This window comes from Nelumbo nucifera, chromosome 1 (genome assembly GCF_055504915.1).
Source record: "Nelumbo nucifera cultivar China Antique chromosome 1, China Antique-T2T, whole genome shotgun sequence".
Classification (NCBI taxonomy): Eukaryota; Viridiplantae; Streptophyta; class Magnoliopsida; order Proteales; family Nelumbonaceae; genus Nelumbo; species Nelumbo nucifera.
This window is the reverse complement of record NC_142649.1, coordinates 175181662-175253750: the sequence shown is the minus strand read 5'-3', so window position 1 is coordinate 175253750 and position 72089 is coordinate 175181662. Positions and strand designations below refer to the sequence as shown.

General features: G+C 38.9%; 3 protein-coding genes across 4 annotated transcripts in view; 2 read left to right on the top strand and 1 right to left on the bottom strand.

Moving 5' to 3' along the window:
* Positions 1 to 3102, top strand: part of LOC104596624 (uncharacterized) — a 3527-nt gene extending 425 nt beyond the window's left edge. The window contains exons 1-8 of the mRNA XM_088899900.1: positions 1 to 95; positions 147 to 249; positions 447 to 934; positions 1076 to 1144; positions 1263 to 1324; positions 1426 to 1849; positions 1970 to 2334; positions 2503 to 3102. The exon at positions 1 to 95 is cut by the window's left edge and continues 425 nt beyond it. Of these exons, the coding sequence (XP_088756026.1) occupies positions 1 to 95; positions 147 to 249; positions 447 to 934; positions 1076 to 1144; positions 1263 to 1324; positions 1426 to 1849; positions 1970 to 2334; positions 2503 to 3102 (2206 nt within the window). The remainder of the gene's footprint in view (positions 96 to 146; positions 250 to 446; positions 935 to 1075; positions 1145 to 1262; positions 1325 to 1425; positions 1850 to 1969; positions 2335 to 2502) is intronic.
* A 23767-nt stretch (positions 3103 to 26869) lies between these two features.
* On the bottom strand, positions 26870 to 35302 carry LOC104596327 (disease resistance protein RUN1-like). 2 transcript variants are annotated; one of them, XM_010257408.3, is made up of 6 exons: positions 34313 to 35297; positions 32751 to 33849; positions 32264 to 32620; positions 30733 to 32124; positions 27856 to 28653; positions 26870 to 27417 (listed from the first exon to the last, which is right to left on the bottom strand). In XM_010257408.3, the coding sequence occupies exons 1-6, from the start codon at positions 34900 to 34902 to the stop codon at positions 26962 to 26964; spliced, it is 4692 nt and encodes a 1563-aa protein (XP_010255710.1). In that variant the 5' UTR covers positions 34903 to 35297; the 3' UTR covers positions 26870 to 26961. The 2 variants fall into 2 exon arrangements, with proteins under 2 accessions (XP_010255710.1, XP_010255713.1); XM_010257411.3 differs by lacking the exon at positions 27856 to 28653 and having other exon boundaries at positions 34313 to 35302.
* Positions 35303 to 42634: 7332 nt separating this feature from the next.
* LOC104596328 (uncharacterized) lies at positions 42635 to 71133 on the top strand. Its single transcript, XM_010257412.3, has 6 exons — positions 42635 to 44137; positions 44264 to 45356; positions 46308 to 46628; positions 46784 to 48199; positions 56408 to 57079; positions 70646 to 71133. Exons 1-6 carry the CDS (start codon positions 43641 to 43643, stop codon positions 70928 to 70930), a joined length of 4284 nt encoding a protein of 1427 aa, XP_010255714.1. The 5' UTR covers positions 42635 to 43640; the 3' UTR covers positions 70931 to 71133.
* The last annotated feature ends 956 nt before the right edge of the window (positions 71134 to 72089 follow it).

Sequence of the window (72089 nt, the reverse complement as noted above, 5' to 3'; positions counted from 1 at the left end):
TTTGAATAAAACGGTGGAGGATGCGTGGAGTTTGTCGAGGATGAGCGATGTTTCTTCTCGTTTGGATCAGTGTGGCAAAGCTCTTGCTAAATGGGGTTTGGGTCTGAATTAGAAATTCACCAGGGATATTGCTCAATGTAAAGCAGTTATTGAGAAGCTCAGGGACAGCAATATTCCTTCAGATATTGAGACTATTAAAGAAAAGAAAATTGAACTTTTAAAGCTTTTAGGGCAGGAGGAAGATTATTGGTGTTAGCGTAGAAAGAGTTTTTGCTTCGCGATGGTGATGCCAATACTAAATATTTTCACGCGGCAGCATCCATGAGGAAAAGGACCAATAGAATTTCGAGATTGATGGATGATGAGGGTAATTGGCATGATGATCCGAGTAGTCTTTGTCAAGTGGTCTAGGATTATTTTCGTAAGTTGTTTTCCTTGTCTTCTAGTCATGCTATTGATGGTTTCGATTTTGTTGATTGTAAAGTTTCAGACTCAGACAATGAGAAGTTGCTATCTCCATTTTCTTTTGAGGAGTTTAAGGAAGCTGTTTTCCAAATGCATCTGGACAAGTCCCCAGGTCCGGATGGCCTAAATCCAACTTTCTATCAGAAATTCTGGCCCTTGATTGGTAAAGATATTTTTCAAGCTGTTGTGTCTTGGCTTTCCAGAGAAGAGTTTCCAGCTTCACTAAATGACACTACTATAGTGCTTATTCCGAAGTGTGAGTCCCCGAAAACTATGAAAGATTTGAGACCAATTTCTCTTTGTAATGTGTTGTACAAGATCGTCTCAAAAGTGCTTGCTAATCATCTTAAAGTTCTTCTTCCTAACATTATTTCGAATGCTCAATTTGCTTTCGTGCTTGGGAGAGCTATCACTGATAATGTCTTGGTAGCTTTCGAGCTTATTCATTTTATGAGGAGGAAGCGGAAGGGTAAGGTGGACGAGGTTGCTCTCAAAATAGACATTAGCAAGGCTTATGATCGGGTGGACTAGCAATTTCTCAAGCTTAAAGTGCAGAAATTGGGTTTTTCTGACAAATGGATTAGGTTGATCATGCTTTGTGTCACTACAGTTTCCTATTCTGTGGCTTTCAATGGCATGGAGGTTGGGCCTATTATTCCTGGAAGAGGTCTTCGCCAAGGTGACCCGCTTTCCCCTTATTTTTTTATTTTATGTGCTGAAGGCTTATTTGCTTTGATGTATAAAGCTGAAAGAGAAGGTCTGATTTCTGGTTGTCGTATTTGTTGGGGTGTGCCTAGTGTTTCTCACCTTTTGTTTGCAGATGATAGTTTTTTCTTCTTCAAGGCAGAGGAAAGGGAATGTAATGCCATGAAGAATATCCTAAAAGTCTATGAAGAAGCATCGGGGCAAGCAATCAATTTTTAGAAGGTGGGTGTGTTTTTCAGCTCAAATGTGCCTCAGGATGTGAAGGCTAGAGTGACTAGCATATTGGGGGTTGTTAATCCTATTAAGACAGGGAGGTACTTAGGCTTGCCTTCTCTAATAGGTAGGAAGAAGAATAAAGTCTTTAGATTTATCAGGGATCGTCTATGGCAGAGATTGCAGGGTTGGAAGAGTAAGCTTTTGTCTCGTACGAGTAAGGAGATTTTAATTAAATCTGTGGCTCAAGTTGTCCCCTCCTACTGCATGAGTACCTTTATGATTCCTGTCTCTCTTAACAAAGAGTTGGAGAGAATGATGAACTCATTTTGGTGGGGTAATTCCAACTCTAATGGCAGGGGCATTAAATGGCTTAAATGGGAGAAGCTTTTTATAAGGAAGGAAGAGGGTGGTATGGGGTTTAGAGATATGCAAGCTTTCAACTTAGCAATGCTTGCAAAGCAAGGTTGGAATATCCTTTCCAACCCGTATGTTCTTGTCTATTGTGTTTTCAAGGCTAAATACTTCCCCAGGGGGATTTTCTAGCTGTCCAATGTGGGCATAATCCAAGTTATACTTGGAAAAGCATTTGGCATTCTGGCATTGTGGGATGATCTGTGGCTTAAGGAGATGGGCAATTTTAAGGTTGATTCGCCTAGAGTTAAGGGGCTTGAAGATATTGTGGTTTTGGACCTATGGATTCTAGGCCACAAGGAATGGGATGTCGAAATGATTCATGAGCTTTTTGGCCCAAGGGATGCTAGTGCAATTTTGAATATTCCCTTGTCTTATGCTAGTCAAAAGGACCGAGTAATTTGGTATTTCTCACCAAATGGAGTATATTCAGTAAAGTCAGGATATAGGGTTGCAAGGGATCTTAATACCACTAACTCTCAAGCTGTTATTTCATGTGGATGGGATAAGTTGTGGAAGCTTCCTATTCCACCTAAGGTGAAGAGCTTTGTTTGACGGGTTTGTAGGGAGTGTTTGCCCTGTAAAGACCAGCTTGCTAGGCGTGGCATCTAGTTAGATACTTCCTATCATCTCTGTAATACTAACGTTGAATGTCTGAGCCATGTCTTGTTATCATGTCCATATGCTCAAGCTTGTTGGTCTAAGGCTGGCATCAGCATAAATGTGTCGAATCACACCTCTTTTGCTAATTGTCTTCTTGAGTTTTTAGCAGAAACTGATTGGGACAAGTCTGGACGTGCTTGCATGGTTTTGTGGAGCATTTGGTCTCAACGTAACTCCAAGCTATGGAGAAATAATTTTAAGTTGCCCGATCATGATGTTACTGGGAGTTTGCAGCTTCTCCATGATTGGAAGCAAGCTCAAATACAGAAGCGGTTGGGCATGGTTATTAATCTTAACCACCAAGGTGACGGTAATTGGCGTGCTCCCCCTCCTGGTTCCTTCAAGTGTAATGTTGATGCTACCTCTTTCACGAGTAGTAACCTCACTGGGTTTGGGATAGTTATACGTGATGAGCTTGGTGCTTTTGTGAAAGGTTACACGTCCACAGTTCCCGGTCTATTCGTTTTGAAAGAAGGGGAAGTAATGGCCCTTATAGCAGCAATTAAATGGGGGACCGACATGGATATCCAGAATGTGGTATTTGAAACTGATGCCCTAGTAGTTTGGAAAGCCCTTCGTGCTCCAGCTTCGGACCTGTCAGAATTTGGCTCCCTCGTTCATGAGTGTTCCTCGTTGTTATAGCAAGGTGTAAACTTCTCGGTGACTTGTGTCAAAAGGCAAGCTAACACCATGGCCCACAACTTAGCTAGGGCTTCTTGTCGTTTCATTAATCCTTGTATCTGGCATGAACCTCCAGCATTTGTGGAGGACTTGCTTGTTTGTGATATTTTTGGTTGATTAATGCATTGCAGTTTATTCTAAAAAAAATAAATAAATAATATGTAAGACCGTAAGAATGTGACTGTAACGTTACATAGACAAGTACATGTAGAGTTGTGCATAGAAAAACCAAACTCAATTTTTATTTATCTATTATTATATAAAACAGATATTTGCATTGATTGATGCTTAAATCTAATATTTATTAACATCATATTGCATAAGATTTTTAACTTTTTAATTTTTACTCTTCCATCTTTACTTCACAAATGCACATATGTGCTTGCACTGGTTTTATTAAATATGAAATTGCATTTTTATAATTTTAATTATATTATATATTTTATAGGTTTAAAATGGGGTGGGCTACACATGGATTGGCCCAGCCCGACATGGACTCATGGGCCATGGGCTTGGTTGCCTCCCTGATTTATCGGACTGTACCAGCATTGCTAGGGGTGATCATTCAGCCTGGCCTGACCTAGCCTGCACAAGCCCAACCTAGAAATTTAGGACTTGGGCCTGGGTTTTGTGTTCAGGCCCGGCCCGGGCCCAACCTGGCCCACATATATTTAAACTTACACATTTTGTGTATAATGTATACAGGGGAGGAGTCAGGGGGACCCAGGGGAGCAAAGGCCTCCCCATGGTTCAGAAACTCCCCACTGAAAAATAACTTTCCATGTAAATTTTCTCCTCTGTCCACTCTCCATCTCAATAGTTGGCCCCCCTATGGGTCCATCCATACTTTATTTATGTTTTGGCCCCCCTTATAACAATTTCCTAGCTCTGCCCCTGAATGTATACATGTTATTTTACATTATATTATATATTTTATATATAAATATATAACATGACATGTATATTATATGTAATATTTTATATTATATAATGTATAAAATAAGTTTATATGCATTTATATCATTTAATATATAGATATGTAATGTTTTATATATCAGTGACATTGGCCCGGAATTAGGCCTGGCCCGACCTGGGCCCGTATAGACTTGGGCTAGGGCTTATATTTCAGGCTCAGAATCCTGGACCGGGCCGGGTTGGGCCCGAGCCTAAGCTATAGCCCTTATCATAAGTGCAAAGCCTGGCCCGGGCCCGGCCCGGCCCATGATCACCCCTAGGCATTGCCCGATACAATACAGACAGCACGAAAACCGTACCATGCAGGCCCGATGCAGCCCATATTACACCTATTGTGTGTGTAACATTTTTATTTATCACCTAAAAATAGAAGCTTATCCAAACATAGCTTTAATAAGGGTTGCAATCTTTGATGGTTCCACAAAGAAAAGGATGGGAGAATGACTATTCAGCCCAGTTCAGAATTCTTTAGCTTCACTGTATAGGGGATGAATCCTGACCGTGGATTGATGTAAAATTCACGGACAGGATGCGGTTTATAAGGGGCTGCTAGTAAATTATGGGGGATTGTAATTCAGAATTCTGCAGCGAGCTGTAGAGTACTTTTCCCAAAAAAGACTTGTAAGAAAAAAGACATAAAACACAAAAATCTACATCTTTTCACCACCACATGTACACAATAATGGATATAAACAATTACAATAATTCATTGATGAAACCAAGGAGATAGATGATAACGAGACTAAAAGTCCAAAACTCAAAAGACATGTCAAAGAATAAATCTTCTAGAAGAAAGGAATCTTTTTTTAGACAAAATCTATGGCAGGTGCAACAAAAGATGAAATTGGTTGAACCTTATGATAAATACAAATTGTTTAAATGTGAAATTACATTTTGTGAAACATAAACCAATGATAAGGACAGTAAAAGTCTAAAACGCTACAAATATGTTTAAGAATAATTCTCCTTCCAAGAAAATGAATCTTTTTTGGTAGGCTAAATCTATGGTAATGTGCAACAAAGGACGTGATTGGTAAATTTGGAAATGTAAGGCCATATTTTTTTTTCAGAAACACATTTACCTGGGTGAATGCACTTACCCAGGTAACTCAGGAAACACTAATCTAGCTAAGTGCATTTACCCATGTTCTTTTTTTGTTTGATTATCCAAGTAAATAAAATCCCTTATTTTTCTATGTTCTTTTATAACACCCATTTTCCTGGGTAAATTGCTATTTTTTCATCTCTTTCCAATTTTACCCCTTGGCCCAAATTCATGTTTTTTGGACATTTTGTCTCATTAACACATAACTTGTCCAAATAATAGGTTGAATAACATGTTCAACTATAATCTGTCCAAGTAATAAGTTCAATAACTTATTTAACTATAACGTATCCAAACAATAACTTGTTCAATAACCTAAAACAAGAAATATCAATAAACTGAAGAATGTTTTTCTTTATTATGCTGAATCAATCGACTGAGAAATAATTCATATACATTCTTTTTTTTTTGTTTATGGTCTCATATAAAATACTTGTCAATACATAGATTTCAGGGTTTATTTTTTTTCTCTGTTTCTTCTTTCTTCTTCTTCTCCTTCTCTCAGAGGATACAATCTCCTCTTGCGTTGGTACACATGGTAGACCCCCGCCAAGTTAACCATTTAGAACCTAGACCTATTGAAGAACATTCAGGGCTTCATGATTTTGGCACTCTGTGTAATGTTTTTACGTTACATGTTGCACGTTCGCACCAGTTAACGTTTTTACAATAAAAACGAACGTGCAACATGTAACATTATTACGTTAAAAGCGTGGTGCAAATAATGGCGATAATGGGAAAAGTGAAGCTGTTTTGATGGTAGACGAACGTGGTGCAAATAATGGCAATAATGGGAAAAGAGAAGCTGTTTTGATGGTAGACGGCTATATAAGCCCATTGTTTTGGTCCTCTCACTACTCTCTTTTGCTCACTTACACCATCTAAAATTGAGAGAAAAGTTATCTTGCTAAGTGGGGCATCAAGGTGGTTGGACGTGGGCTCAGCTTTGAGAGAAAAGTTATCTTGCCAAGCAACAAAGACAATGGCTGGAGGTAAGTCAAATTTTTGTTTTGCATGTTTAGAAACATGTCTTGGGTTTATCGTATTTACTTACATTTGGTATCAGAGCCTTGCTTTTGCCTCTGCCTTGCCATGTTATATTGGCTCACACATAAACAAAATTATTACAATTTTGGTGCCTATATATTTTGAATATGGGTTTTTTGATTTTGAATTTTTGGTGCAAAATATCATTAGAAATCGTTTTTGTACTGGGATTTCTATGAATTTTATGATTGATTTCATAGAGAACGGGTCAAAAATGACCCAGCTAAAGGTAGGAGACGACACCAAAAGGTGTGGGTCCATATTTTAGGTGTTGATCGTTTTTTGACTCCCTGATGAGCTAAACTAAAGACATGTTGCTTGCTTTGGCCATTAAAAAAAATTATTAAAGCGTTTGTAGTATGCACCTTGTTTATATGCTAACAACTATATTATGTGCATGTATAATTTTAATTTGTCATTATGCATGCTATTTTTAGTGCATAAATAATTTTAGTTTTGGGCTACAATATGTTGGTAGTTACCTGAAAATAACACCTTTAGTGTTTAATTTTATATATGTGCCCAAATTTTGTGAATATGTATGTATAATTATATTTTATGCATGCAATTTTAGTTTGAGTTATTTCAGCACATAAGCAATTATTTTATGCATGAATTATGTGATTATTCTTGGTAAATGCTTATCACATAAGGAATAATAGTTCTTAGGCATTAAGTAGAGTCTGGAACACTATAAGAAAAATTGTCTAGTGATCAATATAATTTTTGATTAATTGGAGAGTACCCACAACATCTTCAATTAATTAAAAAAATTATATATTAAGCTAATAGCACATAAATTGTGATTAATTATACTTGATATAATAAAATTTATCCCACAGGAAATTTTGTTATATCTATATAATTAATTAGGATAAAATACCAGATTATTTTCAAAATTTACCCACAGGGATTATGAACTGGAATATAGTTTGGTAGTTTTATCATTGAGAATAGAAAATCAAATTATTTCATAAAGTACTCGAAAAGTAAATAATTTGACATTTCTATTGTAAAGACATATTGATCTATTTGAATAAAAATTTAGCCCACAGGCAATTTTTATGTCATTAGATTTAATTTTGTGCATGTTTTACATTGGTAACACATGCAACTAAGTTTTGAAAGCCTTAAATTCTGATATAAGCATTTGGACCTTTTACAGTATCTCAACGCATCTTGACATTCCTGAACTTCGGGGTGACAACTATAAGATATGGAAGGAAAGAATACTCCTTCATTTAGGGTGGACGGACATGGATTATGCTATAAGGAAAGACGAACCACCAGCTGTAACTGAACAAAGTACTCCTGCTGAAATTGCGCTATATGAGCGATGGGAGAGATCCAATCGGCTCAGCGTAGTGTTCATCAAGACAAAAATTACTACTGGTATTTGTGGTTCTGTTGAACAGTATGACAAAGTCCACGACTTGCTGAAAGCCATTGATGATCAATTCGTCACTTCAGAGATGGCCTTGGCAAGCACCTTGATCATGAAATTCTCTTCTCTCCGTCTCACGACTGTTAGGGGTGTGCATGAGCACATTATGCAAATGCGGGACATAGTGGCTCAACTGAACACCCTTCCACAATAGTACGGGCCTTTTAAGATCTCTTATAACACACATAAGCATATCCTATCTGGACTCTCTGAGTGGATAGGGTAAGACCCTATCCTATCTGTTGATCCAATCCCAGATCCGCTCCTCTCTTTAATTAGTCCAACAAAACCAGTTCGAAATGGGCTTTAGGCCTAATAAGTCTGTGTGCTCATTAACCTTCCAAACTGCTGCCCAAATGGGCTTCCTTGTATGGTGTGGGACCCAAATATTGATCTACACATTAGCCACATGGGTTCAGCCCAGCCTCTGTTACAAGGCCTTGCCCAATTCACTAGAAACACAGTGAACCCCCTGAAGCCCATCACATGGACTCCTAATGGGCCCAACACTTACACTAAGTGGTCCCTGTGCCAAGCCACCTTATAAAAACACAGGGATTGTGGGCAGATGCAAGATTAGCCCTTCAGGTATTACCCCCAATGGTCTTACACTTAACCTCTCAGCCCATAATGATTAAACACTGTCCGACAAGAGAGGACCTCTCCCTCGGCTACAAGGAACAGTGTTGCACTCTCTACTCACATAGATCCCGGGAATTAAAACCTTTTGCGAACATTTTGAAACCATAATATATATATATATATATATATATATATCTTTATATAAATATATTTTGCAAAAACAAATTTCAACGATTGAAATCGGTTGCCGGCAGTCTTGGTTTCCATCAGAGAGAGTGCATCCCCGATCATTACCTTTGTCCGACAAAGGGGCTGATCCTGTCACTATGATCACCCACTCAGATAAATTCTCGGACTGTCCCAACATACCTAGGTTTTGACCCCCGCTAAGGATTTCACTGATTGGCATATCAAAGATAGCCTAATCCGACACCTAGTGTAGTATCATAATCGAGTCTAGGGGTTAGGTGTAACTTTCCAATTTTGCCCACTAATCACCAAGGTCCAGGGCAATACTAGAAATCTTGTCCGATTCAGGGTTTCAAGTAAACCTACACTGCATGTACCTCAGGTCTCACCCTGACAACTGAGACAGGCTACCCCAACACTTGGCGGCACATCAATGTCAGCCTTAGCAGGATAAATCTCCCCAGACTTATCCAACGGCTGTGAACGTTCTAAACTAACACGAGTCTCATAAGTGTCCAGTTTAAGGGTACTACACAGAAGCACACCACTATAACATGAATCAAATATGTACTTTATTCATTTACAATAAATGTCATAATGTACATCAATCTGATTGGTGCTAAGGGCATACACTGTCTAACAACTCCCACTTGCACTTAGGTCCAATCTGGTATAAGTCGGAGTCTCAGACTTTCCACGTGTTTCTCAAACACTTTCTGTGTGAGTGGCTTAGTCAATGGGTCTGCTACATTCTCCACTGACGCTACCTTCTGAATTAGGATGTCCCCTCTACCAACAATCCCCCACAGTACGTGGTACTTCCTCTCGATGTGCTTGGACTTCGAGTGGGCTCGTGGCTGCTTAGCCTGAGCGATAGCTCCATTGTTGTCACACAACAATGGGATGGGTGATGTGCTGGACGTAACTACTCCCAATTCATGAATGAACTTTTTCATCCACACGACTTCTTTGGCAGCTTCACTTGCGGCAATGTATTCGGCTTCGGTTGTGGAGTCTGTCGTGAACCCCTGTTCACTGCTTTTCCAGCAAACAACACACGATCCTATCGTGAAAACATAGCCAGATGTAGACTTTCCATCATCTGGATCCAATTGGAAATCAGCATCAGTATACCCCTAGATCTGTAGTGAGCTACCATCGAATACCAGACAAAACTCTTTTGTCCTTCGAAGGTACTTTAAGTATATTTTTCACAGCGGTCCAATGCTCCTGCCCTGGGTTGGCCTGGAATCTGCTTACCACACTCATTGCCCAAGCAATGTCAGGATGAGTGCACAACATGGCATACATGATGCTCCCTACGGCTGAGGCATAGGGAACGTCCTTCATGCCCTCGATCTCCTCAGAAGTCTTGGGAGACATCTTCTTGGAGAGAGTGACTCCGTGCCTGAAAGGAGCATTTCCCTTCTTGGAGTTCTCCATGCTGTATCTCCTGACTATTTTGTCAATGTAAGCAGATTGGGATAATCCTATTATCCGCTTCGATCTATCTCTTTAGAGTTGAAGACCGAGTATATAAGAAGCTTCTCCAAGATCTTTCATGGAGAATTGTTGTGAAATCCATACTTTTTCCGTAGTCAACATTCCTACGTCATTCCCAATGAGTAGAATGTCGTCTACATATAGAACCAAGAACGTAACCTTGTCCCCACTAGACTTCTTGTAAACACAGGGCTCATCCGGATTCTGCACAAAATCAAACTTTTTGACAGTAGAGTCAAACCGGGTGTTCCAACTCCTAGAAGCTTGCTTAAGTCCATATATGGATCTATTTAATTTACATACCATGTATTCCTGACCCGCAGCTATGAAACCTTGCAGTTGCTGCATATAGATATCTTCAGTAAGATCTCCATTCAGGAACACAGTTTTGACATCCATTTGCCAAATCTCGTAATCATGGTATACTGCTACAGCTAGTAGGATCCGAATGGATTTAAGCATGGCCACAAGCAAAAAGGTTTCCTCATAATCGATGCCCTCTTTCTGAGTATACCCTTTCGCCACCAGACGAGCTTTGTAGGTCTCAACCTTACCATCGGGGCCCTTCTTCCTCTTATAGATCCATTTGCAACCAATTGCTTTTACCCTGGGGGACGGATCTACTAGAGTCCAAGCTCCATTGGTCTCCATTGAGTCCATCTCAGCTCTCATGACATCTACCCACTTGAAGGAATCTATGTCTAACATAGCTTCCGCATAAGTCAAGGGATCCTCCTCACTAGTCATAGCTTCCACCAAGTAACTATCTTGGTCATAGCCAAAACGGACCGGTGGCCTGGATACCTGGATAGATCTTTTAGGTTGGTCAATACCTGTAACCTGTTGGACACCTCCCACTGCTCCTGAGCTCTCCTCATCAAGAACAACTTCCTGATGATGATTGTTCAGGATATAGTCATCCTCCAAGAAATGGGCATTCCGATTACAGAACACCTTCTGTTCTCCTGGGTCATAGAATAGGTAACCCACAGAGCCCTTGGGGTAGCCTACAAATAGGCAACGGCTGGTCTTGGATTGCAATTTGTCCGCACTCGTTCTTTTAACGTGTGTTGGACAACCCCAAATTTTCAAGTGCCTGGCACTTGGTTTCTTTCCGGTCCAAAGTTCATATGGAGTATTTGAAACCGATTTGGTTGGAACCCGATTTAGCACGTATATCGCAGTCTCCAATGCGTAACCCCAAAAGGATGTGGGTAACTCTGAGTGTACGAGAAGTGACCGGACCATATCCAATAAGGTCCTATTCCTCATCTCTGAAACATTGTTAAGCTGTGTTGTAGCAGGAGGAGCCAACTGTGATACTATCCCGTTGACCTTCAAGTAGTCCCTGAATTCGTCAGAGAGATACTCGCCACATCGATCCGATCAAAGGGTCTTAATTTCTCTCCCTAACTGTTTCTCGACCTCTTGTCTGAACTCTTTGAACTTTTCAAAGGATTCGGACTTGTGTCTCATTAGGTACACGTAACCACACAGAGAATAATCATCGATAAATGTAATGAAATACACGTGCTGGTTACGAGTCCTAACACTCAGGGGACCACATACATCAGTATGTATTAGGTCAAGCGTGCCTGTACATCTTTCAGGCTTACCGTTAAATAGTCGTTTTGCCATTTTACCCTGAAGGCAAGGTTCACAAGTGGGAAGATCTTCTACAATTAGAAAATCCAAAGGACCATCATTTACCAATCTTGTGATACGATCAATACTGTAATGGCCAAGTCGGTAATGCCACAGGTACGTAGGATTAATTATATCACAGATTCTTTTTTTGGGGATATCAGCCGTAGTTTCGGCTATGTTAGTTTCTAGAAAAGGACGGGGAACATAGAGACCATTCTCAAGTTCTCCGTATACGATGAATCTGTTGTTTCTTTTAATAGTAATCATATTACTAAAGAAGACAGAATATCCATCCGCACACAGTTTTGAAACAGAAATCAGATTTCTTCTCAAATTTTGTGCATAAATACAATCTTTCAGTACAATTGATCATTCTCTAAAACTTAATTCTACGGTTCCTATGGCCGCAGTTGCAACACTTGCAGAAGTCCCCAAGTAAAGTGTCACCTCTCCTTCACTCAACCTTCTGCTTACCTTGAACCCCCGCACTGAGTTACACGCATGAGTTGAAGCCCCGGAGTCAATACACCAGGACGCAAAAGTTACCAACATATTGGTTTCTATGACATAAGATTCGAAATTACCTTTCTTGGGTTCCAGGTATTGAGGACAGTTCATCTTCCAGTGGCCGGTCTACTGACAGAAATGACAGGCATCCGATGCCTTGTCTTTCCTCTGTTTCTTGGGTTTGGTGGCCTTCTTCTGGGGCTTTCTCTTTGCCCTTTTTGCCAGCTTCAACAAGCATGGCTAGGGGTTCATCCTTCTTGATCAGTTCTTCGGCCCTCTGCAACATATTGCTGAGTTCCTGAACGCTGACATTCAGCTTATTCATGTTATAGTTCATGATGAACAGATTGAAGGACGAAGGCAAAGAGTTGAGAATGGTGTCTATCTGGGTTGTATGATCCAGCCCGGATCCAAGAGCCTCAAGCTCATTGATGTAGCCCATAATCTGAAGACGATGGTCATGAACTTGCTGACCCTTGTACATCTGCGCGGTCATGAACTGTTTCAAGACCTTCTGTCGAGTAGAACGATTATGTTCTTCATACATTGTCTTTAAACTAACCAATATGCCCTTGGCTAGTTCGATCTGATCGAACTGCCTCTGTATCGGATTGTCCAGGGAGGCAATGATGTAACACCGGGCGAGGGAGTTTTTCTCCTCCCATTCCTGATAGTCCCTTCTCCGTGCCTCAGAAGCCCTATCTCCCAGACATTCCGGGGCAGGATTCTTGGCCACCTTATCCAGTTTCTCAGAGGTCAAGACCAGCATTAGGATATGATACCAGTCGGCATAATTTGGGCCCTTAAGCTTATTGTTGTCCAAAAGCTTTGCAAATTGTCCGTTTGCCATTTCTGATAAAAAGCAAACATTAGTCCACAAACTAATTTGATTCATGTTATCTACAAAGATATGGCTTTTAATCTATGTGCCATTCCCATTTGTTCATCTCTGAGATTTCCCTCCTATCTTAGTGACGGAGACTACGAATTATCTATGGAAATGTGGGAAATCACATAGGGTGCATAGAGCCAACTGTTTCAGCTGCATAACCCCACCACCTTTCTGTGAATGATCATATCCACTCATCGTATGAGTTTTCCCTTTGGCCTATGTCAAACAAGGTTCATTGTCATTTTAGGTTAAACTTTTCTGTCCAATGAGTGCTCACCCATCATATTCGTGAACGCCAAGGTACCGTGAAAGTCTCCCATTTCCTGTTTGAAGTCCTCCCACATCGGTCTATGATGCCCCTATCATCTTATGAAACACTCCGACAGATCCAACAGCAAATGATGGAAGGCCTTTAGAGAGTTCATCATATGAATCTTCCTATCACATGCACTCATATTTTAGGAGGGAACAAAAGTTACGCCCTAGTTTAATTTAGGTCAAAACAAAGTGGCTCCCACTGACTTTCATAAAGCCAGATTTCTAGTGGGCCCTAAACGGCTAGGGTTCCGCATGTATCCTTTTCAGGGGTGTGGGACCCACCACTAAGGGAAGATCATCCAATGATCTTTAGGGACACCATGGCAATGATGTGCATTCAGCCATGGTGTGCGTAAGAGCCACTATCGTATCTGCATGAGCCAAGTACTTAAGGCCCATGTACGAAGCACATCACACATCCATACATCACATGCAATGATAGAATTGATCCAATCAATTAATATCTATAAAGCCCATTATTAAAGCCCATTTTAATCCATAATATTACCAATTAATATTATCTAGGTATATGGGCTGAATAGCAGTTAGCAGTTCGGCCCATATAGCTTTCCTGCAATTAGTGGGCTTTTGCAGTTTTAACACCTTAAAACTGGGTCTTACAGGTGTGGGCCGAAATAAGTCTCTTAATTAACCATCAACCCCTTGACCCAAAAGTGGGAAATTAGAGCTGACATCAGCCTCCATCGAACCACAGATTCGGTCCAACCAGTTTGGACCAATCTAGTTCGAATGGGTCTAGGGTTTGATCTTTAATTAAAGAATTAATTCCAGAAACGATAAGAAATTAAATTTACTGATTAAAGAAAAACAAGAATCAGTAACAGGGCAGTTCGCACATCTCCAATCTGCAAAACAAATGTCAAAACATAGTTTGCAGTTTCATAAACTGTAAATCGCATATAGCGATTTTCATATCTGCGAAATCTTCTCCTTTGCGCCGCCAACTTCGATCATGAATAAAATAAAATAGAAAACCCCAGTTTTTCTATTAATATTACACTAGATCGAATACCTATACATTCAGTCTAATAAAATAAAATAAAAAATATTTACATACCAGAATGAATAGAACTGCGAAATCGCAGATTTCCAGCACCAATCAAGATTTCGATCTTCATTTGTACGAACAGCCCATAAATCAAGAAAATAATAAAGAACAATTCTAAATAAATTCCAGATTTATAAAAATTAATTTCAGATCATTCGCCCTTTAACTGGGAACCGACTTCCCAGAAAAACCCTAATCTACGCAAATCGGGTAGAACGCCTTCTGCCCATTTGCGCAGGTTCAGATCTAGTCAATTTCGGTTCAAGATTTGAACCATGGCTCTAGTACCACTGAAGGGATGAGAGATCCATCATATGAATGGCAGAACCTTGTGGGAAGGTAGGGCGAAATTTCAAAAATTTCTCTCTCCCATCTGGGAATCACATTCCCTGTTTTAGAAAAACTGCATTTTTCAAAGGTCAATCTTGAACCAAGAACCGAACCAGACCTGAACCAAAATAGTAGAAGAGGGATATACCTGATATGAAGAAATAATATCTTCCAATGGAGGTGTTCACGCCCAAGGAAGGATCCAAAGACTACTCCCACTGAAGATGACACAGTGCAGGATGGAGCAGAATCAGCAGTGTTCTTCCAAAGAACCAAATCCTTCACCAAGAATTCGCTGGAGGGTAGGTGAGCACAACTCCCAATCAGTTTTTCACTAAAAACTGATATCAAGAACGCTTCTTGATCGCTCCTACAACAATGGAGATCGAACTGGCTATGGCGGCAACTAGAGGAGAACGTAGGGAGAAGATAGCGCACTCACACTAGTGTTGTCTTCTTACTATGTAAATTGAGATCTGATCTCTGGAATTTTGGGATGGGTTGAATGGTTCACCCTCTCCTCCTTTTATAGACTTAAAGAGATCAGCTCATAATCCTATTAGGAGTTTCCTGATTCAAATCCTTATTTGAATCTGGACTCTTTAAGTGATAAGGATAAATCCTTATCTTATCTGCAGATTAGATCAACTCTCTCATAATCTCATTAGGAGGTTTCCATATCCAAATTCAGATCTGGACTCTCTGAGTGGATAGGGTAAGACCCTATCCTATCTGCTGATCCAATCCCAGATCCGCTCCTCTCTTTAATTAGTCCAACTAAACCAGTTCGAAATGGGCTTTAGGCCCAATAAGTCTGTGTGCTCATTAACCTTCTAAACTGCTGCTTAGATGGGCTTCCTTGTATGGCATGGGACCCAAACATTGATCTACACATCAACCACATGGGTTCAGCCCAGCCTCTGTTACAAGGCCTGGACGAATTCATTGGAAAGACAGTGAATCCCTTGAAGCCCATCACATGGACTCCTAATGGGCCCAACACTTACACTAAGTGGTCCCTGTGCCAAGCCACCTTATAAAAACCCAGGGACTGTGGGCAGATGCAAGATTAGCCCATTAGGTATTACCCTCAATGGTCTTACACTTAACCTCTCAGCCCATAATGATTAAACACTGTCCGACAAGAGATGACCTCTCCCTCGGCTACAAGGAACAGTATTGCACTCTCTACTCACATAGATCCCGGGAATTAAAACCTTTTGCGAACATTTTGAAACCATAATATATATATATATATATATATATATATATATATATATATATATATATATATATATATATCTTTATATAAATATATTTTGCAAAAACAAATTTCAACGATTGAAATCGGTTGCCGGCAGTCTTGGTTTCCATCAGAGAGAGTGCATCCCCGATCATTACCTTTGTCCGACAAAGGGACTGATCCTGTCACTATGATCACCCACTCAGATAAATTCTCGGACTGTCCCAACATACCTAGGTTTTGACCCCCGCTAAGGATTTCACTGATTGGCATATCAAAGACAGCCTAATCCGACACCTAGTGTAGTATCATAATCGAGTCTAGGGGTTAGGTGTAACTTTCCAATTTTGCCCACTAATCACCAAGGTCCAGGGCAATACTAGAAATCTTGTCCGATTCAGGGTTTCAAGTAAACCTACACTGCATGTACCTCGGGTCTCACCCTGACAACTGAGACAGGCTACCCCAACACTTGGCGGCACATCAATGTCAGCCTTAGCAGGATAAATCTCCCCAGACTTATCCAACGGCTGTGAACATTCTAAACTAACACGAGTCTCATAAGTGTCCAGTTTAAGGGTACTACATAGAAGCACACCACTATAACATGAATCAAATATGTACTTTATTCATTTACAATAAATGTCATAATGTACATCAATCTGATTGGAGCTAAGGGCATACATTGTCTAACACAATTAACTCAAAATGTCCGAAAACCCCATCCTATAAAATTTCAGCAAAAAATAACCTCATTTACCCTTCCATCCAAAAAGATTCCATTTCGGTCAATCCTGCTAACCCACACACACAAACCCACTCTCTGTGGTCAGACCCACCTCAACCCTCCATTTTTTACCCAAAATCTCAGTCATCCATCCAGAACCACGGTTTGACCACCCTTTGACCCAGTTTGACTAAACTTTTTTGAAATTACAGAAATACCCCTTAAATTCTCCAAAATTACGAAATTACCCCTATCTCCCATATAAATTCAACCTAAACATCTTCATTCGCCCTAATCCAAAGAATTTGAAGAAAGAACTGTTCATTCTCTTCTTCTCTTCGATAGACAAACAGCAACGGCAAACCTAGAGCCAATCTCCCACTTCCGACCATTCTCTCTCTCCCTCAATCCTTCTATCTTCTTCTTCCTCTCCTTCTTCTTCCTCTCCTATTGAATCGGCTGAAATCACCTAAAATCAATTGTTCGACACACAATGGCGGCAGTGGCAACAGAGCGGCGAGCAGAGGCGGCGATACTTTTCCCCTTTGATCTCTCTCTCTTTCTTTCTCTTTCATTGATTCGTTCGACTCCCATTCTCAATGATGTAGAAGTTGAGAAGCCTAGCCTCCTTCATTAAATCTTCCCAGACCAGTTACAATCGTGGTTCTCCTCAGAAACCTCCCTTGAAATTGTGACAAGCCCAGACATCCCCTGCACGTCAATCAGGTCTAGGCCAGGACATAGTAAGTATATCTTCTACTTTCTGCTATTGATTCCCTCCCTTCTTTGTTATATGTACGCTTTGATAGTATGAAATGACCAAAGTCTAATAGTGAGTAGGGGAACTACCGGAACCGTCGATGAGATTTCATCATACTAGTTCCGGTAGAACCTCTAAAGGGTGTTAAATTTTCATGTCTCCTACCTATGCTATTTTATTTTTGTTTCTTCTCAGATTATTGTTTTTTATCGATTGGTTAAATAAAAAATAGTGTGTAGTTTTCTTGTATACCAGCTCTGTTCTTCACTACGTTAATGTTAGCTATTCGTTTAAGTATTCTCGCCAACTTTGCATTCCATCCTATGACTGATAATATGGTTGTCGTATGATTACTCTATTATGTTTTGTGTGAAGATCGAATGGAAATTGATGGCGGATTGGTAGTTTCAGTTTTTATGTATAGCTCATCTTGATCTATATGTTGTTATTCCTCGAAGATGTGGTGCGTTTTGGTGACTATTTAGAGGTTCAACTGCGTCATTTTTTTTTGTCTGCATCTTATTGTCTCGTTACGTTCATGATCATCATCTTTCATGAAAAACGCCATTCTATCACCTAATTTTGTTTCATCAATCGTCGAGATTAGTATTCTACATACTTTGTATTTCCTTTGTCTACACTTTGATCAAATAGCCAACTCTATGAATGAAAATAAAAATGGGTTTCTCGGTAAGTTTGACTTCAATCAAGGCAAAGCCCATTCGAGCAACCTTTTTTGGTGGGTTTCCTGGTTTATTCATGCTTTTAGTTTGGTTTTACTGATTATTAATTGCTCTTAGTTAGTCAATGAATTACTTGTTTTAATTTGCCTATTTGGGATATCATGTGGGCCCCACCTATTGGACCCGGGAGAGGGGTGCCTAATCCCTTCCCTCTCCCATCCGAGTCTTACCCGGACTAGTTGGATCAGTGCCTTGGGCTTTAGAGTCACTATTAAAACAAATATTTTGAAAATCACTCTCGAAGATCCTATCACCTCCGTTTCCTTTTTTGATGGGTGGCGACTCCATTTCTATCCCAAGTGGCAAGTGAGTCATTTTCCCAACGCTCACAACAGACATTCCATGTCATCATCTCATATAATTTTGGATGAAATTACCCCCAACTTTATAGACCTATAATTCTACAGGTTGTTATGTTACGTCTAAAAGTTAACTGTGTTTCATTGTTTATGTCTTGTTCTTCGAAGCTAACTCCAAGTTGTTATGTTACATTTAAAAATAGGGTAAATTTCTTAAACTATGCCTATTGTTTGTGAAATTGACTGACTATACCCTTACTCTGTCTTATGGTACCCTTACTTTTTCTAAAAATTGGCATTGCCGGTAAGTGCTAACATAAAGAAATGAAATGTCAAATTTGCCCTTCATTATTCCTCAAATTTCAAAATAAAACTCAACTGATGAACAGTTGTGATGATGATGCTTAATCCCTTTTTCTGGTGAATTGTGTGTTTCACCGCCGGAAGACGGTGGTAGCGGCGGCGGTATCGGAACCACCGAGTTGTCCAACTCGGTGAAATTGTGGTATGTTCTGTTTCCTAAAGTTTTGAGTTTGACAAGGTATACATGGTGAGCAGGTGGGACCGAGGCTGAAGACTGACATAGAGAGGTTTTCTCTGAACAACGTGCTACTTATGCTGGCTGGGGCTGGTCGACTGTGAATGGGTCGGTCAGGTTTCAATGGTGGCGCCCCTTACGCAGCGAATATCACGGCTTCTTCGCTGTTGGTGTGCTATTCTAAGAAACCGGTTCTGGTGAGAACATTCCTTACATTGCTGAGATCTCTTCCGTTGAGTGTCCTCCCAACGCCTTCACACACAGAAAAAGAAAAAGAAGAAATCTGACTCCTCGCATCTTCTTGTCAATCCATTTCATGGGGAGGTATCACCTCATCGTCATCTTCATCATCACTAGCGTAACATTACTTTCCCCATCATCATTAATAAAAGCATTACTGTAACTATAACTACGACCGTCAGCCCGTGAACCATCATTGCTGAAGCTATGGCCGCCAAACCCCTTTGAATTCTTCTTGTATGTCTTTGACTAGTCAGGAATGTTTACAAGTGTTTACTGCTGCTGGTGAGCTCTGGCATCGTGTGTGGCATTATTAGCTGCTCTCGGTATCATTCTTGAAGCAGTGGAAAACCGCCTTAGTGTTGGACTAGAAACAGAGGATTATTGATCTTTTGGTTTTCTAACCCTAGGACCGGTATCCTTTCTATCTTTCACAACCACCCAAACATCTTCTTCCTCAAAATCTTCATTTCTGATTGATCTTCTACCACCATCCATGTTGAAAAAGTCATAACCATCTTCCATTAATGATTCACCTAAAGCCCTAAAGTGGCAGTTTCTGATCTCAAATGGGTACTATCTAAAATCCGCAACCTCAGAATATGGGGAACGGAGAGCTAGGTTGTTGTTATCAGGAAAAATATCAAGACAGAAACGAAATTCCAGAATCTACGTTTCCTTTGTTTGAAAATCTCCCAAAACCGCAGGGTTGTGAAAGATTTTTCAAAAGGGTATGCTGCAGAGGCCAGACCCCAAATTCACACAGAGTAAAGTACAGAGAAATTGCAGCCGATTTTGCAGAAGGGTATGTTGCAGAACCCTTCGCCAAACAAAGGAAAGGAAATGGTTGTAAAATTCCAGGAAGCCGTCCAACCCAACCGGTTAATTCAAACCCTTTTGAGCAACAAATCTTCCCCTCATCGCAAATGGCGGTGAATTTTAAGCAATCCAGTGGGTGTAAGCTTCGTCGTATCCAAGGGGTTAAGCAATCCAGTTGTGAGTTCTGGAAAGCTGCTCAAAGCTCATTTTTTTAGAGGAAATTGGCCTTTATTTTCAAATTTGAAACATTCAACTTTAAGTCATTTGATAGTAACTCCATTCTCCATGCAGAAAGCACACAACCGAGAGATTTTGGGTCCCAAGGATTGGACGAGGGAAGGTATTAGGCACCTCTCTCTCCAATCTGTTGTATCAATCCAATACGGGAGTTGTTTAGACTCAATTTCTTTTGGAGAAAAACAGAAATAATTGCATGAATTTCTTAAATCTAGAGGAACATGCTTTCAATTTCTCTTAAGACCGATTTTGAGGTGATGTTATCGGGTCTTAGGTACTGATTTTCCTAAGACCCTCGCCTCTCTGCCTCTATTCTCAGTCAAAAAAGAATTGAAAATAATGGTTCTCCAATATTTCAAAACCTCGAGTAACTCAGAAAAACTAAAAACGACCTACCTTTTGTATGTACCTTGTCAAAGGTTTTCCAGCAGCTAGAGATGAGATAAAATGAAGTTTAAATGAGTTCTTAAGCTAAGGAGTGCTTCTGGTTGCAACAACTTCCGCTTGAAAATAGAAGAGGCGAGTTCCGAATTTCGGGTGAACAGAAGAAAGTATAATGGCTAGGAAAAAGCTTTCTTCTTTCTTTCTCTCTCTCTCTCTCTCTCTCTCTCTCTCTCTCTCTGGGGGCCTCCCTCAGGTTTCCTCCCTCTTCTCCTTCTTCTCCACTCTTGAGTTCAAATTAGATCAGTATTTATATAGGAAGAGAGGTGGATCATGTCTAAATTTGTTCAACTACAATGCCTAGGACTCAGCAGAGGTTTTTTACACAAATAAGTAAAGATTTTTCAAATAAATAGATGTCCAATCAAGCTTTCATATTTGGTGAAACATTTTCTTTGATTTGGAGTGGCTTTCATGGGTTTTGTGTGTGCAATGGGAGCTTGGGACATGCTTATCATGGCAGTCTCGTATTTGGGCTATCAATGGCAGAAAATATAAATTTGATGAACTTTAAAATGTTATTTTGTCTTTTATTGGCCTTAAGTATGGATATCTTGGGTTTTTTTGGCTTTTTGGGACTATTAGGCTCTAAGTGTTCTAATGAGTCAATAATGGGCCTGACATCAACCATCACCCTTTTGAGGCTTCAGGTTGGGATAGATGATGTGGCAATTTAATCTGGTGCATCAAAATTGTATCTTTCTAGTTTAACGGTCAAATGAATGAGTCTAGTAATGAAATTTGGCATGTTGAGATTTTTTTTGGGTCTTTGGACATAGTTGTGAGGCCTAATCAGAAAAATATGGTTAAGATGATTGAGATCTATGGCTGAGAATTTTGGATCAACGAGATTTGTTGAAATAGAATCTTTGTTAAATGAATAGTCAAATGGGGGGATTTTGGGACGAAATTTGGTGGGTTGGCACTCTTAAATGTCCTGAATCTGATGGAAGTGATGGATATTTGGTCAAAGGTGTAGATTGATTGATTTAGTTCAGATCATGGTCTTAGCTTATGGTTTTCCAATCAATGATAGGGTCCAAAATGGAATTTTACTTTTTCAATGGTCAAATAGAGGTGTTTGGTTGTGAAATTTGGGTCTCCAAATACAGTGGTAAGGTTTGGTTGGTCATATGAAATTGGGATGACAAATGGTAAGCTCTAATTAATGAGATTTGTTAAAATATGATCTAGGCTTAATGGGGGGTTAAATGGGGGAATTTTGAGCTATAATTTGATGGGTAGGCATGGATTAAGGTGAAGATGGTTCTGATCTAATAAAGATATGGTCAATCTCGGTAATCATTCAGGGCCATCAAAATAGAATCTTGATGTCTATGCGGTTGGTTGTCGTAGATTTGTGTTAGGATTTGTTAGCTGATTGTTTCCTAATGATTTTGAGGAGTTAGAGTTTGAATATTACACAGATAACACCTTCCAAGCAAAGGTTTTGCACATCAACTTCAATCTTGACTGAAATTCCAGTAGTGAAATCTCCTCTTCCAAACTCTTGGCCCTCACAAAAATCTTCTTGTGCTTCTCTTTTTTTTGTTGTTCAACAACTTGCTACATCCAACAAAGAGGGGCAGCTATTAGCACCCAAATTTTGCTTAGTCCCTTCACCCAACCTCTTAGTACCCTCCTCTTAGACCCCAAAAGCTTGAAAGCACAATCAAATTAACTTAAAAACATTATCCTCAGACTTGGAAAACTATAACTTAGTTACACTTTAGTTTTCATGACTAAACTCCAAAGATCCACCGTTCATCACTCCAACTCCCTTTCTAACGGACCATCCTAAGCCTTAGAAGGCAATTGCAATTGTCAAACAAACACGAGAAAAACATAGTGGTGTCATCCCAAAAATATCTAGCATTAGTTGATATTTGATTTTTTTATGTATGCATTGGTGATTGATGATTCAAAAGATTTGATAGGTTTTGGTATTGGATGAAGCTGGATAAGTTTTTTTTATGGATTTCAAATTTGTTATTTGCTGGATGCTTATAGGTTGGATTTGATTTTTATATGTTGTGAAGTTCGAATTTGTGATTTGATGAAGGCTTATAAATTTTGATTTAAAAGATTGTTGAGTTTTTTATGGATTTAGGTTTTTGATAGTTGATGTTATGAAGTTTGAATTTGTTATTTGATTCAAATGTTTAATGGAATTTTACTAAGTTAATACATATTTTGGTTTTTGACTTGAATTTTTTTATAGGTCTTGATTATTTAAATATTTGATGGATTTTGAATTTGGATTTGAATTTTCACGGGTTTTGATTTTTGAAATTAGTTATTTGATTTAAATATTTGAATTTTTGTGGGTTTTAGTTATTTGATTTAAATGAACTTTGGCTTTTGATTTAAATTTTTATGGGTTTGATTTTTGAAATTGGTTATTTGATTTGAACATTTAATGGATTTTGACTTTTGATTTTAATTTTTATAGGTTTTGATTTTTTAAATTGGTTATTTGATGGACTTTGACTTTTGATTTAAATTTTTATGGGTTTTGATTAGTTACTTGATTTATGGATTTTGATGGATTTGAAAATATTTGATGGATTTTGGTTTTTATTTTGCGTTTTACGGGTTCTTATTTTTGAAATCAGATATTTAAAATTTTTGATGGAAGTTTACTAATTTAATATGGATTTTGACTTTTTATAGGTTTTGATTTTTGAAAATATTTGATGGAAGTTTAATATGGATTTTGATTTTTGTTTTTGGTTTTTATGGGTTTTGATTTTTGAAATCAGTTATTTAAAATATTTGATGGAAGTTTACTAATTTAATTGATTTTCATTTTTTTATTTGATTTTTTACATGTTTTGATTTTTGAAAATATTTGATGAAAGTTTAATATGGATTTTGATTTTTTGTTTTCAGTTTTTACGGGTTTGATTTTTGATGTTTGATGTTGAAATCATTTTAGGAAACCATTTTGAAAACTTTACAAAAGTCCTATGATTGCTATAGCGCATGTTGTCACTCTGATAAGTAATAGGATTCCTTTATATAGGATTTACTTGCGCATTAAAACTTCGATAATTCAGGTGACAGATACTGTACAGTTCATAGTGTACAATATTAAAGTAAGTCTAATGCCCCTACTAACGGTTGAGATTTTATAAGGGTGGTTTCAGGATAAGGTGGTATGATCACAACTTATCAAGCTTTTTGTGCTTCTAGACATCATGCATTAGGGGCAAAAGATTTTTGAACTCCACAATTGATTTTAGGAATGCTCTAAGAGTGATTTACTTGAAGGTAGCTCACACGAGATTTTTTTTTTACTTGGGTTATGCCAAGTGAATTGATTCCAAGATTTTGAGTGAAGGCAAGCCACACAAAGTGATAGATTTTGATGGATTTCAATGGGTAATCGATTATTCCTGAAGGTAGATCGCACGAAACGAAAGATTTTGATGAATTTGGATGGGTATTTGATTATGCTCGAAGGCGTGTATCGCATGAAGTAAGAGATTCCGATGATTTTCAATGGGTATTCGATTATGCCCGAAGGCGGATCACACAAAGTAATAGATTTCGATGATTTTTTTATGGGTATTCGATTATACCCAAAGGCGAATCACACAAAGCGAGAGATTTCGATGCTTTTCGATGGGTACTCGATTATACCCAAAGGTGGATCGCACGAAGTGAAAGATTTCGATGAATTTGGATGGGTATTTAATTATGTCCGAAGGCGAATCACATAAAGCGAGAGATTTCAATGATTTTCAACGGGTATTCGATTATGCCCGAAGGCAGATGGCACAAAGCGAGATATTTCAACGACTTTTGATGGGTATTCGATTATGCCCAAAGGCAGATCGCACAAAACGAGAGATTTCGATGATTTTTTATGGGTATTCGATTATGAGTTGATGAATTATGATGAGTATTCGATTATGAGAGATTTCGATGAATTTTGATGAATTTCAATGGGTAATCGATTATGAGAGGTTTCAATTATAAGTTGATGAATTTCGATGGATATTTGATTATGTCCGTAAGAAGATCACACGAAGTGAGAGATTTCGATGAATTTTGATTGATTTTATAAACTTTGGATGTTTTGGATGAAAGATAGTTGGATGACTTTTGGATTTTGACAACTTAGATGAAGCAATTTGCACAGAAGGATTATGAAAAAGATTTTTAGGTGCCTTTGGATTCAAATAGATGATGCAAAGAACTTTGGATTATGTGCATGTCAAAATTTTGGATTTGATGAAAGATTTTTGGATAATGAATGATATTTGTATGAAAATTCTTGGATGGTTGGGATGGAAGATTTTTGAACGATTTTGAATTTTTTGGAAAACTTTTGGATAATTTGAAAACAAATTTTTGGTTAGATTATATTAGAAATTATAAGATAAATCAGTATAATTTTGTAAGTAAACCATTTAAAAAGAAAATAAATTATTTAATAAAAAATTAAATAAATTTGAATAAATTTTCAAAATTACACAAGTATAATAAATTTTCCAAATTTTTCATAAAATTACATTTTTCAATATTAAAGACAATTTAGTATACTTGTAGAAATTTGCCATGTGGTTGATACTCAATATATCCTTTTGATCATTTCTATCATCAAATTAAATATTGGGCTGATGGGGACAGTGTTCTCAAAACTTGATCAAACCAAATGGTTAGACCAAAAAATTGGGAATCGGACACCGTTTCACCTCGAAACCGCTTTTTGTCCAAAAACAGTTTATTTGGTTAGTGAACCGCTGACCTGGGTGGTCGAACCGTCAACCCGAACAACAATTTTTGGCCTTTTTTGTTTTTCTAATTTTTTATTTTTTTGTCAAAGTGGATCATCCGTTCGACAGACAGACCATTCGACCCCATAACGGTTCCCCATCTGGTCCAATTTTAAAAAAACCTTGGATGGGGAGTTGGTGCTTTGCTTTGAGCTTGGCTTGGTGTGTGGCATGGCTTGGCCTATGGACCAGCCCGACCCACGGCACGGCACGGGCTCGAGCCGTAGGTCGTGCCAAACCGACCCCCCAAATTATCCTAGAGGAGGGAAGCATGGCCTGGGACGCCTCGTGGGCCAGCACGAGACAACTCGCACTTTGTGCGGGCCACATGCACGTCATGTCATGCCAACTCAACACAACCCAATTTACACCTCTACTTGAACCCGCCCAATCCTGAGGACGAGGTAGAAAAATTCGAGGATTCTCCATCCTTGATGAGGAATGGGGTGCCTTGCCCCTGAACTCGCCCAACATTGAGGAGTGGTTACCTTGCTCTGAACCGCGTGACATTGGGGACAGGGCGGGGATGGGGTAGAGTGTCTTGACAATGAGGCAGGGAAAGGAATGGGGTGCCTTTCCCTGAACTCACTCCGTTGTCATTCCTGTATAATTGTTAATTATTAGTGAAATTAATAAAACTATTAGCTTTTATAATTATTTTTATTTATTTTAAAATTAATCAAAAATTCATTTAAAAAAATAAAAATTATTAAAATTACTACAAATTATTAATAAAACTAAATTTATTAAAAAGTATTTTTTTATATTCAATTAACAATAATTATTTTTTATAAATCAACATTAAATGAAAAATAAAATTATTAAATCTTTTAGATTTTTCCTTGCATCGCACAGGTCCCTACTAGTGACCATAAAAAAGGGCAAACAAGTTGTTTCAGAATCTAAGTTAGTGCTCACACACCAATTTGGTCATTTCTCTGAAGTAATCTTATCAAAGAAACAGGTCCAATCTAATTAATGTGTTTTTACTGTCATATTATTTTTTCACTATTTTTCATAATCTGAAAAGTGAAAACAATGAAAACTTGTTATTTTTTATCTATTTTTATTTTGGGAAATTATGGAAATATACGATTTTAATTTCCTATGCCAACTACAGTCCAAAAACACACTAAGTCCTAAATCTAGCATACCTAACTGACCTAGGGTGTTATTATTGATAATCTGAAGCATTCTGGAATGAACTAGGCACAAGTTCATCCCACTCTACCTATAAGTAATGGCTTTAGGCTGTGCTTGGTTTGACAGAAAATAAGAGAATCAGAAAGTTGAGGGAGCCACAGTTTGTTCATCCTTGTATCCCAAAAATGATACACTATTGTCACACCTCTAAATGAAGTTGAAATATGAAGAAGAAAGACTAATAAGAGCCACCACCATCGTCGTCATCACTATCATCATCACTGCTTGAAATATCCGGAAGGAAAATGCCAACACCATTGTCATCATCTGCAAAGAACTGTATCCGAGGACCCATATACTTCCTTAACTCAATCTCCTCATCTACCCGTTTCATATACTCCAGATCATCATGGTGGTACAACACAACTTGCAAGTCTCTAGATGGGTTCTCCTTGTACTCTCCTTGTTCTTCTGAATTCAGAATTTGTAAATAAGTGTGATTTATGATACCTGGGATCTCGTAGTTCTCACCAATTGTCACCTGAATAATTGTGACATGACTATCAGTGACAACATTTTCCACCACTCTTCTGCAAGCCTTGCTTATTTCCAAATGAAGAATGGAGAGGCTTGGTCTGCAATCTTGAAGGAATAGTGCTTGTTCTTTTTTATATGTTGGTGCAATGAATTCACTCTGCACAACAACACAAGAGAGTTGGTGTCATCAGATAAACATTATTGCCCTGTGGTATTGTAAAAGACCAACAATGTCTGTTAAAGCTTAAAATGCCATGCTACTTGTTTTATACAAGGAAGATGACAATCATGGCATCCACCATTTTTCTGTACATTCAATTTTTTTTTAATAAAAGTCGTTAGTTGAGTAGCATGGCTTCAAGCAACCCCCATTCGCTCACTGATAATGTTACATCCCCTTCAGGATGGGGAAACTACCCTGCCCACCTTATCCTACATTGGTTGAACATGTTCTTTGCCAGAAGTCCAAAACAATGTGGATATTGGATAGTCAATATGGTTAAATAATTTCATTCTTTGTTAAAAGTAGATCAGTTGATTTAAAGTTAAACAACTATTTGCATCTGAAACAGATATTGAGAAACCATACTCTTACCCAAATTGGTAGTTCTACTAAAATGTGGGTTCGCATTATTCTGCAATTCGCAATGTCTAAAGCTTCAAAGTCCTTCATTTCTGCCATAGACTGGGATGCAATTAATTGGGTATTGATCTTCATGTCCAGACTATTGGGGACCTCTATTGCATCAACTAATAGTGGAAGGACCTCTCTTTGACAGTTTTCCATTCTCATCTTTAGAAGTGTTGAATAGAAACTGTCCTCACACTCGGCAACAATGCTCAATGCTTCCTCCTTATCTTTTCTGAGTTCTTCAAAGAAATTTCTTTGAATAGCTTCTATATTTGACTCCTCTTCTATGGACAACATACGAACCCAACCTGATTTAAGGCTGATGTGGTATGAATTGCTTGAGACGTTGATTACTCGACCACTTTTCAGTTGTTCGCACAACCAAAAGTTACCACTGAATATACTAAAGTGCAAAGTCTCACCAACTTCAGCAGCAGGGTATTCATGCACCGGCAACATGGTTGTGGAGCCATCATCCAGGGATAGAACTATATTTCCTTCCCTCTGAAGTGGGGCATCCGTTTCACCAGAAGCATTTCTTTTCATATCATGAAGTGATATCATCAAATTTTTAATATCTTCATAGGAATCATGGGAAAGGAAGGCAATTATGACCCATGCATATGGAACAGTTGATTCTGGAAGCTCAAATGTGAGCTTATGGTTGGAAGTTTGATTCATCTTCTTGAAATTCTTAAAAATCTCATGCTTGTTGATAACTGACTTGGTTGCAAAATGCATAGCAGGTGCATATATGTAATTCTACATTAAAAAAAAGTAACATATAAATGGTCCAAAATTTTAAGTCGAGTTATTTCAGACATTTCTATAATTAGTAACCTGTCAAGAACATGTATCTACTTATCTACTTATAAAAGTCAATTCATGACAATGAACACCTATTATCAATAGAGGAGGTTCTTTTTTCCTTCCATAACACAAATACAAACACATACACAAACAGTTTGGCCTAGTGGTTATGTACACCTAGCTGCTAAGTGAAAAACATAAATTATCAAATATTGATACAAAATGAAATGTAGAGAAAGGCATACTTTAACATATACTGTAACCTTCAATACCATGTATCCAATCTTCAAAAATATCTGGGTTTTATCATCATAAAAGTCAAAAGCATCCAAATTTAACTCCCTTGCCAAATTCATACTTGTAGAGTTGTGTCCTGAAAAGGATGTCATAGCTGATATGCTTTCCTAGGAGCAGGGATGATCAGTTATAGGCCTGGAAGCCCAACCTAGACCATGATCACCCGTACCTAGGTGCAGCAATTTAACAGACCACCCTATGCTACAAGAAATGATGTATTCTAGTTGGAACAAGTATGAACATAGAAGCCTCTGTTTATCTTTATGGCAGTTTTAACATCTTATATATCAGGCTTCTATGATTTTCTTTCTGAACTTACAATTGTTCCAAACTGACAACTCCAGTTTAGACTATCAAATTCTAAGACAAAAGATTTAGTGTTGAGTTTAACATTGATCCCTAAAGTTTAAGACCCATAGCTCTGAGCCTCCAATACCAATTGACACCGGATAGGCATGCAAAGGATAAAATTGAGTTCTATTGATCAAAGTCGGATAATTGCATGACCAGGATGGAGTTTTGGGGTTTTTATAGCATATATAAGTAATAAGAATTATTGAAAGAGAATGAGGTGAGAGAGAGAGAGAGAGATTAAAAGAACAGTACAAAAGAATCATGAAGAACAATAGAAGAGGATGGGAGAGAGAGAGAGAGAGAAATGATACTTGGAGCAAACTCACACAAGAACATTTTACTTTTACATTACTTTATTTTAATCCAACTTCTTTCCTTATTTATAGACCCCAAAACTTTTTCTTATTTGTAAGAGAAGTTGAAGTTACCAGGAAGGTACCATAGGAAAGTCCTAATTAAAGTAAAACTTCCAAAGACTTGGTTCTTATAGCCAATTGATACCCTAACAATAAAATGCCAAAGCTCTGCCAAATCACATCAAGATTACAGGGTTGTGGTCCCTTGGTTAGGTACCTAACCCAGATACATGTACAAGGGTGCTATATTGTGTCAGGTATCTCGATTTTTAGTGTAAATTTCATATCTGATACCATATCCAGAAGTGCCCTTGCTGTATCCAGGTTACATAATTAGTTACTAAAAACAATATGTAGTATCACCAAAATCAAGTCAAACCAACAATTTTTGGCCCATAAAAATCAATCCATGAAAAAATATCTTTACAGCTTAAAATTTATAAAAACTAACAACTTTCTAATATGAGTTCTTAAATTGATCGAAACCAATTCCTATGACAACAAAGGCTGAAAATTGACTTAAATTGATTGAAACCAATTCCTATGACAACAAAGGCTGAAAATTGACTTAAATTGATTGAAACCAATTCCTATGACAACAAAGGCTGAAAGTTGACCAGGCATAGAAAAGAAAAATAAAACTATAGAACTGAAAACAAATGAGAGCAACAGGGAGAACAGTAAAATTTTCAAGCTAGTAGGAAACTAGGGTCTAGTTAACTGTCCTCAGTTGTTTGGCCTTCATTAGGGGGTTTGATAGACTTGTCAGTGCTATCATGGATTTTGTTTATCTTAAGTAAGAAGAAATGGATTCTATTAGGTCTCTTGATTTCAATTATGGAACTACTAGAATTCTACAAGCACCAAAACTTCTGAATGTAAAAGTGTTATAACTTATAGATAAATAAATATTTCAAATAACTTTTCTGATCAAATTTAGTGCAGTAAGATTTTCTGCAGATCTTGAATGCAATCAACATGGAGTAAGAAGAGGAACTAAAACTTGAAAGGAAAAAGAACTTACCTGCAGTTTCTGCAGCCACTCATCTCCATGATAACGGAAACCCCAGTATGTAATGAAGATATGAATTTCCTTCAGTGTCCTGACCAACTCCAAGCCTTGTATGTAATTCAAGTTCACACAGCCCACTGTATCAATCTTTTCAAGATGCCGGAGCATATCAATGGACTGTATCACTGATAGCTCTGGGCATTGCCTCAGTTTGAGGTTTCTTAACCACATTGTTGCTCTAGGAATATAAACAATCCTAAGTTGAAGGCAACTCACTATTTCTAGAACCCTGAGCTTTGGTAAGATTGTGACTTCAATTAAACTGTTGCAGGAGACTATGGAAAGGGATACAATATTGGGCAGTGCATATTCAGGAAATTTTATCAATGACATCTGAAGTCCCTGAAGTTTCATATTTGTCAAAGACAAAAGATAATTTGGTATCATAGAAAAACAATAGTCTAAGATGACACAAGCACCAAGTACGAGCTTATTGAGCAATGAAAGGTTCAGAAAGCTTTCATGTGACACATGGAGATTAGAGTTTCCTTCTAGTTCAAGTTTTAGCAATCTTGAAAGATGATTGATGCTAGATGGTAATTTTGTCAGGCTCCTGCAGTTCCTTATACATAATGTTTCTAGATTGCATAGTTCTCCGATCTCCTCAGGTAGCTCTACCAACCCACATGCAGATATATTCAGATTTTTCAGCCTTGTAAGTTTCCCAATGGCATAAACCAAACCTTTAAGATTATAACAACCGTCAAAGCAAATATCAGTTAGTGCAAAAAGATCACCTAAAGAATAGGGTAGTTCCATTAGATGAGGGCCTTGTAAGTACAGAACAGTCAATGATGAGAGTTGACCACAACTATCTGGCAGCTTGGTGAAGCCATTGACTTGAAGCTTAAGTTCCTCCAGATCTTTCATTTCAGAAATATCAGAGAGTTGATCAATAGCTTCTGCATCTTTTGAGGATGCCGTAAGTTGCAGATGGAGATGACTACATCCAGAAAGATCCAAGTGTTTGAGTTGTGTTAAGTTTGCAAATGAGTATGGAAGTGTAATCAATTTCTGACAGCCATCCAGAAAGAGGTAGTTCAGATTAACAAGTTCCCCTATAGATTCAGGAAGCCTTTGTATCTCTGAACAACCAGACAGAATCAGCATCTTCAAATTCTTAAGGTTTCCAATGTTTGGGGGAAGAAACTCCAAGGCGCTGCACCTTGACATTTCAAGACAGTATAGTGATTGACAGTTGCAGATCTCATCAGGAAGAGAAGTAATTGATTTGCAGTCTGTGAGGAAAACTGTTTGTAGGTTCATTAAACTCCCAATAGTTGCTGGAAGTGATCCAAGATTAGGGCATCCTTCAAGATAGAGGTGCCTTAACTGCAATGGGAGCTGCAACCATTAAGGTCAAATTAACCCCTTCTCATAACATGAAAAAAAGGAGAAAAGATAAGAAAACTCAGAACAATTGTCACATGTCAGGAAATGAACTCAAACAAGTCATTTAAAAATAAGTGTTATGAGAAGTAACCTTGGATGGTTCACTTGTATCCCACAAAGAGGACAGTCTCGACCCATCTAATTTAAGAACCCGCAGGCTGCTAATGGGAAATTCTAAGGGAAGACAGTGATATGGAAAGGATTGCCACTGGAGCCAAAGAATTCTTTCAGGTAACATTCTTATATCTCCACTAATGCAATCGTTTTCCAGCAACAGCAATTTCAGTTTATCCATTTTGTTGAAACACTCAGCCGGCCATGCATTGACAAAGTTATTCACATACTTGTTTGATGTCATGGTAAATTTATAGACATCATTGAAATTTGGCAAAGATGAAAGTTCTGTTTTCTCTGCTACCAAATTCAAGTACTCAATGTCTGTGAAACCCTGCATCCACCAGCATTTCTATAAATCTCAGAAATTCATCCTCGCCAAAAATAAACACAAAATACATAGGGAAAATGAAAAGATGAAAGAAATAAATAAATAGCTAGATCTGAGAAATCCTGAAGCGTACATAAATATGCTGCAATGCCTTATGAACATCTGTAGGCTTCCAACAATGCTTTATATGTTGTCTGTCCCTTTTGTTCTCTTCATCAACAACTTTTAGAATAAATACCTTCATCAGTGAATTCATTGAAATGATTCCACCATCAAATATGATGGCGTCTTTTAGTATGAGATCTTTGAGCACATCTGCACCGGAAATTCCACAGGCATCCCAGAAGCTGGTAGCAAAGTGAGAACGCTCATTCATGAAGAAACAGGCAATATCAACAAGCATATCCTTCTCAACCTGGTTAAGGGTCTCAAAAAACAACATGAATCTCCTTGTAATCTCTTCTGGTAGCCTGTTAGATACTTTTTCTAAAGTATTCTTCCAATAATGTTTACTATTAATACCTGACAATGATCTACCGATCACTTCCAGTGACAGAGGTATTCCATCACAAATATCTAAATATTGTTCAACCAGGACATCAAGCTCTGGATGAATCAATTCTGGTTTCTTCATTGCATGCATAAGCAGAAGCTTCCTGCTATTGCATCTGTCTAACTTATTTATTCTATAGAGCCAGATATTTGGAAAATCTATCAATAATGTACAGTTTGTGGTAGTAATTAAAATAACACTTTGAGGACTTAGAACCTCCTGCACCATTAATGCTTGCAGTTGTACCACATCATCTACATCATCTAGAACTATGAGAACCTCAGCCCCTTGAAGACGTTTTTTAAGAAGTTTAACTCCATAGCGGATATCATGAATGTCAACATCAAGCAAAACAAGTTCTTTTAGAAGCATTTGCTGTATGCTTGGAAGCCCAATGCTCCTTGCTTTCTGTTTAATACCATCAATAAAACATGCAGAAGTAAATGATGATTGGAACATGTTGAAATACTGTTTGGCAACTGTAGTTTTTCCGATCCCAGTCATCCCAATAATTCCAACAATGGAAGGAGTAGCATTCAGAGACTTGGCATTTTTTACCAAAATATCTAATTCATGGACCCTTTCATCAACAACAACAGGAAACTTTGGAGTCTCTAAGTCCACATTCTTTACTTTTCTGATAATATCTTTGACCACAGATTTCAAAAGCTTCTCTTTCCTAGTCAGTCACACCAACAGAAGCATCAGCAGTAGGTTTCACAATAATATGAAGAAATTATAACCAGAATATCCAAGTTAATCATACTAAAGTTGAAAAAATTTCCAGGGTAATAATCCAAACCAAATGAAGATATTAGCAAAGAAACTAGATGCAGACTATGTCAAATGACAACAAACAAACTGCACATGCAACAAAAGAAACGTATAAGATTTCAAAGTGTTATGGAATTTGTTTTATACAACTTCCAAGAAGAACTAAATAGAACTTTCCTAAGCCAAAACGGAAAACATGATTATGTATCAAAGTCATAAGAGTAGATAATGACCCAAATTAGAACAACCTAGTAGATTGTTTAAAAATTTCATAAAACCACATAACAATCATGAATCAACTACATACCATATCCTAGTTCAGTGATAAATTGAAGAACACAGCAAAATGGATAAGAGAAGAGACTAACCCTTCAAAATCACTCAACCTTGGGCCCAAAACATTGGCAACTTCCTTCAGAGCCTCCTCCCATTTCCTGATCAACTCTGAACTGAATTCTTTCCCTTTCTTATGCATCTGGAAAGCCTTGCTAAAAGGTCCATGCCTAATGTCCCTTAAATCATCTGGTTCAACACCGTAAAACACAGGAAGCAATACTGCACTGTTTCCCTCTTCCTTGACCTTATTCAGCATAAGCCTCAGCTCCTCCAAACACCATGCAGACTCTGCAAAGCCTTTGCTCAGTATAACCAGAAACACAGTGCAAGAGTTTATTGCTTCGACTATCACCGCACTGAGATTCTCTCCCTTGAGAATCCCCTCTGTGTCCAAGAAGCTCTTGACGCCCAACCTTTTCAAACTTTCATGGATTTTTCTTGCATAAATTTTCCCATCTGATCCCCTGTGGCTAATGAAGACATCGTACAAAACAACCCTCCCACGAATTTCCTCCGGAAGTAAGAGTTCATTAGGCAACCCAGAACGTGAACTCGAACCCACGGATTCAAGAACATTGGAATCACTTCTAACCAAAACCCAGTTCTTAATTCGTGACAACATTGAAGAAGCAACAACAGAAAAGACGAGGGGGAAGTGGAACAACTGAATTTCAGAAATTCCAACTACTATTACACACTTCTCTTAATTAGGAAAGAAAAGAAAAAGAAGACGTTCAAATTCTGACTGTCGATTCGATGCTAACTCAATTGCAGCTACTTACAAGATTAGGATCCTGAGAGTTAAAAAGCCTGGATACAGAGATTAAAAACATGAGAAATCCAAAAGCAAAACTAAACTCAATGTTCTGCAATTAAAAAAATATTCATAGCTCAGAAAAGTCCGGAAGGATTTCTTGCTATAAGATAACTTGGGTTGACATTTGAAACAGGTTTCTTGGTCAACTTTCATGGCTGGCAGAAGAAGAGGAAGGTTCATGCTAAAAGTCAAAATCAGAAAGATTATCATCTTACTAGATATTAGAAACTGACACTGACCCACCTCGTTGGAAAGCCACTCCATTAATTAATTACGACTTTCTTTTCTGTTTTGAAATCCGATTTATCCAAAACGAATTCGCCCCAATCATCCCACTGATAGTGATCCGGAATTAGGGTGATCATGGCTCATGGGCCAGGTTGACCGTACTTTCAACCTGTGAACCAGAACCGACCCAATTGATTAAGGGGCCATTGGGTTCATTGGCCCAACCCGACCCATTGACAGCCTTAATCATTTATCGATAAGGTCATACCCGGACTTGCCCCAGTGCCCCCCCCAAAACTTGGGCAGGCTGAGGCTGGGGTTGGATTTTTTTAAGGCTATGTTTGGTTTGAAGGAAAAAGGAGGGAAAGACTTATCCACACAAATTCTGCTCACGCCTACCCACATAACATTACAGCTACACATGGAGAACATTTCATCCTCCTACATAGTATTATGTAGGGGGAGATGTTCCCAATTCACGGGATAATGTGTTGTGGGTAGACGTAGGCAGAATTCTCGTGGGCAAGTGATCCGGAGTCTATTAATGTAGTGTAAATAATTGAAAGGGGTATTCACTTTCATCCCATCCTAAATTCCTATTTAAGACATTCGACGGATAATTAGGATATGCTCTTCACACATGGCGCCTCACATATATCTTACTATGCATTAGAAACATCTCCCATGAATAATAATATATAAGTATGAAAAATGTTTTTAATACATAGTGGGATATGCCTATGACATCGGTGTGAGGCACCTTATGTGAGAAGCAAATTCGGTCTCATTCCCCGAAGACCTGAACCCAACCCTACAACGTCGGGTATCGGGTCAAGGCAAAATAATCGTTCAACTCAACCAAATTTCATTGGGTACAGCCAGTCAAAGAAAACGTCCACACTGTGCTGACATTTATTAGACAGAAAACCCAGATCTGATACAAGCACAATGTGTACAATGGGTTGACCGTAAACTAAACTGTCTGTACATTGAATGGGATTATGGGAAGACGCGGTATGCCTCTTGTTTTTCAACGATGGAATGCAATCGAATAGCCACAAAGGAACACGATTTCACACCGCAACAAACAGTGCAAAAACTCTAAATGGATTTTACTTGCATGAATATTCACATCTCATCCTCCTGTCTTATGAACAAACTAGCGGGGACTCGTGCATGTTACGGGAAGATATGAAAGATTGAATAATTTTATGGGTTTAGAAGATGAGGGCAACTTTTTGCCCCGAATATTAATAAAAAAAATAAAATAATTAAAATAAGATAGGATTTTTGAAGAAAATATCAAGAAAGGGCAGTGGATACAGAACTTCTATGAGTCCTTGGAGATGAAGACTTAGACACGGCCGCTGGTTTGCTTTCTGGGACGTGAAGAGCATTTCCGGTTACTATACTTTAGAGGAGGGTTTTCGTCCGATCGTCTTTGAATCCAGGGGAGGAATTAGTGGAGTTTGGATGCAAACTTTAGAGACTACCAAGCTCCATACACCGAAACTTACCTATGAATTCTCATATTTTCCGTGGCCTTCTACCGTAAAAGAAGAGTTTCCCAACAGCAATAAGATCATGGAGTATCTTGATTTGTATGCTCGGGAGTTCGACCTTCTTCGCCATATCAAGTTCAATTCCAAAATCATCGGCATTGACTACAAGGGAGCTTCTAACGATGAGATTCTAGCATGGAGGAAGATGATGAACAGTGTCCGCCCTTTTTTGATATTTTTTCCAAAAAGACTATCTTATTTTGGTTATTTTATAAAAATGTTATTTTCAATTGATATTTTGGGAAAAAAGTTGCACTTAATGATAAAATTTTGTTATTAATTAATTAAAAATATTCAGTTATTGTTAATATTGAAATTTTAATAATTATATTTTTATTTAATGTTGATTTATAAAAAATAATTATTGTTAATTTAATAGGAATAAATATTTTTTAATAAATTTAATCTTATTAATTATTATGGTAATTTTAATAACTATTATTATTTTCGTTATTTTTAAATGAAATTTTGATTTACTTTAATTAAATAAAAATAATTACAAAAGCTAACATTCAATTTTATTAATTTCACTAATAATGAATAATTATATAGGAATGGCAACGGGGCGGGTTCGAGGCAGGTCACCTCCTCCTTATTCCCATCCCATAGTCAAGACAATCTAACCCATCCTCACCCCATTCCCGCTGTCCAGAGGGTTCAAGGCAAGGCACTCATTCCTCGTTTGGGACGGGGAATCCTCAAGTTTCTTTGCCTCATCCCCAGTGTTGGGTGGGTTCAAGGCAAGGCACCCATTCCCCGTTTGGGACGGGGAATCCTCGAATTTCTTTGCCTCATCCCCGGTGTTGGGTGGGTTCAAGGCAAGGCATCCACTCCCCATTAGGGGCAAGGAATCCTCAAAATTCCCTACCTTGTCCCTAGTATCAAGCGGATTTAGGGAAAGGCACCCACTCCCTGTCAGGGATGGGGAATCCTCGAATTCCCCCCCCCCACCCCCTCGTCCCTAGTCTCGAATAGGTTCACAACAAGACACCCGCTCCCTGTCAGGGACGAGGAGTCCTCGAATTTCCCCGCCTCATCTCCAATGTCGGGTGGGTTCAGGGCAAGGCACCCACTCCCCATCAGGGATAGGGAATTCTTGAATTTTCTCCGCATCGTCCTCAGTGTTGGGCAGGTTTAGGGCAAGGCACCCCACTCTCCGTTTGGGATGGGGAATCCCTCGAATTTCCCTACCTCATCCCCAACGTCGGGCGGGTTCAGGGCAAGGTACCCACTCCTCATCAGGGGTGGGGTATCCTTGAATTCCCCCCTCCCCATCCCTGTTCTTGGGCGGGTTCACAGTAAGGAACCCACTCCCCATAAGGGACAGGGAATCCTCAAATTTCCTTACCTTATCCCCAATGTAGGGTGGGTTCATGGCAAGGCACTCACTCCCCATCAGGGACAAGGAATCATCAAAATTTCCCTGCCCCATTGTTAGGCAAGTTTAGGGCAAAGCACCCACTCCTCGTCAAGGATGGGAAATCCTCGTAATTTCCCTGCCCCCCGTCCTAGTGTTGGGTGGGTTTGCGGCAAGGCACCCACTCTTCGTCACTCCATCAAGGATGGGGAACCCAATATTCAATTTGATGACAAAAATGATCAAATGGATATACTGAGTATCAACCAAATAGAAAATTTCCAAAAGTATACTAAATTATCTTTAATTGTCAAAAATGTAATTTTATGAAAATTTATTACATATGTGTAATTTTGAAAAGTTATTGAAATTTATTTTCAAATTGTTATTAAATAACTTATTTTCTTCTTTAAATGGTTTACTTACAAAAGTACACTAATTTATCTTATAGTTGACAATATAAACTAATCAATAACTTTGTTTTCCAATATTATATTAATTTATCTTCATAAATTTTGTAATTTGGTTCAAATTACAATTTTCCCTTTCACATACTCTTTTAGCTTTAATAATTTACAATGAAAATTACACAAATTTTCAATAATTTTTCAAAATCTATCAGATGTAATAAAATTTCCTAAAAATTTCAAAATATTCCAATAACTTTCAAAATTTTTCTAGAAGTACAACAATATATCTTTTATTTTCCAACATAAATTAATTAATAATTTCATTTACAATATTATAATATTTTATTTCCCCATCTGCATTCGGTTATTAACTATAATAATAGCAATAACTAAAATTTTATACTTTTTGATAGTTGTTAAATATAATTCTCAATTTTATAGAAATTAGTTAAAGAGATTTCAATTTCTATAAAATGTTGTTAATTAATATGAGTATAACAGTATTTACCCAAAGTACATTAAAATTTCATGATAAATTAATTAATAACAATATTTATTATTTTTTGAAATTTACTAACAATATTTATTAATTTTTGGTAAGCAGTATTTAATACTCATTGAATGGGTTGTATTAAATATTAATCATATTTAACTATTTATTAATTAAATAAGAGATGTAGATTGGGGGGGGGGGATTTTATGAATTGATTGGGGAGTGGAGTAACATGATACATTCCTAATGGCTTAGAGGAGATATCTTAGGAGAGAGATGCTATGAATATTTTTAGGTAGTTGGGTTGGGAATAGAGAGGGAGAGTTTGGTGCTTCTTAAGAGTGGTGGAAATGGGAGTGGAGAGAGAGTCAAGGAGAATGGAGGGTGGGGGTAATGGAGCAAGGAAAGGCATGGTAACGTGGACTGTCTTGCTATATATATAGACTAATGGGGACCTATGCGATGCACAGGAAAATCTGACTATTATGTAATTCATAGATTAATAATCAAAATTTGTTGTTAATTAGCTAAAAGTATTCAAAGTTATTGTTAGTATTTAAAATTTTAATAATTGTAGTTTTCATTTAATGTTGATTTACAGAAAATAATTATTGTTAATTTAATATGAACAAATATTTTTAATAAATTTAATTTTATTAATAATTATTATTTTCATTATTTTTAAATGAAAATTTAATTGACTTTAAATAAATAAAAATAATTACAAAAGCTAACATTTTTATTAATTTCACTAATAATTAACAATTATATAGGAATGACAACAGAGCGGGGCACTCCATCCCTATCCCTGCCCTGTAGTTAAGACACTCTACCCCATCCCCTAACCCGTCCCCAGTGTTAGGTGAGTTTAGGGCAAGACACCCACTCCCCCTTAGGGACGAGGAATCATTGAATTTTCCCCGCCCCGTCCCTAGTATTGGATGGGTTTAGGGCAAGGCATCCACTCCCCGTCAACCCAATACTCAATTTGATGACAAAAATGATTAAAAAGATATATTGAGTATCAACCAAATGGTAAAATTCTAAATGTACACTAATTTGTCTTTAATTTTCAAAAATGTAATTTTATGAAAGTTTTGGAAAATTTGTTACATTTGTATAATTTTGAAAATTTATTTAAATTTATTTTTAAATTGTTATTAAATAATTTATTTTCTTTTTAAATGATTTACTTACAAAATTACACTAATTTATCTTATACTTTTTAATATAAACTAATCGGTAATTTCCTTTTTCCATTATTATACTAATTTATCTTAATAGTTTGTGTAATTATTGGTTCAAATTATAGTTTTCCCTTTCCCATACTCATTTATCTTTAATATTTTTCAATAATTTACAATAAAAATTACATAATTTTTCAATAGTTTTTCAAAACCTATCAAATGTAATAAATTTTCCTAAAATTTCCAAAATATTCCAATAAATTTTAATAATTATTTAATACATTTTAAATAAGCTTTTAAAAATTTTATATCTTTTAATTTCCAAAATACTATTTTATGAAAATATAGTTTTATGAAAAATTTATTACATTTGTGTAATTATGGAGATTTATTGAAAATTATTTTAAATTGTTATTAAATATTTATTTTTATTAGGTAGTTTACTAACAAAATTACACTAATTTATATTTTATTTTCCAATATAAATTAGTTATTAATTTTATTTTCCAGCATTATAGTATTTTATTCCCCCATCTACATTTGGTTATTAACTATAATAGTAGAAATAACTAAAATTTTATACTTTTTGATAATTGTTAAATATAATTCTCAATTTTATAGAGATTAGTTAAAGAGTTTTCAATATTTACAAAATGTTGTTAATTAACATGAATATAACACTATTTACCCATAATACTTTAAAAAGTCATTATGAATTTGTTAGTAACAATATTTGTTAATTTTTGGTAATTTACTAATCATATTTATTAACTTTTGGTAATAACACTATTTAATACTCATTGAATATGGGTTGGATAAAATATTAACTATAATACTATTTATTAATTAATTTGAATATTTTAAATGAAATAGAGTGGATATAAATTAGGGGGGTGGAGAGATTTTAGGAATTGATTGGGGAGTGGGGTAACATGATAAGTTCCTAATGGGTGGGATGAGGTGCCTTAGGTGAGAGTAAATTTCTTAAACTACCCTTATGGTTTAGCTAATTGACTAAATGTACCCTTATTGTTTGAAAATTGATTAATGCCACCCCTACTGTTTTTGACAATTGACTAACACTATCCTTATCATTAACCTCCATCAAAACCCATGCAAAATGCCTAAACTACCCTTTTATTGTCCAAAATATTCGGTTTTGCAATGGTTCAAGAGCCCTGCGGCTTAAAAAATGCATAGCTCAAAGATGACCCTATAACTCCCATCGCTGGGGTGGAGTTACAAGGCAATGCCGCGGCTGTCACCTAGAGGAAGAAGAGAGAGAGAAAGAGAGATCGGATTGAGGAAGAAGAGAGAAGAAAGAGAGATCAGAGTTCAAAGGGGATTATCGCCGTCGTCACCCAAAGGAAGAAGGAAGAAGAAAAAGAGATGGGAGTTTAGAGGGGGTTGCCGCCACCGCCACCCAGAGGAAGAAGAGAGAGAGAGATCGGACTTCAGAGGGGTTGCTGCCATCGTCGCCTAGAGGAAGAGGAGAGAGAGGAAGAGAGATCAGACTTTAGAGGGGTTGCCATCATCGTTGCCCAGAGAGAGAGAGAGATAAAGACTTCTTCTTTCTATTTTCCTCTCATTAAAACCCACAAGTAAACCTTAAAAATCTATCTGTCTCCTCTTTTTTCTAGATTTTGCAGAGATAATTCCCTTCTCTCTGGATTTTGCAGAGAGAAAGATAGAACTGAACGTTATTCGTTGAATCTTCAATTTCAAAAACCCAAAATTCCTCCAACATCCCTGTAGTATATAAATCCAAATTGAATGGTATTCCTTAATGTAAACGTATTTGTTCTGTTCGTGTTGTTCCTATTAAAGCTTAAAGAAATCTTTTAGAACATCCCTATAGTTTTTTTTCCCTCCTCTTCAATGTATTTTCTTTTAGGTTCTTGACTGTGAAAAGATAGATAGTATTTTTTTTTTTTTTTGGTTCTGTTATAGAGTGCGGATATGGTATAGTTCTCTCTTGTAATATGGCATTGACGGAGATTGTGGGAGGAAGATAGATGGAAGAGAGAGAGAGAGGTGTAGAAGGAGGAAGGGTGTGCCGAGTAAGGAGGAATGGGATAAGGATAGCATTGGGTTTTAAAAAAATTTAAACTTTTGATGGAATATTAATAGATGTTAACGGTAAGAGTAGAGTTAGGTAAGAATATCATTAATCAATTTTCAAATAGTAAGGGTACACTTAGTCAATTAATTAAACTATAAGGGTAATTTAAAAAATCTACCCTTATAAGAATATTTTTAGATAATTAGGTTGAGACTATGGAGTGATGGAAAGAGAGAGGAAAGAGAGTAAGGAGGATAACGGAGGAAGGAAAGACATGCTGAATTGGACCTAATAGATAGATTGATGGTATAAAATAATCCAGCCACGAATCGATTTCCTCTGGAACTGGAAATAGGAGCTCATTAAGCAACCCAGAACGTGTAATCGAACCCATCGATTCAGAAACATTGGAATCACGTTTAACCAAACCCCAGTTCTTAATTTGTGAAATCATTTAATTTCCTGAAGCCATTGCAGCAGTTATGACTTTGGGGTCGTAGAGAGTAAGAAACCCAGATTCAATGTGAACACGATCCTCCCGAACTCTAAAAGTTTCTGCCTGCTGCGCATGAGACAAATTGAATTGTTCAAGCTTTCAAGCGATTTGTTATTGCAGGCGTTTACCGATGTGCAGTAACCAGTAAGTCGTAATCCAACTGGGGTGGGTCTCGACTCTCGAGTGTTGACCATTGAGACTTGGGAAAGTGCTATTCAGTTGCGGTAGTCTTTTGCCTCTAGCACGTTGGAAAAAGAGAGGAAGAAAATCATTTACGCAGATGAAGATGAACAATCGCTCATTGTGGCATTTTTACATATAATTTGTGTGCATATTATTTCTAAACGCCTCGTCAAATTGTTTATTGTCCCCCTCACGTGCACTGTGTCCTCTGTCTCTGCACAGGATTTTCTTTCTCGGTATTATCCAAGTAGGATCTTAACTCACTTCAGACGACTTCTTTGGCGTGTTCGGTGCAATGCATTGTTTTTTTTCTTGTTCAAAGGTGTTAGGGAGGGAGAGAGAGAGAGGGACAGAATGAAAGAGAAATACCAAAAGTCTTCCGTCCTTAAATTTCGTCCAGCCTACCCACCCACCATGAAAGGAAACAGAAAAATGAAAGTAAGACATAGGAAGCTTCAGCCATTCAATCGAAAACGAAAAAAGTTGATTAACAAAAGAGGATGAAGCATTCGTCTTTCTCTTCCACTTCTTACGGTTGTATGTTCAAACTCCGATAGAAACAGCAATGCCGAGAACTTCATTTATCTCCTGTTTCGGGCGAACTCTCTCCTCCTGCATCAAACCCGTCTCTCATTCTCCTCCGGAAGAACGTCTTGCCGAAGTCCCCGCCAACTTTGATGTGCTAGTCCTCCACTCTGGTTCGTTCCCTGCAATAAAATCAATCGCTTCAGGTCTTTGTTCGCATCTGGAAAGGGTAGGAATCTCTGTTGGATTCTCCGGCGACGCAGAGATTGTTCGTGCGGATGTTTTCATCGTAATTCTGTCAAAAGACTTCGCGGATTCAACGGACCGGCTAGAGGAATTAAAGAGAGTTCATGAGAGCAAAGCGGATTTGATTCCAGTATTCCTTGACGTCAGGCCGTCCGAGGTTCGGAGGACCGGCAAAGGTGCATTCTGTGATGCGTTTAAAAGGATTAAAAATGACCCTGGGTTTGAAGGTTGGAGAGTTTCCTTTGAGAAGACGGCTCTGATATCTGGCTGGAAATTGAGCGACTATGGAGGGTCAGTTGGCTTTGTCATTTTGAGACTTGAGACTACATTCACTGATTCTGCTTTAGGTTTCTCTATATTTTAGTCTCTGAGGTAACTAATCTGTTTTTCCTTTGCTTATGCTACTTTGTTTAACAGGAATTCGAGGAAACTCGTAAAAGTAGTGGTTGAGAATGTTATAAAAAAGGTGAGTTCTTCTTCGTTACAAGTTGCAAAGCATCCAGTTGGCCTTACTGAGAAGATTGAGAAACTGGAAAGATTGCTCGAAGTTGGAGATGAATCAAGCAAGGCCAAGGTGTTGGGAATAGTCGGTATGGGTGGCATTGGCAAGACCACCTTGGCGAAAGAGTTCTTTAACATGAAAAGGACCCAATTCAAAGCATCTTGCTTTGTTGAAGACGTAAAGGGTAAGATTGAGAAATCTGGACTTGAAAGAGTCCAGAGTCTTCTTCTCAACAATTTGCTTCAGATCGACCACCAGATACATAGCACTAATCGTGGTAAGTTTCTCCTTAAGACATGTCTTCCTCGATCTGAAGTGATTCTTGTTCTTGATAACATTGATGATTTGGACCACTTGGATTCTCTGTCTATTCCTGAACATGTTCATAGAAACAGCATAGTGTTGATCACAACCCGTGACAGGAGATTGCTAGAGTGTATCCCAGACTCCTTGATATATGATATGGAAGGGCTTGAAAAGAAATATGCAAGGGAGTTGTTTTGTTGGCATGCATTTCTAATGCCTCATCCTGCTCTTGGATTTGATATCTTGGTTGAGAAGTTTGTTACCTATTGTGATGGCTTGCCCCTTTCCTTAGAAACACTAGGGGGAAAGCTTTTTGGGGAAGAGCTAAACATGTGGGAGGAAACACTGAGAAGTGTCTCTCAGAGCTTACCTGGTGATATTGAAAGACAAATCAGAGTCAGCTATGATGCTCTTGATTGGTTTGAGCAGCAGATATTCCTGGACATTGCGTTGTTTTTTATTGGAGAAAATAAGGACATGGCTGTTAGGATCTGGAATGCATTAGATTGGTTTGGCACTGTTGGTGTTCAGTCATTGCAGCAAAAATGCCTCATTAAGTTGCAGGATGGGCGGTTTCAAATGCATGATCAGTTGAAAGAAATGGCTGCAAAGATAATTGATGAAAAAGATATAGACAATCCTGGGCGTCGCAGCCGGCTTTGGCGTCCAAATGATGTCATGAAAGTTCTCAGCAATGAATCGGTATCTAGTTTTCAACACTTAATTATTTTTTTGATGTTTTTTCTCTCGGTATATACATCGGAGATTTGAATCACCAACTAATTGGCCTGTAATAAAATCAGTGAGTTGGTAGGTCATATGCATGGTTTAAGGTTTCTTGGTGGCTTTGAATTTAATGCAGTTGGTTGGACCTTGAAGCATTCTGTGTCAATGTTGATATGCCTTCTGTATGTTGGTACTGTGATATATATAAGTAGTGATACTTTGATTTCTATGATACAGCTTGGTTCATGGATAGCTTTTCTCTTTGAAAAGTTTTTTTTGCAATTTTGATGTTATCTCGTTTTTTTTATGTTTTCTGCTACTCCCTTCCTGAGAAATATATATGTCCCAGATGCAAAGGGTTGGTGCTTACCATTTGTTGTTTTCCATGTTGAAGCTTTTCTGAGATGGGAATCAACACAATTGGATCTTGCTAAAAAAGTCCGATGCTTAGATTCTTTGAGTGTTTGGGAAAAAAATGTTCCAAATAGTCCAGAAAGAAAAGAAAGAGAAAATTCCAGAAGCATGATTAGGATAAAGAAATCAAGTTGAATTCTATTCTAGCAGATCAGCAATGTAGCACCTGCATAATGGTTTTCCTGGAATACCATACATGAATCCAATGTGTGGCAGATGTTGGAAAGATCCTTCTTCCACTCATCCAATCATGACCGAGAATCGTTCTTTAATCATATACCCTGATAATTGATTATTGAACAAATATTGAATTTTCTGCTACTGTTGAGTTACTTAAATGAAGTCAATCTATCTTTATCCTCCATATTGAACAATGATTAAATTTGTTGTTACTACTACAACTTATCTTTGACAAAGAAGAATATGCCATCTTGTATTTTGAATTTGAGCTAGGTCATGAAGTTGGCATGTTAGAGTCTGATTCTATTTCTGTTGTCTTATGGAGCTTTGTAGGGATCAGAAAATGTGGAGGGAATTACATTGACAACAAAACAAGTAGAAGATGAAAAACCACAAATCATAAGAAACTCATATGGAGGGCTTGGATCAGCTTGGTCTCTTCGTCCATTTGCTCCTATGAAGGAACTGCGTCTTCTAATTCTTGAAGATGCGTGTGTCAAAGGAGATTTCAGGCTCTTATCAAAAAAGATTCTATGGTTACGATGGAGACATTGTCCTAGTGGATCTTTTCCCTTGGGACTACCTGTTGAAAATCTACGTGTTTTAGACTTGTCAGGTGGCAAACTATCAAGCCTCTGGAGTGATAACAATCAGGTGAACATTTCTTTTCCTGGTATTAGTTGTCATGGGTGTTGACTTGTCAGAGTTCTTTCTTTGAAGTTTCTGTTGCCTGATTGCTCTGGCACAAATCATTTATCTTTAAAAGCTAAATTACCTCTAATTATTAGCTCTTCCTTTCAATTTTATAGATTCCAGTGCATCTAGAAGAACTACACCTGCAAGGTTGCGGATCACTTCAAAGACTCCCCAAATCAATTAAATTTTTAAATGGCCTGGAAAAATTGGTTCTGAGCCATTGTGGGAATCTTGTTGACCTTCCTGATGAGTTGTGTGAAATCTATGCATTGAAACATGTGGATCTTTCTCACTGTACCAGCTTGCATTCTTTGCCAAATCGTCTCGGAAACTGGAAGCAATTGCGGTATTTCAATCTATCTGGTTGTAAGAGCCTGGAATCTTTGCCCTTATGCTTTGGAGAATTGGAAAAGTTGGAGCACCTGGATATTGAATTTTGTTCAGCATTAACTCAACTTCCATTGTCATTTTGCAAGTTAGTGGAAATAAGACACCTTAATCTAAACTGCTGTACCAACTTGGAGATTGAAGCAGATGTCATATGTGGTTTCAATAAACTGGAGTTCCTCACTACCCTTGCTTGTAAAAGTTTCTACTTGCCTCGTAGAATTTCATGCCAAAGTTGTATTAGGACTCTTCATTTATGTTGTTTGCGGTTAACAGCACTTCCTGGTTATCTTGGAGATCTTGAGAGTTTGGAGGTCCTTATCTTATATGGAGGCCTTGAAGTAAAATCACTGGAACCTGTTGTGTTTACCAAGTTAAATCATTTGAAATATCTGAACATTATTCGATTTCCAGTTCTTGAGGAATTGGGAAATTCCCTGGGCCATCTTAAACAGCTTCATTCACTTCATATTTCACAAAGTGGAATACTCAAGTTACCTGAGGAAATTGGGAATTTGGAAGCTCTAAAGCATCTTAGAATTGATTTTTGTGAAAATCTGGACAGACTTCCCATGAGTATTAAAGAACTTTCGAGCCTATCCGTATGTGCATTCACTGGATGTTCTAGACTTCAGTTGGATCGTAGAGCATTCCCTGAAATATCAACTATAGAGACACTTCATCTTGGTAATTGCAAGGTTAGCGATGATTTCTTCCATTTCATTTGTTATGAAGGTGTATCCCTTAAAGAACTGAAGTTTGAGGATGTGCGGCTTCCCACTACAAAAGAAACTGGAAGAGGGCTAACTAAACTTGCATCATTATCTCTGTTATCCTGTTCAAATTTGAGTCAATTTGACACTTTTACAGGGCTATCATCAGTTAAAATTCAAGCATGCCAAAGTCTGAAGAGGGTTACAGTGCCTCTTGTTGTTACTACTTTACAAACATTAGATCTGGAAGAATGCAAGAACCTTGTTGAGATATGTTCCATTGAGAACTTAAAAAATCTGAAAAACTTAAATATTAGTGGCTGTTTTGACCTGCATTCTATTTCAGGCCTTGACAAATTGAATAAAGTGACAGATCTCCGTTTGGCATTGTCTGACTGGTATCTTTTTTGTGGTGATGGCTGGTTGGAGGTAAGATATTATTCAATTTCTCCTTTTTTTATCAGCCATTCAATTTCTCTTTCTTTTGCTTCTGTTGCAACTTGCAAGAAATGAAGCCTATAAGAGTAGAAGAAAAACAGTCCTAAGGAATGAAAGGACTGATTTAAAAGTTGTGAAAAGATATTAGATATCAACAGAAAAGAGAAAAGGAGAGGAGAGAAGAAGAAGTTGGTGGCAAATAGGGTTTAGAGAGAAGACTGCCGAATATTTCTCTCTTCCCTAATCCTTTTCATTAAAACATAATTTACAAGTTTTGATATTTACAGAGAGGCCCTTAATTGGGTGAATAACTTAATTAAGCATAACATAAAAAAGGCCCATTAACAACATAAACAAAAAGCATAAACAAATAAAAGCATCGTATGGGCCATTCAACCCATTCTCTCTACACTCCCCCTCAAGCTGAGAATAGATGTCAATCATGCTCAGCTTGCTAGTGTCATGTTGTAGTTTGGCCTTGGAGATTCCCTTGGTAAGAATGTCAACTAACTATTCTTCAGATGTATTGAATGGTAGACAAACTTCTCTAGAAGCCATTCTTTCTCTAATAAAATGCTTGTCAATTTCAATGTGTTTAGTCCTATCATATTCACTGGATTGTGAGCAATGTTGATGGTGGCCTGATTATCACATTATAGCATCAATGGCTTATCATACTCAACACCTAGTTCCTCCATCAAGGATCGAAACCAAAGTAACTTAGAAACTCCATGAGCCATAGTTCTATACTCGACCTTAGCTGAAGATCTGGCAACAATTTATTGTTTCTTGCTTCTCTAAGAAACAATATTACCTGCCACCATGTTACAATATCTAGAAGTTGACCTCCTATCGTTAATGTTTCCCGCCCAGTCAGCATCTATGTAAGCCTCCAGTTTCATATGACCATGCTTAGCAAAAAGAATTCCCTTCCCAAGAGTATTCTTCAAATAACATAAAATTCATTCTACTGCTACCATATGAGTGTCCCTGGGAGCATGCATGAACTGGCTAATGCAGCTGACAGCATATGCAATGTTAGGCCGAGTCATGCAAAGATATAACAATTTCCCTAGTAACCTTTGAAACACTCCCTTATCCTTCAACAACTCTCCATTTGAGGCAGAAAGTTTGTAACTCATATCAATAGGAGTATCCATTGGTTTTGCACCCATCTTGCCTGTTTCAGTGAGCAAGTCTAGCACATACTTTTGTTGAGAGATAAAAATTCTATCCTTAGACCGAACCACTTCTATGCCAAGGAAATACCTCAACTCCCCTAGATCTTTGATCTCAGACTCTATATGAAGGAAATATTTAAGATCATCAATCCTTGTCACATCAATACCAGTCACTACTATATCATCAACATAGACTATAAGATATACCACCAATGAATCTCTCCTCTTTTTTTTCTTTTGATCAATAATAATATGAATCTCTCTTCTTCACAAAGAGGTATGATCGGACTGAGTCTGTATGTAACCAAAGTTAACAAGGGCAGCCCTAAACCTTTCAAACCATGTCCTAGGTGACTGTTTAAGTCCATAGAGAGACTTCTTTAGCTTGCACACTTTTACCTCCATATCTGTGCCATGCATCCCTAGTGGGAGAAACATATAGACCTCATGTAATTCTCCATTCAAGAATGCATTTTCCACATCAAATTGATAGAGTGGCCAATCTGAATGAGCAGCCAAAGATATTTGCCACCGGTACCACTTGGAATTAAAGAGGGGATGAGGAGGTAATGGAGGAGGAATAGGAACATTGGAAGGAACATGAGATGATTGTTCCTCCCTTGACTCATTAAGAATAGAAGAAGGCACAAGAGGAGACTCAATAGGGATAGGAAGGGGGAGTGCAAACAACTGTGACAAGTTCTCCCCCTTTGAACAATGCTTCCCCAGAGAAGAATCATAGAAAGGAGTGGAATCATCAAAGGTAATATCCATTGAAACATAACGATTTCCGGTGTTTGGATCAAAACAACAATAACCCTTCTGTGTGGAGGCATAACCAAGGAATATGCACTTGTGGGCCTTTGGTTCAAACTTATCGTCTTTGGGCACTTGGGATGTGTACATAACAAGTACAACCAAAGACATGAAAGGGAATAGGAAAAAGGTCCTTACCCGGATGAAAGAGGCTAAAGGGAGACTTAAAACCCAACACTCTGGATGGCATACGGTTAATTAGGTAGGTTGCAGTGAGAACAATATCCCCCCAAATTTTTGTAGGGACATGTGAGGCAAACAGGATACTTTTTGCAACTTCAACTATGTGACGGTTCTTCCTCTCAGCAACTCCATTTTGTTCTGGAGTACGAACACATGAACTCTGGTGAATAACCCCAAAATTAGTGAGATAAGAGGCTAGGTTTTTCTCAAAGTATTCCTTTCCATTGTTAGATCTGAATATTTTGATTCTAGTGCCAAACATGGTAAGAGCAAATTCATGGAACTGTCTCACAAGTTTGGGAATTTCATCTCGGGATTTCATAAAAAATAACCAAGTATATCGTGTGAAATTGTCAATGAACAAGATAAAATATCTATAGCCTCCCATGGAGGGTAAATGGTATGGCCCCCACACATCAGAGTGCACAATATGGAATGAAGAAGATGATCTTTTATTACTCAAAGGATAACTGTTTCTACAATGTTTTAACAACTCACAGGACTCACAATGAAGACTGGACAAGTTAATTCCCTTAAACAGTTCTGGGAATAGATGACTCAAAGCAGAAAAAGATAAATGACCCAAATGAAAATGACATGACACGACTAAAGGACTCTGAAGAGATAGATTCAAAAGCAGCTTTCCCAGGTTGTCATTGGCTTTGTCTAGGAGTATCCAATGGGTATATTCCATTCACCTCATGGCCACTCCCAATCACTTTCTGAGACTTTAGGTCCTGAAAAACACAATAAGAAGGAAAGAATGTTACACCGCAGTTTAGGGACATGAAGAACATATAGAAGAGAAAGGGAGTCTATAGCCTTGATGGTTCCCTTGCCAAGAGATAGGAGCAAGTGAGCCATCAACTAGGGTAATCTTATCACGACCAGGAAGCAAATCATAAGAAATAAATAAAGTGGAAAGGTTGGTCATATGATCAGAAGCACCAGAATCAATAATCCAAGGAATCCTATGATTACCTGAGATAGTTGCATGATTGGCAGTAGCACGTATACCTGAATGTGCAAGTGCAGAAATAATTGAATTGCCTAGAGGGTTAGAGGAGGAGGCTGCACTCTCTAGGTGACTGATCATCCTTCCATACTTTTCATATTCTGCCTTCATAACTGCTAACTGTTCACTAGCAATCCTCTCATCAGTTACACACCTGTCATTATCTAGAACAATGGCTTTGTTGGAACTTCCTGTCTTCACATTATCAGCCTTCTTTTGGAAATGAGGTGGAAGGAGTTCCGGATGCAATTTCCAACATTTATCTTTTGTATGTTTTAGTTTCTTGTAGTACTCACACACAACTTCCATTTTTCCTAAACCACTTGAATTGCCTATAGTCAGCTTCGGTTTCAGCCCCATATTGGCAAAATGTTCACTTGGGATGGTCCCTTGAACCTGGACCAACCTCCTGCTCTCTTCACTACTCACCATGGCATAGGCCTGAGACAATGATACATTATCCTTGGGCTAAGATATTCTGTCCGGTGAGGTCAAACTTGGGATTCAGCCCTGTCAAGAATTCAAATACCTTGTTTCTCTCAACTAATTTCCTGTAAGTTTTAGCATCATTAGTACTTTCCCAGACAACAGTTTCCATTAGGTCTATCTCTTTCCACAGAGATTTTAGCATTGAGAAGTAAACGGCTAAAGGTCTCTCCCCCTACCTTAAATTATTCACACCACTCCTTAACTTATATGCCCTGACCACATTCAGTTTTTGTGAATAAGTTTCAGCCACACTATCCCATATTTCCTTGGCTGAATTCATCCATAAATAATGTTGACTGATTTGTGGTTGCATTGAGTTCATTAATCATCCAGTGACAGTATAATTCTCTTGCATCCATTTTTCATAAGATGGGTCATCTTCCGGAGGAGCTTTCTTGCTCCTGGAGATATACCCCCACTTGCCTCTGTTGTAAACATGAATTTTTACCGACTATGACCATGCTAGATAGTTGGTTCCATCCAGCTTGACTGTGGTCACAGCCAAGAGAGAGTCAACGGGAGCTCTTGGAACCTGTCTGGATTCAGCCCCACACTTGTTTTCAACTCCCGAGTTATCCATCTTCCTCAAACAACTCCAACAAAACTTCAAACAGCTTCAAGTGACAAGCAAGGAAGACAGGAAAAATAGACAGCAAGTACCAACCTCTGTGAAGTCAAATCTACCAGCTGCATCTCACCCAGAACACGAGAGAAATCAGAAAACAGCAGCCGCTCCTTGTAGGCTTTACAGAACACCACAAGACTTGAGTCGATCTTCAAGAAAAAGAGAAAGGACCCCTTCAATCACTGAGAGCCAAGGTGAAGCTCCCTATGGGGCCCGCAAACAGAATTCTCCAGTTGATTAGGTTTTTGGGCAAAAAACTCCAGGGACTGTCAGAATGATGACCAAGACAGCATCCTTTTCTCCAAAAATCCACTAACAACTTGGCTGAAAAATTTCTTCAATCACTCGTTCGGTTCAGCTCTCCATACACGCTATGTATGGGAAAAAAAGAGATAAAAAGAAAGAAGGAGAGCCCACTCTGATACCAAGAAGAAAAACAGTCCTAAGGAATGAAATGACTGATTTAAAAGTTGTGAAAAGATGTTAGATATCAGCAGAAAAGAGAAAAGGAGAGGAGAGAAGAAGTTGGCGGCAAATAGGGTTTAGAGAGAAGACTGTCGAATCTTTTCTCTCTTCCCTAATCCTTTTCATTAAAACATAATTTACAAGTTTTGATATTTACAGAGAGGCCCTTAATTGGGCGATTAACTTAATTAAGCATAACATAAAATAGGTCCATTAGTAATTAGTTAGAAGGCCCATTAACAACATAAACAAATAAAAGCATCCTATGGGCCGTTCGGCCCATTCTCTCTACAAGAGTGAATTGAGGATGCCCTCTCTACTTGATACATGTTGGTTATTCTATAACTGTACATAATTTTGACCCAAAGACAAGTAACCACCTCATTGTTGTTTTGAAAAAATACTCCCATCAGAGGGGAATTCATCCATTACACCAGTAGGAAGAGTCTGTAAAGAATTAGCATATTAACCCAATTGATAAGGAAGGACGAATCCTGAATAGAACCTAACTCTGTGGGCTAGCAGCTTTAGGGATCATTGGAAGAGCATTGTATTTGATGTCTCTTAGTATTTGTTGGAGTTCCTTTTGATGTACAGATTCAGGGGAAATGTGGTTAAATATGATATAGAATATATACTACACTTTATTGAATATGTATTTTGAGGGAATCTCTCTCCTCTTAGCATGAAATTAGTCCAATTCAATTGCTATTGTTCATTTTCATTAAATTAGAGGTGGAATGTTGAAATGAATGCATTTACCAAGCAAATCTGGAATCCTTAGAGGTGGTAACATCAATATGAAGTCCTTTTAGGAGAATTAAAAAAGTATTGTGGCATTTAATTTCACTCCACAGCTTGATCCAAAGCCAGCGTTTCTTTGAAACTAAATAAATACCAAATTTTATGACATTTAACAATTTAATGTAATTGCTAACCTTTACTTCTAAGGAAAGGCCAAATTTTTAATTCCCAGTGAATTGTCAAGGATAAGGACTGCTGCAAATGTATACTTTCGTTTGCTAGTTTGGATTGGAAAGGCCCAAGGAACTTGTCATGTTCACTCACTAAAGTCTGAGACCAATTGGCCATGACTATGACTTTTAAGGGTTGACTAACAGATCAAATATATATATGCCAAATTACATACCATTTTCATAGCACTTGATAAATAAATGATGGATAGGCACTGGACAGAAAGGAATGGCAAAACAAGATTCATGTAGCCAACCCCATTATAGTTGGGACTTAGGACAATGTGTAAATGATAATGATGATAATTCATAGCACTTGATACATAGTAATGCAGTATATTTTTCTAGTTTTCATTCATTTTGTTCACTTGCCAAAGGAAACTATATATTTTGTCATTGTTTACTTACCAATTAAGGAAATTTGAAGTTATCCTGAGGCTAATATATTGCCTAACCTCTAAATCTTTAGAGTGAATGGTATTTCACAATCTCCACAGCTCTATGTGCCTGTGGATATACATGCATGCGCTGAGTGTACACATGTCTGTTCCCTTTGATATTCAGGCTCTTCTTTTAACATGTCCTACCTACAAATGAATCTACAATTTTCAGCTACTTCTTGTATGTCACAATGGCCCAAAAGATGGATAAATAAGATAATTCTAACATTATTAACAAAATATCCTTTTGCTGAAATAAATGGTCAGACCACATAAATGGTGCAACATAAGGGGAAAGAATGAAACAACCTAGGACAGGTGGTATTCTAAAATTTAGTCATGGACAATTAAATGGTAGAATGAAGAATTTTAAAAGGGAAAGTAGGTTTACAAGTGCTTTTTTAACAGTGGAGAGCTTTTGAAGTGCTAATGGAATTCAAAGGACTACGTAAAGGAACAGAAAATGGATAAAATTGAGGTAGCATGAGGGGGATAAGTGGGGAAGACCAATTAGGAATTAAATAAAGGGGAGTAGAGTTGGGGAAACAAGAGATAGGATTGGGGTTGAAGAAACTATCTTTTGGATGTCTAGAAGGGACTTGTTCTGTTGGTTTCTGTTTCTCATAGGCTTTTTAACTGTTTAAGAGTTATGGAGTTTCTTCTGGATGTACTCTTTAAGGTTTTCTTGGATGTGGACAACAATAATGTGAGAAACACAACAACAAATTTATTTGCTATTATTCAATCCAAAGGTCTAGAGATCTTTTTTATTGTTTTTTTGAGAAAGTGTAAAGTATTTAATTATAGCATCAAGCATATACACATGAACCTTTCTCAACAGGACACTGAGCATAGGACCTGTACATTCCTTCTATTCTCAAGATACATAAAGTGTACTATAATCAAAATATACATTGTATTATCCTTGAAGCATTCGTCGAGAAGCAGCCGAAGATACTATTTTCCCCATAGATTCTTCACCACTGTTTCCTCTGTTTCTTAAGGCTGCATTTGGAATCGGAGTAAAATGTCATCGGTGTAAAAGTACACTGATGACTTTTTACACAGAACCGTGAGGAAGTGACCATTTCACTTTGAAAAGCATGATATGAAAAGTGTGTAAAGTTTTACATCGATAATCGATGTAAAACTTTACGTTTGGTGAGGTTTTAAATCGACTCGTGACGTAAAACTCCACTCCATCCAAACACACGCAAAACTGAACCAGAGTGGAGTTTTACCTCAATCATGATTACACACTCCTTCCAAACGCCGACAAAATCGAACCAGTGTATATATTTACACCGATAATGTTTTACATCGGTTCCAAACACAGCCTAAGAGTGTTAAAAAATTCTTTTATTTCTTTCCATCCATGTAGTCCACTTGGTATACAACTTTTCCTTGTCTAACTCCATATGAAACCTTCCAGAGATCTTTCAATTAGCAATAAGAGTTCAGACACCAACAATAACTTGTAACAACACAAAAGCAAGAGAATAAAAGAGAGTAGAAGGGAAGAGAGAAAAGAATAGAACTCACCTAGTTTCTCTCTAGGGTTAAGAAGTAACATAAACCAATAATAGCAGAAAAGATTCTATGTTCTTTTATAGGAAAAGTTCTCAAATTCCATTAATCAACCATCAAATTTAGAGACAAAACAATATATTTAGATACCTTGAAATCCAAATCTAATTAACATGCAAATACACAATATGACCCTAAAAAGACTTAAATGACCATAATAGCCTACACATTTAAGAATTAATTTGAGTAATTTAATGACAATAAAAAGATGCCCTCTGCTACTAAAAAAGTAAAAGAGAAGTTTGGTTAGCTTGGTATGTGTCCATCATAGATGGAAAAGAATACAGTTGATGATAGTAAGCCTTATTAAAGACTAATAGTCTAGGTTAATTGCTGTTATTTTTTGTCTTTTCTTATGACCATGTTTTGACTTGTTGCAGATTAATGAACCTTTTGTAATTAATACCTCTTGTATTTTCTGCAGAAAGCTCTAAAGGCAATAAAAATTCCTAAGGTCACACATCTGTTTGTAAAAGTTGAATTAGAAAAATTGGTGTTCAACCTTCCTGCATGTTTCCAACAAATTCCACAATATTCCTCATCAGAATTTAGATTCAAGGTTCCTCACAGCCACAGGACCACATTCTGTGGGGTTATTATATGCTTTGTTTCAAACAGTAATGTGATACTAATGCCCAATTCATTAATGGGTCATCTCAATCGAACTCTATATCTCAAGCATATTAATGGTGCTAATTGCATTGAGATATGCCAGTACAGAATTCCCTTGACAGGCAGCTACTTTCATGTTGGTATATATATGGATGAATTTCTGTTTTCAGAAACTTCTGCAGCTGGAAGCAACTTGGTCCTTTCCTCGGAATTTAATGATCTTATTTGTGGAGCATGGATTTATCCAGTTTCTGCAGAAGAGAAGCACTCGGTTGGCCAACTGGCTTGCAAATTGGTTGAAAGTTTCAGGGAATATGAATCACTGGTTAGGCATTATGTTCCATGGAAAGAGTTGGAGACACAGAAATTGGAGAAAGAATTCAGAAAGATGGTGATTGATATGGACTTTAATGGTATCCATGCTCTTGGAATCTCAAACTTCTTCATTCAACGAACTTACATAATCACGGGTGTTGCAATCTCTGTAAGTATACTTTACATATTGTGCAATTGTTATGGTGAAACTGTGAAACACTTGTATTTATCTTAAAAGTACATATATGTATAAAAGATCAAGATATTCACAAGTCATAACCGTGACCTTGTGGTGTGCATCCAGTACACCTAAGACAAAAGGCCAATTGTCGAAAAGAATCCCTCATATTATACTTACTGAATACTATTTAACACCGGGGTCCAATCCAAGACCCAAATCAGCCAATAATTGGACAAATGGATTCTCAAATTCTTCAAAAAAAGTATATATTATCTCCTTCTAAATGCTTTAGCATAGTGCATAGGAATCATGTTTTGGAGGTAAAGATTCCTACATCTCAGACAGATGAGACAATGAGTGAAAGACTTAACATATTGGAGAATACATCTTAATATGCATCAAAAAAGATAACAAGAAGCCGCAAGCCAGAGGTCTCAGAACAGTGGAGGAAAAGATGTTCCATGGATTCCTCCAAACCTTGCACGTAAAAGCATCTATTTGGGATCTAAAGGCCTTAGGGTTAAAATGGTGCACTATGAGCACCTTTCTGAGGAAAACCATGTGAAGTGATTTAAAAGGCACACCTGAGGCCCGCCTAGGCGCATGGGGGAGGTGCATTTTAAGGTATGCACCTTACCTAGCCCCCAGGCACATACTTGGTGGGCCTTGGCATGTGCTGGCTGCACTTTGTGCTGCAGCCAGGCATGCACCGTTTGAAAATTTGTGCATTTTTTATTTATTCTGTTTTTATGCCTACAGATGGGCTGAGGGCTCCCAGACCCCCAACCAAGCCCCTCATACCTTGGACACAAAATGCCCCTTGCACTTTTTTGTGCCTTGTGCTTTTAAAACACCGAGGTTTCTTCCCTAAAAGGAAAGTACCACCCTTATGCTTCCTTAAAAAAATGCTTTTTCAACCCAAACACGTTAGACCAATCCTGATATTTAGATTTGGTTAGGCTTGTGATATAGGATGGGGTAGGGGTCCTACTAATTTAGGATCTGGTGGTGGGCTTTGAGTGTTGAATAAGAGGCTGTGGGTGATTGGAGATGAAGGATGTGGATGGAGAAGTGCGGTGACAAGTGATGGTTCTAACCATTACAAGTGCTGTGACAAGTGACAAATGATATTTGTGACCCTCTAGTGGATTGAAACCAAGAGGGAAAGTGATGATTAGTTCAGATCAGTACTGTGAAGTGAAAAGATTTCTTGTGATTCAGTGATGGGATTAATTCTGTGATGAGACTAAGGTTGTGAAGTGACTTTCAATGACATAATATGTGTGCTTGTGAACTGTGAATGTGATCAGGTTGGTGAGATTTAGTTGTTCATTTTTTATTGTGAGAAGAGTGAGATACAATGGAGATAAAATCAAATATTATGGGCCCCACAACCTTTATGTTGATTACCATTAAGTTAAATGGCAGCGTAAACTATGTTGTTTGGGCAAAATCAGTAGAGGTTTTACTTACAAAGTTGGAAGGCAGTGCAAACTTTGTTGTTTGGGCCAAATCAGTAGAGGTTTTACTTACAAAGTTGGAAAATTAAAGTATCTCACTGACAAGAAATCCGGGACTGATAATTCCAAGTATTTGAGAAGATGCACAGATTAAAACATGGCTGTGGATCTCTATGGAGGCAAATATCAGCAGTACTCTGATTAGTCTAATATTTCTTGATAGTTCAAAGCATATCTGGGAACAGGTAAAAGGTAAAGAGGATGTACTTGGGGAGTAATAATATTACTAGAATATTACCAGTTATTTTAATCAATTTTCAACTTGCAATAGGGAGATAAGTTTCTTGATTATTACTCAGATGTGATGAGCATTTGTGAGGAGCTTAATATATACCATCCTGTTATCAGTGATGCAACTATTATGGAAAAACAGAAGGAATTGTATGTAGCTAAATTTCTTTCAGGAATCAAACCTGAATACGAATCAGTAAGAGCTCAGATTTTGGGCAGTTCAGAGATACCTGACACGGATGGCGTATTTTCCTGGCTACAGAGGGACAAACTATCTAAATCTACAACCCAGACATCTGATCGAGCAACATTGGTTGTATCTGAAACTAATGGATATGGGGTTGTGGTATGTTGAGGGCCCGGGAATAGGATCTCGTCACGGGTCGGTCCACGGGGAAAACCCCCTGTTTTCCCTTGTTCCTTCCTGCTCGTAATGAACCTATCTTGGCGCCTTTGGTGATTTGTCCAAGAGATCACCAACTCTCCTAACTCACTCTTGACTGAATAATTTGATATCTCATTCAATAATGGGGTCTCCTTAAATAGGAGATTACAAGAGTCCTAATCAAGGGGAGTCTCCTTGCTGAATAGGGAGACTTCTAGTTCTATCTTGCTAAGGATAAGATAAGCTAATCCTAATATGATAAGCTACTAACAAGATAAGATAAGCTAAGCTAATCCTAATCTGATAAGCTATTAACAAGATAAGATAAGAGATAAGAACAATAAGATAAGAACAAGCAAAATGAGCTAATCTAATCTAGATAAGGCTGCTGTTGCCGAACTGGGTAGGATGAGCATCACTGAATCCTTGCTGCTGTTGGCAATGGGCCCGGGGCCTGTTGCTGCCGGCGGCGATGGTACGTCTTCCCGAGGAAGGTGTCCATAACATTACTCCCCTCCTGGACTACGAGCTTGTCCTCAAGCTCGAAAGCTAGATATGTGGCTTGGAACTCTGCCAATGGGATCCAGGTGGCTTCTGTTGGTGGTAGATCACACCATTCCACCAAGACTTCAAGGATTCCACGATTGAAACGAGAGCGGGTGACAGTTTTAGGCTGGGGGACCAGTTTGCCATCTTTCAAGGGTGGCAGGGAGGGAACTTGGTCCGGGGGAACACCCGTAAATGGTTTCAGCAAGGAGATGTGGAAGACATCATGAATTCGGCTAGTCTCTGGCAATTCCAGCTGGTAGGCCACACTGCCAATCCGTCGCAGAACCTTGTAGGGCCCATAGAACTTAGGGGCCAGCTTCGGGGCAGCCTTGTGGCGCAAGGAGCGCTGCCGGTAGGGCTGGAGCTTCAACCAAACAAATTGTCCTGGATCGAACGACAGTTCTCGGTGGTGCTTATCATAGTGGAGCTTCATGCGGAGCTGGGCCTGCTGTAAGCGAATGCGGACGTCGGCGAGGAGGGCGTCGCGGTCTTGTAAGGAGTGATCGACTGCGTCCAAGTGAGTATATCCGGGCTCGTAGGACATCAAGTGGGGAGGATCCCTGCCGTAAATGACGTGAAAGGGAGTCATGTCGAGGGAGGAATGGTAGGCTGTGTTGTAGCAGTACTTGGCCCAAGGAAGCCACTCCAACCACCGTCGAGGTTGATCGCCTACGAAACAGTGGAGATACATCTCGATAGTGCGGTTAACCACTTCCGTCTGACCGTCGTTTTGTGGCCGGTAAGCTGATGAGTAGGCCAGGGTGGTGCCGTGTAGTCGAAATAACTCTTTCCAGAAGGCACTAGTGAAGACCAGGTCTCTATCGCTGACAATGGATTCTGGCAACCCATGTAAGCGAAAGATATGTGTAAAGAAGGCTAGGGCAACCGAAGTGGCACTGTACGGGTGTGATAGAGGAATGAAGTGCACGTATTTAGAGAAGTGGTCGACTACCACAAAGAGAACTGATTTGCCCCCTACCTTGGGAAGTCCCTCAATGAAGTCCATGGAGATGTCGGCCCAGATCTGTGATGGGATGGAAAGGGGCTGAAGGAGGCCTGCCGGGTGTAGGTTTTCCCATTTGTGCTGTTGGCATGTGGAGCAATTCTGGACAAAATCTCGAATAGAAGTCTTCATACCTCGCCAATGGAAATTAGTCCGAACGCGGTGTAGTGTTTTTTGAATGCCTTCATGGGTGGAGTTATGGATGCTGGTGATGATGGTGGGAATCAACGGGCAGTCTGCTGGAAGATGGACTCGTCCCTTATACAGTACCAACCCGTCGTGAAGTGACCAATCGGGGTCGGCCGTGCCGGTCTGGATCTTCTGCAGTAAGAGTGACCATTCCGGGGACTGTGGTGCTGCCTTCTTAATGTCGTCAAATTGAGAGATCCGAGGTTGGGAAATGCTACATAGAACCATCGCGTCTTCTTCTAGCCTAGACAAGGCATTAGCTGCACGAGAGGATCCCGCCTTATATTCCACTCGGAAGTCAAACCCGAGCAGTTTGCTAACCCAATGCTGCTGAGGGGAAGTGGTGAGACGCTTCTCTAACAGGTATTTGAGGCTGTAATGATCAGTTTTGACGATGAACGACGTCCCCACAAATATGGCCTCCAGTGCTGGATGGCTCGGGCAAGGTCGATTAGTTCACGCTCATAGGTTGGAAGCTTCAGATGCCGGTCGGCCAATCTGCGGCTGAAGAAAGCGATCGGGTGCCCTTGCTGCTGTAGTACAGTCCCGATACCCACTCCGGAAGCATCGCACTCGACTGTAAATTCGAGGGCGAAATTAGGTAATTGCAGGACAGGGGTTGAAGACAGTGCATTTTGCAGTGACAAAAAAGCTTCATCAGCTGCGTCGTCCCACCAGAAGGAGTTTCTCTTCAACAGGTTGGTTAACGGGGCTGCCAACACTCCATAGTTCTGTACAAATTTGTGGTAGTAACCCGTTAAACTGAGGAACCCGCGTAAGGCCTTGGCGGATTGAGGTTTGGGCCATTCTGTTATAGCCTGAATCTTGGAACTATCAACTGTGACACCCTGCCCATGGATGATGTGGCCGAGGTAAAGAACCTGTCGTTCCCCGAAGGAGCACTTGGACCGTTTCAGGAATAAGCTGTGTTGGTGTAGGAGTACGAAAACGGTCCTCAGATGGTGGACATGCTCTACCCATGATTTGCTGTAAACGAGGATATCATCAAAGAAACTAAAACAAATTTGCGCATATGGGGCTGGAATACCTCGTTCATTAGTGCCTGAAATGTAGATGGTGCATTGGAGAGTCCGAATGGCATGACTAAAAATTCGAAGTGGCCATGGTGGGTGTGAAAAGCAGTCTTCTTCACGTCACCGGGAGCCATGCGAACTTGGAAATATCCGGACCTGGGTCCAACTTAGAGAAATACTGGGCACCATGCAACTCGTCCAGCAGTTCGTCCACAACGGGAATAGGGAACTTATCTTTGATCGTCCGGTCATTGAGTTCTCTATAGTCAACACAGAACCTCCATGTTCCATCCTGCTTCGCCACCAACAGAACCGGCGAAGAGAAGGAGGAGTGACTTTTGCGTATGATCCCTTGGTTCAGCATCGCTGTACATTGTTTTTCTATCTCATCCTTCTGCAAGTGAGGGTAGAGATAAGGCCTGACAACGACTGGTGCTGAACCCGCCACCAAAGGAATACGATGGTCGCAAGCTCGGGAAGGGGGAAGGCCCTTCGGTTCCTGGAACAGATCTGAAAACTCGGCGAGAAGTTTTTCCATGGCTGCCGGTTCTGTTTGGAGTGCATGAACCTGCGGTGTCTTTTCTTTAACCCTGCAACTGTGCCATGAAACTTGCTTGCCATTCAGGTGGAAGGTCATGGTGAGTGCGCTGAAGTCCCACAAAATCGGGCCTAGGGTAATTAACCATTTGACCCCGAGAACAATATCGAACCCATCCAATGAGAGTACAAATAAATCAACAAGAATTAGTTCAGAATTGACCTGTACTGGGACGTCCTTACAAATCCCTGGACTGTGAACTTTTTCACCATTTGCGATGGCTACCTGTAGTCGTGGCTGGAGTTCCATTGGTAGTTTTAACTATAGGGCTGCATGTTCACTTATGAAGTTGTGTGTGCTCCCTGAATCGACGAGAATGCGCACCGGCTGACCTGCGATCTGTGCCTGTAACTGCATGGTCTGAGAGGTTTTAATACCGGTGATCGCATGGAGAAAGATCTCTGGTTCGAATGTGACGGGTTCCCCTTCCTCCTCCTCTTGCTCATCTATGAGAAGGCAAAAAAGCCTCTTGCATCTATGTCCTGCCGAGTAGAGGTCATCACAGTTGAAACATTGACCTCTCGCTCGGCTCTCTGCCATTTCTGCCCTGGTCAAGCGCTTGATGGGAGGAGTGACCATGTTACTGCCTGTACTTGTCACTGCTCTAGAGGTGGTGGTCGTGGGAGGCTTCATTTCCCGGCTGGTAGCAGAAGAGGGGGTCGTTGCTGCTGGTCTTGGGGGCACCCACGAGTTCGGTGGACGACCCACATTAAAAATTCCGCGGCTGAGCTGCAGCTTGCGCTCAAATGCGCGGGCTAAGTTCATGGCTGTGACCAAATTTGGGGGATTCTGCATCTCGACATCCACTCGCAGGGGTTCTGCTAACCCTGCTGTGAACATATCTACTTGCTGGTCTGGTCGCACGGAGGATGCCCTCGCGAGGAGGGTTTGGAACTGTCGCTGGTATTCAGCAACTGTTCCGGTCTGTTTAAGGTTAATTAGCTCGCCCAGTGGGTTGCTGGTCAATGGGGGTCCGAACCGAAGAAGGCAATAGGATTTAAACTGGGGCCAACTGAGCCCGGGTTCTTCTTGCTCTAACCGATAAAACCAAAGCTGTGCTTCTTCTGTTAAATGAAAGGCGGCTAGGCTTACCTTGTCCTGGTCATTTGTCCGTTGATTTCGGAAGAACTGCTCGCAGCGATACAGCCAGCCTAGGGGTCTCTGTTGCCGTTGTACGATGGGAACTCCAGCCTTCTGTACTTGGGGATGATGGCTGCTCCATGGCCGACGGACTGCTGTTCGCCGGAAGACTCCGGCAGATCTGGCTGGTGGTCGTTAGCTGCTGTCCCTCCGTCAGAGTTCCTTTCCCTGCTGGAAAGAAACATCTCCATTAGTCGCCGCAGTTCTCGCACTTCACCTTTGATCTCACGAACTTCGGAGTTGGTCTCCACGAGTTGGTGCTCGAGGTCGTGGACCCTGGAAGGTAGCTGCTCCAGATCTCCCATGACGCCTTGCTCTGATACCAAGTTGTTGAGGGCCCGGGAATAGGAACTCGTCACGGGTCGGTCCACGGGGAAAACCCCCTGTTTTCCCTTGTTCCTTCCTGCTTGTGATGAACCTATCTTGGCGCCTTTGGTGATTTGTCCAAGAGATCACCAACTCTCTTAACTCACTCTTGACTGAATAATTTGATATCTCATTCAATAATGGGGTCTCCTTAAATAGGAGATTACAAGAGTCCTAATCAAGGGGAGTCTCCTTGCTGAATAGGGAGACTTCCAGTTCTATCTTGCTAAGGATAAGATAAGCTAATCCTAATCTGATAAGCTACTAACAAGATAAGATAAGCTAAGCTAATCCTAATCTGATAAGCTATTAACAAGATAAGATAAGAGATAAGAACAATAAGATAAGAACAAGCAAAATGAGCTAATCTAATCTAGATAAGGCTGCTGTTGCCGAACTGGGTAGGATGAGCATCACTGAATCCTTGCTGCTGCTGGCGGTGGGCCCGGGGCCTGTTGCTGCCGGCGGCGATGGTACGTCTTCCCGAGGAAGGCGTCCATAACATGGTACTTATGGAGGAGGGCATGGCAGTGGTGGTCGTTGTTCTCCTAGACTTCCAAGTGGTAGAGTGATAAACTGATAATGGTATTTGGGGTGGTTGTGGATGGGTTGGAAGGACATACAATCGGCTATTGTAGAGATATATATGGGTTTGGTTCTGCTCACACTGTCATCGTTAGAGACATACTATGAAGTATTGTTGACAGTTGAAGAAACTAGAAAGTAATGTTAACCAGGTCACCTGTCCAGAAGATGTATCACTATCCCAACCGCATACGGTAACTACAAATAATCAACCAGAAGGGGAGATGACGACTATTTCTAAGGAAGAGTAGTATAATCGAATGGTTGCAGCCTCATATTCCTCCACTACTACTCTTGCCCAAACATCAGGTATTGGCTCCACTTGTCTTCTCTCTACCTTATTATCTCCATGGGTCATTGATTCAGGAGCTATTGATCGCATGTCAAGTACTTAATCCACTTTTTCTTAATTAACTCCTTTGTCTTCTTCAGCCCAACATGTTACTCTTGCTAATAGATATAAATCTCCAGTATCTGGAATAGGACATGTGAACCCAACATCCCAACTATCTTTATCATTTGTTCTTTATGTTCCTCACTTTACTTTCAATCTTATGTTTGTGAGTAAGCTTACAAAATACTAAATTGTTTGGTTACAAAATCAGAATAGTCCTCTCTTCTCTTCTCTTCTTTCTTCCTTTCTATTTCAGTCTAGATTGTCTATGCTTCTGTAATACCATATTTTTGCACTTTCATATATTAGATAAAGGGTAACTAAATTAGATGTACTTAGATGATCTGGAAAGTTTTGCCAACTTGACAAGTGGCCAAGTAAGTCGGTTATGTAATCTTATAAATACCTTTGAGCAATGCATTTTTAATTAGTTTTTTGCCAAACTCTGTACCATTTCACATGGTATTAGAGCATGATCCTCTTCTCTATGCTTCTGCAAGTTTAATTTTCTCCTTCTGAGTTCGCTACAATGGTGACTGATACAGATCCAACTTCACCTTATTACCTCCATCCCTCAAACAATCCTTGAGCCATTCTTGTGTTGTGTCCTCTCAATGGAGAGAACTTTCTAACTTGGAAAAGAGCGATGAAGAATGCTCTGTGTGCCAAGAGAAAGTATTGGTTTGTTGATGGTATGGTAGCACAACCAGCTAGGGCTTCAACGAAGGAGCAAGCATGGATAAAGTGTAACTCCATGGTAATTGCGTGGTTCTTCAATTCGTTTGCAAAGGAGTTGCATGATAGTGTAGCCTATCTAGATACAAGTTACAAAATCTGGAAAGATTTAGAAGAGCAATTTTCACAAGGGAGTGCACTGCGAATTCACCAACTTAATCCAAATCTTGTGTTGCTTAGACAAGGTAATCTCTTGGTGGTGACCTACTTTACAAAGTTGAAGGGCCATTGGGACAAGTTGAGTGTTCTCAATCCAGTGCCATATTGTACCTATGGTGCAATATGGCACCATAGGTACAAAGGTTCAATTTGGAAGCCAAGTTGGTGAAGTCCAAAGGTTCAATTTGGAAGCCAAGTTGGTGAAGTTGGGGTGGAAAAGAGAAAAAGGAAGGCTGTAGAGGATGTGGGGAGAGATAGTAAGAAGGATTTGGTTTATAAAGAGGGAATCAACTCTGGTTTGGAAGGGGAAGAGAGGGAAGTAGAGGAGCGAAGTTGCTCTTCAGAGGATCAACAGGGAGGGGAGAGAACGATAGGAGGGGTAAGAAGGCAAAGGGATCAAAGGGCTTTGGAAGGGGCAGCTAAGGGTGATGTAGACATAAATGCTTTAGTAGAAAAGGAGGTGTCAGTGGGGAAGTCGCTGAGTTTATTTTTCTGGGGAGGGGAAGATTTTGCAAGGAAGGCTTTTGAACAATTCGAGAAAGCCAGAAGAGAAGAGAAGAGCAAGAAAGTGGTAGACCATTGGAAGAACAGTAACTGAGTTGAAGAAGGGGGGGGGAGGACGAGTTTCCGTGGGAGGATTTATGAGAAGTTGGGCCCTAGTCTAGTATAAAGGTTAGGCAGGATCTTCAGGTTGAGGATTCTGAGTTGGAATGTTAGGGGTCTAAGAGAGGAGCAAAAGAGAAGTGGTCAGGAATGTGATATGATGTTTTTAATCCTGAGATTGTACTTCTTTAGGAAACAAAGTTAGAGACTTTTAGCATGATTATGGAGGAAGAGATTTGGGGGAAAGGGAGCGGAGAATGGCTGAATTTGGATTCTGAGGGGCTGTCAGGGGGGTTATTATTTTGTGGGATCTGGGTGTCTACAAGAAAATAGGGGAAAATGTGGGCAGGTTCTCAGTCTTAGTGTGCCTAGAGGAGACGAATGGGGATTGGAGATGGGGGTGATAAGTGTGTATGGGTTGAACATAGAAGGGGAGAGAGCTAACTTTTGGGCTGAATTAAGAAGCTTGAGGAGGATGTGGGAGGGCCCTTGGTGCATTGGAGGGGATTTTAATGTGGTTAGGAGGGGAGAGATGAAGGGGGAAGGGACAGAAGGCTAGGTGTAGGGATGAGAAGGTTTGGCGGTTCTATTACTGGGTGTGGCTTCATCTATCCACCACTGCTTAGGGGCAGATTCACCTGGTAGAATGGACAAGTCCTGGCAAATCCCAGAAGATTAGACAGAAAGATTAGTTTGGAGCTGCATTCCTTTTGTCGTGTGCTTGAAGACAAATCCAAAAAGATAGAGGTGCTGGTGGCATCAGTAGGTCATCATGTCTTGGAGTGGGTTCTACTGCTACCTGAGTTTGAAAAAAATATGACAGATTTGGGGGCAAATTTTTGGAATGTACTGGAGATCTAGAATTGTAACAGTCTTTAATTTTGTCTTGTTGTTTCAGTCGAGGTGCCATCTTGTTACCTCTTTTTGTAATCCTTTTATTTTAATAAAACTTTTTTATTACTCTTCAAAAAAAAGACACTTGCAAGAAAAGGGGTTCATTTGAATTGATCATAACTTTTATTGTTTACACCCAAAAAACAAAAGAAACTAATACAAGAGAGATTAGAAAAATGCCCTTATTTGGGTGCCCAAATCTAAAAAGAGGGTAAAGACAAAAAAATAAAAGTAAAACCCCTCACAATACAATGTATTCTCAACACTCCCCCTCAAGCTGAGCATAGATATCTATCACGCCCAACTTGCCTAAATTACTGTCAAACTTTGGTTTGTGAACTCCCTTGGTACCAGAGGATGCTACACATTAAGTTCATTACAGAGGTTCCTCATGCTTGCATAATATTCTTCTAGGCTTTGATTACCCTGCTTCAGGTTAAAGTACTCTTGGTAAAGTTGATACACTCAAGTGGTATTATCTTGGCCAGAATATAATTTCTTAGCATGGTCCCAAATTTCCTTAGCTGTATCAAGGAACATAAAATTTACACTAATTTTAGGCTCCATGCTATTCCACAACCAGGTCATAATCTGAGCATCCTCCTGTTCCCAATCACTAAACCCTAGAGAATTAGAAGAGGGTTTCTCCTTTCTCACATGCTTCACCTTTTTCTTGGCTCTTAAAAACACTTCTATAGATTTAGCCCATGGCACATAGTTCTCACCATTTAATTTGATAGAGGCCATTTGAACATTTAGGTAATCAGGGGGAACCATAACACTAGACTTGTGTTCAATACTATCTCCCATATCTGATTTTTTTTTTCCTTTTTTCTTTTTTTCTTCACTCACCTGTATACCACACCACAAAACCCTAATTCACTTTCAGCACCACAAACTCCTTCAAATGCACATCACCCACCTAGTACTTGATCTGCAGCCAATCAGCCATCAAATCGAACACTTGTACTGCACACTACAAACCAGACCTGTACTCGACTGAACACTGCACCACCCGAACCTGCTCTCTTCGTACTATCAAATAGAGAGCTTCCTACCAATTGCCACAAACAGCCACCGCACCACAAACTAGAGGCATGAAGGCCTCCTAAAGAGAAAAGTGATCACTCCTTTGCAGCATTTCCCTTAATCTCCAAGGAATTCTTGAGAAATCTGCAAAACCCTAGAGAAATTGGCGATAAAAAAAATTGGGCAGATTTGAACTTGTTATAATTGCTCTGATACCATGTGAATAGATCGATTAGCCTTAGATTAGTTCTAGGTAAGAAGAAGAAGAAGAAAGGGTTCAGTCTAGGAGAAGAAAAGTCACTTCACCCAGCCGACCCACTTTGTATTTATACTCTATGTGTTGGATTACAAAAGACAATATTGTCCCTCATTAAGTATGGGACACACAACTTAAACTCAGACATAACAGACCATTCAACTTTAATTAGATAGACAAATGACTTAACTACCCTTGTACTGTCGATCCTAACACTGTCAATAACTTACTTTCTCAATTGTTTTTGTTTAATTAGTTTGCTAGGAGAAGTTGTTAGAGTAGTAGTTTATTTCTTATTTTCAAGTTGTAAGCACCAACCGCCTTATTAAGGGTATACTTGTCTTTGTACATGCTTTTTATTTTAGGTATAGAAGTTAATGAGAGGGGGTGGCCAGAATTGATTGTCTTCTCTAGTTTTCTTCTCTTCTCTCACAAATTCTCTCTTCCTTTCTTCTGTTTTTATATTTGTTTTATTTTTCTGTTGATTTCTATGTGACGCTTGTCATCAATCGAAGCAGACAGACACATGCACCATTTCCCCTAAGCAATAACAAAGCATTAGGTTCCTTCCACTTGATTCTCTTTGACATTTGGGGGCATTTCATACGCTTACTCATTTTGGTGCTAGGTTTTTTCTTACTACTGTTTTTTTTTTTTATGAATGTTTTTTCTTACTACTGTTGGTGACTACTTATGTTGACACCCTGCAACAAAGAGGTGTTGCAAAGTGTAAACACTATCACCTTTTAGAGGTGTGGCCTGGACCTTGTGTTTTCAAGCCCCTTGTCCCTCTCCTTCTGGGGGGAATGTGTACAGACTAGGGGTGCAAGTTGGGCAGGTTGGGGTGGGTTTAAGATCAACCCAGGCACAACCCTAAGAATTGGGCCCAAGGCCCGAGCCTCGCTCAAGACTTAGGTCAAGCCCAAACTATCCAACCTGGGCCCATCCCAAACTGAAATTTTATGCACTTGAGTTGGGATTGGGCCCAGGCCAGGCTTGGGTTGGTCAATCAGTCCCAATTAAATTTAGTTGTGTGTATATATGGTTTGTCAATCAAATGATGCATATATGTCCATACATAGGTAGATCAGGCTCGGGTTAGGATAAGGTAGGGCCGGGTTTGAACTATCTAAGGACTAGGCCTAGGCCCAGCCCGAAAAATAAAAAGGCCTGAATTTTTTGACCCAGGCCCAGCCTAAGGCCCTAAAATCCAAGGCTAGCCCTTGAATAATTGCAGGCTTGGTTGATCCAGGCTCTGATTGGGCCCGCCCAAGTTGCACCCTAAGTACAGATTGCAGCCTACCTCATTAACTATTTGCCATCCTCTTTGCTCTCTGGCAAGACACTATTTGAAGTTCTCTTTGATCGTCCATCTAATGACCAACATCTACATGGAAGCCTATGCTATGCTCAAGATTGCTCCAAACTCTACCATTTCAGATCATAATCAGTAAAATCGTCTGGCTATGACTGATTCTCATGTTGAAATATAGTGGAATATTGAATAGCCATCAATTTGCTAAGGTAGCAAGTAGTGTCAATCCATTTTCATTACTATGGTTTCTAATAGTAATTAATGTGGTACTAATACCAATTAACGAGGATGCCTGTGGGGTCTAGTATATATTAAAATCTGATTACTTGTGTATCGTTTTTTCTGATTGTTATATGCTTTCCCTCGGCTTTAGCCCCCCAAACAAAGAAAAGAGAACAAAGCTAGCAGAAATAACACTTTTTGCTATTGTCTAATCAATGAAAACAAGCTTCCAGCCTTGTTATTATATTTATATATTGCATGTTTCAATATAAAGCGCACTTATTCAAACAGGCCTAATTTGCAATAGCACAAGTTCAATCAAATTTGTTGTCATCTCTCTAATGCAGGTTGAATGGATTGGACCCTCGAAGTGGGTTAAGCGGCAGCAGCTTCTTTTTGAGGGTGTTAGCAAGTTCCAACATCTAGACCTAGAGTTGAGCCATGCATGCAGGGGTTTGGTTGAAAATCCTAGTGCCTTCCACTTTGAGGCATATGTTGCTATCTTGACACCCAAAAGATCAAAAAGCCACAAAGTTAAGGAGCTTAGATACTATGTTGATGGATCCTACCAGAACTACGACTTTTTGGAGAAGATAGTTTTGTCACATAAAACTGTATTTCCAACTATATGATTCTCTTATTGGAGTCTGGACTGGTACTGGGTAGTAGGGTAGTAGGGTTGGCATAGGGATGCCAGTTGGGTTGCCCAAATCAAATTTGTATTCTTTGGATGATTGACCAATTAAGCATGTATTTCTATCGCCTTGGACACTTTTTTTATCAATAAATTTGCCTTGATGCTTTCAGACAGTTTTAGAAAAATAAAAAAAAATTTTCAGCACATCATCATCATCATCATCATTCAACTTGCAGTAGATCACTTGCTCCTAACTCTTTTAATCCCTTCAACTTGCAGTAGATCACTTCTACTAACCTGTATATCTATTGACGTGATCAAATCACCTCAATCTACTTTCTCTCAATTTATCACTTGTTGGAGCTACTATAAGATTCCTTTGGATGACTTCACTTTTAACCTTATCCTTTGTAGTTTTACCACTTATCTAATTATTAACATCCAAATCCAGAATAGTCAGATTAAAAGTCTAATTGGGCATCAGGTTTTTAGAGTCCATTGACAACCCCAATGGAAATAATGGATATAGACAAAAGATAGAAAAATAATGTATGACAAAATTGATAAAAAAATAATAGATTGTTGATCAAATCAGCTTTTTTTTTTTTTTTGCAACAAAGTGATGTAGGTCGAAATATTGCTCAATAATTTGTTTATATGACAGGTCAATCAATCTTTTAGGTTCACTTACAAATTGGAAACATTGATATAACTTATAAGTGGGAAGATTCAAAGCTAGGTCTATATAGGTTATAAGGAGTGTCAATTGGACTGGATTTCATCCAATCCGATCCAGTCCAATGTGAGTCCATTATAAATGGACCAGGTCCAATCCAATCCAATGAATATTTTGGATCATTTTGGACCTGTCCGGTTCAATGTCTGGACTGTCCAATCTGTTCAAATTCATTTTGATTTAGATTGGTTTCAACACAAACTCGGTTCATTAACACCTATATTCTTATCTTCTATGAATGGACCAAATATTGACTTAATCCAACCCAATCCAATATAAATTTATTACGGATGAATCAGGTCCAATTCAATCTAATAAATATTTTGGACCGGATTGGTCCAATCCAATGTGTCTTGTTGGTCTGTTCAATCCATCCAAATTGATTTTGGACTGGACATGGTCCAATTCAAAACCGGTC

Bases quoted from the DNA above. Each gene is read 5' to 3' on its own strand.
- LOC104596327 (XM_010257408.3), bottom strand. From the start codon at position 34,902: ATGTTGTCACGAATTAAGAACTGGGTTTTGGTTAGAAGTGATTCCAAT. The intron at 32,125-32,263 runs GTTACTTCTCAT...TAATGGTTGCAG, and splicing joins ATACAAGTGAACCATCCAAG to CTCCCATTGCAGTTAAGGCA. The intron at 28,654-30,732 runs GTAAGTTCTTTT...TTTTTAATGTAG, and splicing joins AGTGGCTGCAGAAACTGCAG to AATTACATATATGCACCTGC.
- LOC104596328 (XM_010257412.3), top strand. From the start codon at position 43,641: ATGCCGAGAACTTCATTTATCTCCTGTTTCGGGCGAACTCTCTCCTCC. The intron at 45,357-46,307 runs GTATCTAGTTTT...GGAGCTTTGTAG, and splicing joins AAGTTCTCAGCAATGAATCG to GGATCAGAAAATGTGGAGGG. The intron at 48,200-56,407 runs GTAAGATATTAT...TATTTTCTGCAG, and splicing joins GTGGTGATGGCTGGTTGGAG to AAAGCTCTAAAGGCAATAAA.